This window comes from Vitis vinifera, chromosome 5 (genome assembly GCF_030704535.1).
Source record: "Vitis vinifera cultivar Pinot Noir 40024 chromosome 5, ASM3070453v1".
NCBI lineage: Eukaryota > Viridiplantae > Streptophyta > Magnoliopsida > Vitales > Vitaceae > Vitis > Vitis vinifera.
The window spans coordinates 9,649,196-9,721,284 of NC_081809.1; the positions used below are offsets into that span (position 1 = coordinate 9,649,196).

At 34.0% G+C, this 72,089-nt stretch overlaps 3 protein-coding genes and 1 pseudogene across 4 annotated transcripts; 2 read left to right on the plus strand and 2 right to left on the minus strand.

Annotated features, from left to right (window-relative positions):
- Positions 1-5,632: 5,632 nt before the first annotated feature.
- LOC100256286 (auxin-responsive protein IAA13) lies at positions 5,633-8,553 on the plus strand. Its single transcript, XM_002285447.5, has 5 exons — positions 5,633-6,294; positions 6,949-7,271; positions 7,398-7,521; positions 7,957-8,018; positions 8,119-8,553. Exons 1-5 carry the CDS (start codon positions 5,888-5,890, stop codon positions 8,166-8,168), a joined length of 966 nt encoding a protein of 321 aa, XP_002285483.2. The 5' UTR covers positions 5,633-5,887; the 3' UTR covers positions 8,169-8,553.
- Positions 8,554-13,469: 4,916 nt separating this feature from the next.
- LOC100251128 (3-isopropylmalate dehydratase large subunit, chloroplastic) lies at positions 13,470-22,237 on the minus strand. Of its 2 annotated transcripts, none has more exons than XM_010651862.3 (15): positions 22,041-22,237; positions 21,808-21,940; positions 21,484-21,654; positions 20,480-20,632; positions 20,295-20,363; positions 20,081-20,197; positions 18,095-18,169; positions 17,832-17,909; positions 17,610-17,705; positions 17,435-17,484; positions 16,646-16,700; positions 16,364-16,495; positions 15,896-15,943; positions 15,623-15,781; positions 13,470-13,899 (listed from the first exon to the last, which is right to left on the minus strand). In XM_010651862.3, the coding sequence occupies exons 2-15, from the start codon at positions 21,934-21,936 to the stop codon at positions 13,759-13,761; spliced, it is 1,473 nt and encodes a 490-aa protein (XP_010650164.1). In that variant the 5' UTR covers positions 21,937-21,940; positions 22,041-22,237; the 3' UTR covers positions 13,470-13,758. The 2 variants fall into 2 exon arrangements, with proteins under 2 accessions (XP_010650164.1, XP_002285491.1); XM_002285455.5 differs by having other exon boundaries at positions 21,803-21,940.
- Positions 22,238-37,350: 15,113 nt separating this feature from the next.
- On the plus strand, positions 37,351-39,230 carry LOC109122596 (uncharacterized mitochondrial protein AtMg00810-like). Its single transcript, XM_019219858.1, has 2 exons — positions 37,351-37,916; positions 39,137-39,230. Exons 1-2 carry the CDS (start codon positions 37,351-37,353, stop codon positions 39,228-39,230), a joined length of 660 nt encoding a protein of 219 aa, XP_019075403.1.
- A 20,211-nt stretch (positions 39,231-59,441) lies between these two features.
- LOC100263078 (ras-related protein Rab11D-like) lies at positions 59,442-59,918 on the minus strand (annotated as a pseudogene).
- Positions 59,919-72,089: the final 12,171 nt, after the last annotated feature.

Below are 72,089 nucleotides of genomic sequence, written 5' to 3' on the forward strand. Positions count from 1 at the left end.
CCATTTTCATCTCATAACTTTTTCCCCTTATTACCTTGAATATTTATAGGGATATTTACAACAACTTTCCTTATTCTATAAGGAAATATAATATTACAATAATATATTAACTTAAGAAATATTCTATGCAATAATCTTTACAAAAAAGAATCTTTACTAATTAGGAATTTGGAATAATTCCCAACAATATGAAATAGTGAAAGCCATTATTGGAGAATTAAAACAACTTAAGAAGCGAGAGAGAGATAGGAAGAGGAGGAAGAAGAAGAAGTCAACGAGTAAGATAATAGAGAGGTGAGGAAAAAAAGGGTGAAAGTTTTAAACTGTGGCTATTCAGAAGGTTGTTTGACAAACCAACTTATCCTTAAGGCTAACTTAAAATATGAGGAAGTTAGAAATTTAGTTTTTGAGAAATTAAAATACGTTTAAGGATGATGTATAAGAGTTAATATAGAGAAGTTGTAAATAATAATAATAATAATAAATTATAATCTATAGAAAAAAAAAGAAAAAAAAGAAATTGAAGGTGGCCTGAAAGTCACTATAGGAAAAAAATAAGGAAGAAAATGAAGATGAAAGTAACATGAAACAATGAAAGCCATTATTGGAGAATTTGAAAAAAATAAAAAGAAAATAAAAAGAAAAGAAAGGGTCAAAACCACATAGGGAGTAGGGGTGAAAAAAAAAAGGAGACAAAGAAAAGAAGTCTACAAGTATGGTACTAGTTAGGTGAGAAAAAAAGAAAAAGAAAAAAGGGAGTTGTGTATCAAGGGTCTTCGAAAGGTCATTTGATATATCAAACATGGTCCATTTCACGTGAAAATCAAGGAGGATATTCTATTTTATAGGGGAAGATTGTTACGGAATTTGATTTCAAAGTTAATGGTTAGGTTCTTGGTTTTTGGTAGGGTGGTTTATCCTTAAATTTTTTTTTAAATATATTTTATTGTGGTGAAAAAGATTTGCTTATATGTATGATGTTTGTTGGTGATTTCGTATGAGTTTTGCTTACCTTTTATTTTCTTGATGATTCAATAAATTTTTTATTGATGTAAGTGAAATGATCATTGGATGATAATTTAATTTATGAGAATCGAAGGAAAAAAAAAATTTGTGTTGAGCTTTGAGACTATTGGAGTGTGTTAAATGTAAATGTATTCCTAAAATAATATTCATAATATGATGCTATTATATATATAATGATGATAGATTACGTAAAATGAGAGAGAAAAAAAACAGTGAAAAACAAAGACTCTAGGAGAGGCTGAATTAAGAAAAAAGTAAGATCTATAATATGAAAGACATAAAAATGTACTCTATGAAGACTTTGAATGAGAAGTATATTTGGATATGGATTCATAACCTTTAATGAAAGCTTGAGAATAATAGTGTACTATATAATTGAACGTTTCATCTGCATTTGCATTTTCTTTTAGTTACCAAAATACGTGTATATTATATATTTGAGTTAAATTAAAATATTCAAAATTAATGTTTGAATGTCTGTTTTAATGTATTTTAGCTAGCAATGAGATAGAATAAGCTATCATATCATTTTGCATATCACATCATCATGAACTAAACATGCGATATGATAGATGGTGGATTATATTTTCTCACATTTTTTTTTTAATATTGCCTACCTCTAGGATCAAATAATCTCAAGTTGAGATCAAATATAACCTTAAAGGGATTTGAAAGCAGGTAAAGTGTAAAAGTATGATTTCCTTCTTAATGGGATGGGGTGGTTGGGATAAAAATCAAACCCATCCTGAAACTAAAATATAAAGCCTCTCAATACATATCTCAATAGAGCATGGTGAGCCAGATTACTTAATAAACCTAACCCATTACCATTCTAAGGTAAGAAGGATACTTTTGTCGATAGAAGTATGTTACTCTTAAAGGGTTTGTAAGAAAATTATTTATAAAAGTCGAGGAAATGATAGGAAGATGTGAAATTATTGAGAAAGGATGAGAATGAATTATCTAACTTAATTTATTTCAAATCAATAACTATCAATTAAAGATGACACAAATATAAACATGATATCATGTTCTTATCCCAATCTAACTTATTATATTCAACTATCAATTAAACATGACAAAAATATAAACATGCATTAGTAATGTTCTTATCCTACATACTAGATACTGCCAAACACCAAAAGGAGTTTATAATTACAAAGTTGCCCTTTAAATTTGGGAATGAGTTCAAAGTTGAACTTGAAAATGTTTTACTTCTTTTACATGTTAAATATCAATATATGATATCACACAAGCTCTAAATCAATTTGTTTCTACAAAATGATTGAAATTCTAAATTAATATTAAAAATGTCCCTTGGATAAAAACAAGAACATAAATTAAAACTTACAAAATAATAGATATTAAGGGATTGTTTGTTTTTTTAAGTATGTTATTTTAAGATTTAAAATAAAAGTAAAAGAAAGAAATTATTAAGACAAAATTGTCTTAAAAAAAGTGATTAATTAAAAAACAAATAATTTAAGTTTTAAAGGAACTTGTTGCTTTAAGATTTAAATAAATAAATAAATAAAATAAACAACTTCATAGTAGACTTAAGTTAAATTAAAAATTTATTTAAATTTAAGATTAAGGAAAACTGCTGATTTTTAAAAAGGATTCTTAGCAAGCATAATAATACCAAATTTTAATTATTACATAAGATTAATTTAGTTACATTTAGGGGTTGTTTGATAAAACTTAATACTTATTACTTAATAACTTAAAGTTGACTTTAAGTTAAAATATGCTTAAGTTGTTGACTTAATATTTATTACTTAATTCTTATTTTAAGTATTAAGATTGTTTAATAAAATCAATTTAAAATTTATTTTAAATCATTAAATTGACATATTTATTTTTATAAATTATAATTAGAGTAAAGGAAGTCAAGTAACAATGAAAGTTGTTGAATAGTAAAAGAGATCATGGAGATAATTAGAATAAATAAATAAATAAATGTGAAATAAAGATGTCAACCTAACAAAATTTATTTATTTATTTATTACTTAAAGTTGTTTTTGATTTTACGTCATATCATTAAGTTTTTTTTATACTAAATATACTTAATTTATTTAATAAATTAAATTAAATTATTTAATCACTTTAAGTTATTAAATTGGTTTAATTGAATTAATAAGTAGTGTTGTTTAAAATGAAAAAAATAACATATTGTAACACTTTGGAGGAGAGCACCTTTTTATGCCCATTCTTAAAAACAAATTTATGCTTATATGCCATTTTTCATATATATATATATATTTATATTAATCATGAATTTCCCTAAGTAGGCTATTGTTTTACTCCACTCCACTAACATTCAACACGACAACGAAAAACATCAAATGGATACTTGCTTAGCATAATTCCACTAATGGACGTGGTCGCGTGGAAGGAGAGCGCGTGTGAGGGGAGCAAAACCAGCTTTCTCGTGAAGCTGCCGAGCTGTCTCGGACTAAGCCCCAATGAAGAAAGGGCCCCACAGGTCACCCGGTCAGCCGCGTACCTTGTCGTCCCACGTGTCACTTAAAGGCACGTGAGTTGGCTCCCACGTTGTCGGTTTGTCCCTTTGCTTAATTAAACCCCAAAAATTCGTATCTGCTCTAAACGCTGCGTTTCATATCCAACAACATTTGCTTAACCTATACCTTCACCTCCAAGGCACATTCACAAGCCCTAATCCAAATAGCACATCATATTCAAACAATCTTATGTTATAAAATAAGAATATTCTTTTATTTAATGTTACTTTTTATTTATTTATTTATTATTATATTTAGATTATATATTAAAAAAATATAAATATAAATATTTTAATATTTTTTTTTTATAATTCACTTTCATTCTTATTACTACTTAACATTTTTTTTCCACGTATCAAACACATTAAACTTTATTTAGTTTTTGGGAAAATTTGAAAAAAAAAAAGAGAAAAAAAAGAAAGAAAAAATGAAAAATAATTTTAAACTTAATAAATTAATTTTATATATTTTTTCAAACTCATTTTACTTATTTTTTCCACGTGAATATTAAATAATTTAAAAATATATAAAATTTTGACAAATTTTAATTATATTATATTTTATTTTAATATTTTTTTATGGTGAAATCAAATATAAGAAAATTATTTTTTTAGTAATTTTTTTACTTAGTATTTTTTGAATCAAATAAATGTGGTCAATGGTTAAAATTGATTTATTGGAGTTTGAACCGATGGGAATCGCCAAATATGCAGTTTCCTTACATTCCCAAACAATGAATGCATTGGGCAAACTATGTCCCAACAAATTGTTTAGACAAGGCCCCACTATGGAGTAGTTTGAAACCATTAGTTTATGGGTTGGTGGCCAAATAACCCTAAATAATAATGATAATAATAAAAATAACATCTGCCCCCTTTTCCTCATATATGTATTTATCTCCTTTCTCCTTTCTCCTTTTCCTTTTTAGGTAGACCCCACCGGCCACTGATAAAATGCATCTCTTTAGGTTCCAACTTTCTAAAACAAGGTTTTGTGCTGTTTGTCTTGCAAGCAGTGGACAGCCCATGGAAACAAAGAAAGGGGGAGTGCATTAAGAAATTATAGTAGAATATGCTTTTGCCCCTAAAAGTCTCATACTTTAGACTTTAACCTATGCTTTATGCTAAAGTTGAACACACCACCTAAGCTCTCTACATACTTAATCAGAGCCTTTCATATATATATTCTCTCCTCTCTTTTTTTGTTCTTTTTTTTTCCATTATATACCTTAATAGTTAATTAACTAACTAGTGTCATGTATCTAGGCTTAGGTTTAGGTTTATTCATGAGGTGTCTTTGCTCTCCTTTATAAGGGTTTGCTATGTGTATTAAGAATAAAGAAAGAAAAAGGTTAATTTAATTAATAAAGAGTCCATGTGTTATGTGACTCTCTTTTTCAAGACCAAGCATTTATATATGTATATATATTGGGTGTGTTTTGGAAGAATTATTGCAGGTTTCAAAAGACATGTACATGGGGTGAGTGTGGAGGATTGGCTTTTGTGATTGGAATAAGTAAATGAAATTTCAACAAGATATGCTTAGATTTGAGCCAACATTGAAAAGATCCTTTGCTATGATCATAAGGTGGCAATAAGTAAGAATAATTTGACCCCAAGTGTAAAGCTTAAAATCTCCAACCCTTTCCTTCCTTGGGCAATTAATTAATGTATTGTAGTTGATGAAAGCTACCACTGTGGTTCAAACGATTCATAGAAATGATGACTTTGTGTATGCTTATCATGACTTGTTTCTTTAGCTTTTCACTTTTGAAGGGGTTTTTATATTTTATTTTTTATTTTTTATTTTATAATTTTTTTATTCTTAGAGTAATATATGATTCTTAATCATGGGATTTTGCATATAATTTGATTAGCTGTAGTGTAAAATTAAACCTTATTTTAAATGTTAGATGAGAAAGAATAAATTGGAGAATATTTTAAGGATTTATATATTTTGGGTGAAGAAATAATTAGAGTAGTTGATAGATGGCAGAGGAGAAAATTAAAGCAGATTCTGAAGAGATAATGAAGCCAAAGAAATAAAGGGAGGGAGGGAGGAAGGGAGGGAGAGAGGGGAGGGGAAAAGTGGAAGGGGAATAGAGAGAGTGGTGGAGGCACTAGGGAGAGAGGCAGGAGACAGGCGGGTCCCATCATCATCACACCCTCCACCACCTTCCTCCAACCTCTATACTGTCTGCCACCCGCTTAACACCTTCCACCACCATTTTATTCATTCATTCCATTTCATCTCTCTCTCTCTCTCTCTCTCAAAAGAACACTTTGGATCTTCTTCTTTCCTCACTTAATCACATCCCTATCTCTCTTTTATTCCTTGTGATGGATAGTGGTCTGAGTTCATTAGGTGGTGGTAGTGGTGGTGGTGGTTGTGGTGGTGGTTCCTCTACTAACGAATCTGTAACTACGGTGTCAAAGGTGGAGGTGGTGGAGCAGATGTCAACCGAGGCCTCTTCTTATCCGGGGGAGGCTGAGCTGGAACTGGGTCTGGGTCTCAGCCTTGGGACTGGTGGTGGTGGTGGTGGTGGGTTGGTGAAGCCCAAGCAGCCCTCTTCTGCATGGGGTGAGTATGGCAGAATCCTGACGGCCAAGGACTTCCCTTCTGTGCTTTCCAATGCTTCTTCCACTGCTCCTCGCTTCTCTAATTCTTCCGCTGGTCCTGTTTCTGGGACTAAGAGAGCTGCCGACTCTGCTGTTTCTCAAGAGGTTGGATCTGCTACTGCTGCCAGGTTAGATTTCTCATTTCTCCCTCACGACACTCAATATTTTATCGTCCTTGCTTCTGCAAGAATTTGGAAACTTGGCTCTGAAGTGTGCTGAGGTTGTTGCATAAGAGCTTGTATTCCAAGGTTGCAAATAATAATAAATAAAAAAATCTAAACTTCAAAATTTTATCCCTCTATTATTTTCCTACCTTTTATCTGCTACCAAATGGTGACTATTTTTTCTTCTTGCCTACTTGTTTGATGATTTTCTTAAACTGTTAGTTTGGTGTTTGTATTTCCTTTCCCTGGTCTTTCTGATTCGGCCCTGTCTCTGCCTTTATTTCTTTTTTCTCTCTGTGTTAATAGGTTTTCCTGATCTTGATCAAGTGATGAAGCTGTGTTTTTATTGGTATCAGTATCTTTATTTGGCCATCCAGAGTTTTTTCTTTTTAATCTGTATAAAGAGCAAGAAAATTTTCGCTTATTACTCCATTAATTGTTAATGGGTTTTTTAAGATTTCTTTAATTTTCTGTGGGTTGTTTCGATTTTATTGGTTGTCCCAGTAATTATTGAAATGCTTTGAGAATTGAGATATGGCTTACCCTGGTCACTGTTCTTCAGTTTAACCCCTCAAACTGAGTTATTATTCACTAGTGTAATTTGTTTTGTGGGAGCAGTCAGGTTGTGGGATGGCCTCCAATCAGAGCTTATAGAATGAACAGCTTGGTTAACCAAGCAAAAGCCCTAGCTGCTGAAGATGACAAGGCTGACAGCGAGAATGATAAATTTAAGGATACTTTGAAGAAGAAACCTTACACTGGTAGCAACAAGAACAATTCTACTGTGAAAGAAAAAGGGCATCTTGGGTTTGTTAAGGTGAATATGGACGGATTGCCTATTGGGAGGAAGGTGGATTTGGATGCTCATGCCTGCTACGGGACACTGGCTCAAACATTGGAGGACATGTTCTTTAGGCACAACACAACCATGCCTCCCATTCGTAAGTTCTTCTCTCAAATTCTTTGTCTTGAAAATGTTGGAAGTGGATAGAAATACAAAGACTTCTTTGTTGATCACTTAATTTATTGGAAATGAGAAAACAATGTGAATGTTTCTTCTTGATTAGGGTCTGATGTAGAGAAGGGACAATCAACAAACCCCTCCAAGCTTTTGGATGGATCGTCTGAGTTTGTGCTCACTTATGAAGATAAGGAGGGAGACTGGATGCTTGTGGGAGATGTTCCTTGGGGGTATGCTACTACCATTACCTTGGCAGTTTATACACAACTAGTCATGAGCGGCTGCGGCCTAACAGGAAATGCCCTATGTGGTAGTTTGGCTCAGCCGCTTTGTGATGCTCTGCTTGTGGATCAACCACAATAGACATTATAAGCATGCTAGCAAGTTTATGGTTGTTTCAGTTACTAATAGAGAAAGAAGAAACTGAACCTTGGAGTATAAACCTCTACTTGCAGCTTTGATGCTTGCATATTGGTTGGTGGTCCATATGAATTGATGGTCCACTTAATTCTAAAGGACCACAGTTTAAACACCGGAAGATAAATCAACCGCCCTTCCTTTCCTCTCAAACCGAAAAAAGCTTAGAATCTCCAGTGATGTTCTTCAGTTAAATAAATAAATTCTGTGAAAGCTAACAGTATGTTTGCTCTTGTTACTGAATTCAGGATGTTCCTCAGCACTGTGAAAAGGCTTCGAATTATGAGGACCTCTGAGGCTAATGGGCTTGGTATGTGATTTTGCAATCAATTTTATGGTCTATGGTCTTGAGATTATCCATTCCATTGCTCCCTTCCACCCTCCTAATTAGTCAAATAACTGATTTGCAGCTCCAAGATTCCAAGAAAGGAGTGAGAGACAGAGAAGCAAGCCCATTTGACACATTGTTGACCAATTTATTTTAGCTCGAGTGGTGAAGAAAACCCACAGTTTGAAAAAGGAAAATGAAAGAAAAGTAGAGAAGCTGAAAAGTCACAGCATTTTGCTAAGCTTGGTCTTTTGTTTGTCTTTTTTTTCTTTTTCTTTTTTTGTTATTGTCAACCATTCTCTGGTTCCTGCTCTTTTTTTTTTCTCTTCCTTGTAGGCCAAATTCAATTTTAGTGTTCATCATCTCTTATATAGTGACATACACACCTGCATACTTGGCTGAATGCTGCTTTCTCATACTGTAAATATGGGAGTGCTTGATATCTAGGGTGCCAGATTTTGCTGCAATCGAGTGGACTCAAGTTTTTTTCTCTTGGTGATAGAAGATAAGCTTGTGTGATTGATGTTCAAATCTTTCCTTTCTGTTGGTTGAGCGTGTGTTTTCTATGTTTTATACCTTTCGTTAGAGGATTTCCGAGCTGTTCATTTGTTTTGGAGCTTTCATTATATGATCAATCCTATGTATCTTTTATGTCTCGATCAGCCCATGCAGAAAAATTCAATGCATAGTTCCTTACTAAACAACCACATTGGAACAGCCACTAACCATTATCTAATGGCAAAATCCTTCCCACTTGGGAACAGGAATGAAAATAGAATGTTTGGCATGTGGGAATATGAATGGAAATAAGAATGGGATGAAGGTGAATTAGAATAAGAACCAAGTAGAAAAAAAGAAATCAAAATTATCAAAATCATAGAAATGAAATTGATTTTTCATTCTCATTTTTTATTCCACCATTTCAACTCAAGAAATAAAGGCAACCCATTAACTGTGATCAACATTCTAATGGATGGTATGCTTCTTTAGTATAATATTTCTTAATAATATCATATTTCCTTTTGAAATGAGGCAATCGACAATATTTAGATACTAAAATACTACCATTGCACACTGGAAAAGCACTGCTGCCACCACAGCAGGTTCCTAGTGATAATTTCCCTTTTTTTTTCCCCTTCTTATCTGGTCAAGATAGTTGCCCATCACTATCAGCCAAAGAATATTGGGATGAGATTATATCAAAGCTAAACTATTTGCAGCATGCTTCTGTGTATTTGCTTTTGTGACATTTCCTTTTCTGGTTTGGTGGAACTTCTTGCAAGGAATGCCGGCCGATTACAGCTTTGGCATCGAATAATGGAAAAGAGAATTGTCTTTAGCTTTTAAGGGTCTCGCTTTAAAGTGAATTCCTTTTGATTCTTCTCATATTAGTAGTGAAAGTAGGTGATCATGCAACAGAAGTCCATCCCTTTATCTGGCTTCGTGTGTTGCAAGCAAAACTGTATGAAAACCTTAAAGCTACTCTGATTCTTGAGGTTTTGAGTTGAACTCTTATAAATGAATCTTCATCAACTACAATGGAGAGAACTTCACCTTCTGGATTGCCCAAAGATTTACACAATCTGGTTTTTAGAGTACTTTGCATAGTTTGGGTTGATGTTTGGTTTACAGTATCATAAAGTGATGTGAGCTTCCATATTTATGTCATCTTTAATAGCCATTACTATTAGTGTCATCAATGGAGAATGACTGTGAGTGAGATGGCTATACATTTTTTAGTATAAATTTGTCTGCAAGCTGCATTAAGTTTTGGAACCTCAGAAGCAATGTGATGAAGTCCAAACTGTCCCAAACCTCTAAAGAGGATGATTCAGAGATTGGAATATTGTTTTCAAATTGGATAGTTATGAATACAAGAAAAATAAACAAATTCAAAACCCAGAACCCAAAGCAGTGTAGGCTTGAACTAGTGCTGCTGAAAAAGAAAAACAGAAAAAAAAAGGAATAGGCTAGTTGGTGGAGAGATTATGCAATCATACTGATTCTGAATGTGGGGATTATAGCCAATTGATTACTTTTGGTGGTGACCCATCTGCATAATGACCTCCTTTTAATTGATGAGAGACAACTGTATGGTACTATGGATGAAGAGAAGTTGCTGAGAAGGAGATTCATGGCAAGGTATGCTCCACTTTGTTTCTGCTGTTGTGAACATTGTTCTCAAAGTTTAAACCTTTCCCTTGTTGCAAAGGAAAGCAAAAGATGACCATAAGGACTTTCACTTTAAAGTGGCTTCTTTTCCTTTGTATGCCTTTCCCTTTTCTCTCCTCTCATTTTAGCCATGAAAGTGAAGTGTGTTGAGTCTGTTGACCCACCACCCCAAACTTCATTTTTTTCATTAAAAAGATTTTGCCTTAAACTCTTGTTATCAACACTAATAATTGCACGGGAATAGAAAGAGCTGGAAAGCTCAAATGGTCTTAACTGTTAATCTCATTTTCATTGCTTCCACTCAGATCATATCAGAACCAACGCCTTGAATGTGGGGATTGAGGGAAGAAAAAGAGGAAAGTCACATTATGTCCACTATAGATTGATTAGACATTATGAATTGAGTAAAAAGTGTCTTGGATCATTACTCTCTAGGCGTTGTGCCATTGTGCCATTCCTTTGGTACGGTCTAAATTGGAGCAGCAGCAGAGATGAATGATGCGAAGTGCCCCAGTTGTGGGCCTATTCTAGACCAAGAAAATGCTGCCGAGATCAAATGTTTCAGATGTTAGGGGCCATGGGAGTAATCTCTTTGTTTAGTTCGCCATTGTTTCTGTGATTTTGTGCACAATTATTTTGCTGGTTGGTAAGCAGACTTCGTTCCCCATCACACAGTGTGACACAGCTATACTAAAATGATTAACAATGCAGTCTTCCTTTTTCTCTTGTTTGGTTCATTCTTATATTGTTCCCAATCCCAAATAAAAGGGTAGGTGAAATCGAGGTACTTAGGCATACATGGCTCGATAAGATATGAAATAATAAATAAGATATTATATTTAATCTCATGTTTGGTTGAGAATGAGTTAGAATATAATATACTATCTCTTATTATATCTCATATTTAATAAAAAAATATAATAGGATAAGTGATTCAATAACTTATCATAACTCTTTTTCATATCCATTAATATGATATATAATAATCCTAAATGGAGATATATGACATTCACATTGAATGTATCATATTATATATACAATGCTTTTGCATTTTTAATAATATAATGTACTATTTTTTATTTGTAAATTGTAACTTCTTATTTTTAGCTAAAGCCATAATTTTCAAATAATAATATTGGTATGATAAAAGTTTTATCAAACATAAAAAGACTTTTTATAAAGTCAAAATAAAGCTTCTATAAGAAGTAATACTTTTAAAATTTTAATTTTCAGTTCTTTGAATAAAATTACTCAAATAGGTGTAAAGCCTAGATACACCCTAACCATGAGTCCCTGTCGTATTTTCCATTCTTCTTCATATCTCTATCTACTTTGTATAGTCTTTACAATATTCTTTATACAAAAAGGATTTATATTAATTAGGAATTTGAAACACTTTCCAATAATTTTCACTTTGGATCAAATTCCGTCAAGTCAATCTTCCATCTCTCCATAATACACTTCTAACTAAAATTCCTTTTATGATCATCATCATATGTGCTCTATTCTCTTTATAACAATATCTACTTTGGATCAAATTCCGTCAAGTCAATCTTCCATCTCTTCATAATACACTTTTAACTAAAATTCATTTTATCATCATCTTGTGTGCTTTATTATTTTTAAAACAATTTCCACTTTGGATCAAATTCCGTAAGTCAATCTTCCATCTCTTCATAATACACTTTTAACTAAAATTCATTTTATCATCATACTTTGGATCAAATTCCGTCAAGTCAATCTTCCATCTCTTCATAATACACTTTTAACTAAAATTCATTTTATCATCATCTTGTGTGCTCTATTCTCTTTATAACAATATCTACTTTGGATCAAATTCCGTCAAGTCAATCTTCCATCTCTTCATAATACACTTTTAACTAAAATTCATTTTATCATCATCTTGTGTGCTCTATTATTTTTACAACAATCTCTACTTTGAATCAAATTCCGTCAAGTCAATCTTCCATCTCTTCATAATACAATTTTAACTAAAATTCATTTTATCATCATCTTGTGTGCTCTATTATTTTTGCAACAATCTCCACTTTGGATCAAATTCCGTAAGTCAATCTTCCATCTCTTCATAATACACTGTTAACTAAAATTCATTTTATCATCATCTTGTGTGCTCTATTATTTTTAAAATAATCTCCACTTTGGATCAAATTCCGTAAGTCAATTTTCCATCTCTTCATAATACACTTTTAACTAAAATTCATTTTATCATCATCTTGTGTGCTCTATTATTTTTACAACAATCTCCACTTTGGATCAAATTCCGTCAAGTCAATATTCTATATTTCCATGATACACTTTCAACTAAAATTCATTTTATCATCATCTTGTGTGCTCTATTCTATTTACCTCTTTTGAATCTTCAACTTGTGCCCTATTACTAGTATGTTGTGTATGTAATAACTTTCATTCTAGTTTGTTGTGCCACAGGAAGCTTTGATATTGGTTTGTTATGTCAATGAAAGTTTTAATGCAAACAAAATTAGTTCAAGAACATAAAGATAAAATAATTCACACAAAGGTATATGAAGTTTTAACGTGATTCAGTCAACCATGCCTACATACATAGATGAAAAAAATTTATTTCATTATACAATTTAGAATATTATAGACGGCATAATTAGATATAATTATTGAGTTCTCTAAACATCTCTTATTTTCTTACTCCTTATATTTACATGCTATATTACAAGCCCCTCGTTCAATTGAGTGTCTTGACACTTTCCAATACCTTCTACAAACTAAATCCAATAGAATCTCGATAAATTAATAACCTTAATTAAATAATATTTTTTTTTACGATTAGAAACCAATATGCTAAACTAATAATTCGATAAATATATAAAATAATTTAGAAAATTTGTATAGCTTCATGCATTACCCACTTACTACATAACTTAATAATTTTTTAATATACAACATAAATTGATAATTTTTTAATATGCAACTAAATCCATAAGATCTATCTCATGTGTCCAAAGTTGTGATTAAATCTATATGATCAATTTGTTTGGTTAAATGTTCATAAAATAGAATAATATATTGAACAATGTAATGTAGAGTTTAGAAAAATAAAACACTTCCTTGAAAAAAAATATGTAGACTCATAAAAAGATATTAGATATAATATTTTCTTTTTTAAAATAAGAAATACTTTAATAAATTAATAATTTATTAATTTATCAATTGATTAATATCCACTTAATAAATTTTCCACAAGGACAATGCTATTAATATATAGTATGAGGATAGCAGAACATATCCTATTGAAAATGATACTTAGGGTATCCAATTCTACATTATCCAGTCAACCATACATGGTATCTCAGCGGGAATACCAAGCATGAGTCATAAGAGTGAAAGTCCACCTCATAATTCTAACCAAAAACCATCTCTTTAGAGCTAGCAGGGACTTGAAATCAAGTTGAAAGGAATTTCAGTACACGAAGCCATGAGAATGGCAACATGCAAAAATATAAATCAATCCACATGAGAGTTGTGGAATGGCGGTTTAAGACTCCTAGAATCAGGTTCAAATTAAGAACTCTCTTGGATCAGTGACATAACCCCTCAAAGCAGATGCTGCTGCTGTGTAAGGAGAAGCTAGATATATCTGGCTTTCTTTGTGCCCCATTCGCCCAGGGAAGTTCCTATTTGTTGTAGACACACATACCTGCAATAATCAACACCTCAGAAATATTACAATCTGGAAATTACTGAAATCAGTAATCCAACATGATCCTTTGATACGAGAGCCATTGGATGGCTATTTTTAGAAAAATGGGGTTTGGTTAGAAATTGATTGAGTGGATTAAACGGTACATCTTGATAGAAAAGTTTTCTGTTCTTTTAAATGGAACTCCATGTTTTATTCAAAGCTTCAGAGGATCGAGGCAAGGAATTCTCCCTCCCCATATCTTTTTGTTTTGGTGATGGAGGCACAAACAATTATTTGTTGGAGACAGCCAGATGGGGGTGGGGGTTATTTCATATCAGGTTTTAGGGTAAGGGGTAGGGGAGGTGAAACCGTGGAGGTGTCCTGTTGTTTGCCAATGACCACATTAGTCTTTTGCAAGGCCACTCAAAGACAGGTGGTCCAATTAAGCCGGTTGTTTATGTGGCTTGAAGCCATTTCAAGGCTAAAAAATAATCTGGAGAAAAGTTAATTAACCCCAATAGGGAGGGTGGCTAATGTTAAGGGTTTGGCTCTTGGTTGGGATGTAAGGTAAGAAAGATTCTAACTGCTTACCATTAAGGGCTCCATTCAAAGTAGAATCAGGTTGGGACAATGTGGAGGAGAGATTTTGTAGAAGACTTTTGTTGTAAAAAATGCAATATATTTCGAAAGGAAGGAGACTGACCCTAATTCAAAATGCTTTGTCTAGTTTGCTCATATATTTTATGCTCCTGTTTAGCATTCCTAGAAAAGTTAAGATTGCGGATTAAGAAAATTTAGAGACATCCTTTGAGGAGGAGGAGCTTTAGGAAAAAATATTCATTTGGTAAAATGGTCTATTGTTTGTAGGGAGAAAAGTAAGAGGGGCCTAAGAATAAGGAATCTTTCTTCTCTTAATAAGGGCTCGGCTAAGTTAATGGAGTTGGAGATGTGACTCAGAGGGTGAGGCTTTTTGGAAAAAGGTCTCAAGGTAAGTATAGGGGGGAGGAGGAGGGGAGTTGGTGTTCTTATAAAGTAAGGGAAGGATACAGGATTAGGGTTTGGAAAACCTATAGTAAGGGTTGGGATCTGGTTGTCTTGTCATTAGAGTATCCTTTGAGATGGGAGATAGGAAGAGGATGGGGATTTGGAAAGATAAGTGACTTGGGGATGAACCCTTAGCCATGACTTTCCCTTCTGTCTATGCCTCAGCTGTGTTAAAAGAGGCTTAGGTAGAAGATGTTTGAGACCATATGGGTGAGGGGGGATATTGGAATCCTTGTTGGCAGTGATTAGAACTGCCAAATAAATATTATTTTCTGCAAAATAGAGCTTGCTAAAATGATAACTTGTCTCGATCATTTTTGCAATTTTAATATTGCAACATGTGATCACATGTAAAGAAGAAACATGGGGCCTATTAAAAACAACTAAGGTGGTTTGTCAACTTAATTCACTGAGAGATAATAAAAAGGCCACTTTCACCACTACAAAGCATGTTAGATTTGTTCTTTGTCATCAATAATGTAACTAGTATTGGTCAGCAAGCAAAACAGCAATCAGGAAGTGTCAACCATTAGGACCCAAGTGGTCTAATCTATTTTATAACAATATGACCTTTTCATTTTAAGATCATTTCCATAAGTTAGGGGTTTCATCTGAGGAATAAAAGCAGAAGTATAGGTGGAATAGTTGATGAAATGCTTTTTAAAGTTGTACCAAGAGGAAAACAATATCTTGCCTGAGGTTCATTCATGCGTGCATATGTGTCTCTAGGACCACCCATACAAGCACCACAGGTAGGACTTGCAGGTGTATCACAACCAGCTTCCTCAAATATCTGAGAGCAAGTCTTGCCACCACATCCTGGTACCGGGAGACTATATACGTCCATCCAAACCTGATAATTTTATCATATCAATTACTATATTGCGTAGGATTAAACTCTTTCCTATGACAAATCCCTATTTGGAATCTTCCATACAAATCCATCAAGCAAAAATACAGTACAAACCTTTTGGGTTGCAGGGACAAGAAATGTGGGAACTTTGACCTTCTTTCCCTGTGAACGGTGCGATTAAATTTTTAAGCTCAAAAAAAGAAAAAAAAAAAAAACAAAAGAAAAGAATGCACATGCTAACATATATTCATGGCACTTAAGTTCCATGCTTAACTTAATAAAAAATCAAAGAAAAATTTCCCATAACCAATTTTCATCCAGAAAGTACTCCACACTGCAAAGTATAACAAAATCAAAGCACAGGGGATCACACCCATGAGAACTGATGACTTTCCACCATAAGGTGGTTTATAAAAACAAAAGAAAAACTATTCTAAGGAAGATGGTTAAAATAATAATCGTGTAAAATGCAATTATGTAAGATGTGAAATTAGATATACCACAACAAGAAACAATGAATGCAAATTAAGAACGAAGTAACAAGTTGTCCTCGAAGAAGCTAAGTAAGCTAGAAAAACTTACTGAAGCATGAAAAACTTTGGCTGCAGCTAGAAAATCCTCAGTTTTTCCACCAGTACAAGATCCAATATACACCCTGTCAATTTTCACGTCTTTGCATTCTCTTGCCAAAGCACATTTATCAGGTGAATGAGGCTGCAGAAACATATGGCAGATATTATTCAATATAAAGTGTGAATTTGCCACTTATCAACACTTGAAATGGATTTTAAAATGAAATACCTATTTGGTCTACAGTTTAAAAACTTAAGATGATTTCACTTAAGGCTATATAAAATCACTCACCTTTGCCACCAGAGGTTCCAGTTTTGAGATATCAAATCTGTACTCAGAAAGAAATCTAAAAGCAAGCAAAAGAAACCATCAGAACAAAAGAAATATGAAGGAGAAAATAACAGAGGATGAACATAAAAATAGAATTTCTTAACAAGAGTACAATTTTATACACTACTCTAGATTAAAAAGACCACTCACCTAAATTCATGCATTTTACAACTGCTACAAGTTTCTAAATGAGAAAGCTTTAACTCTGTAACTATACAACTCTGCTAAAGATGACTTACAATTACAAATTATCAGGTTTCAATCATTTGTTAGCCCAAAGAACGCAACTTAAAATTAATCTTAAACATCACTATCCAGGTACTAAGCTTATTTTTGACAAATAGACTATGGGTATGTTTCAAACAAAGATGTTTAATGAATTTGGAAAAAAAAAAAAAAGGCTATGAAAAACGTTAAATTCACCCGCAAATGAGCATATTTTTAAAAAAGATGAAGCTTAAGGTGTGAGAGAGAAACATGTTCAACAAGTATTATAAAAAAGAAATCGTTGCATTATGTTTCCTACAACATTCTAAAATGAGTTCATTTTTAATCATTTAAAATTTTCACAAGAAGACTATTTCTAGAAAATGTTTTACTATCATATTTGTTATGACTCCATTTCAAATAGCCAAAAGTGATGGAAACAACTCCAACTAATTGAATTCCGCATATTGTTCATATATGCCATTTGAAACATAGTTACTTTCTCCTGAACTCTTAACTTTTCTTTTGTCAACCTTTAATTACCTTGCTTGCTCATCACTATAAACTGGTTCATATGGCAAACTTGTCTTATCCTGTGCAAAGAAACAATGACTTAGCCAGAAGAAAGAGTTGCACAATAAGCATAAAGAGAAAAAAAATCACCCTTTTGGCAATAGCAAGCATGAGAGAGAGAGAGAGATGAATGATTTCTTCTAACCTCAAGGTACTTATGTGTAGTACTATCAGCAGGGACAACACCATTCTTTCCCCCAGCTTCAATAACCATGTTGCATAATGTCATTCTTTCTTCCATCTTTTCAGTTTAGAACAATGAAACAATCAAAACTGTGATCCAGAACAGGCTGATTAAACAAATTCCACACAGAAATGAACAGTGATTTAGATACTTGCAGTGGAAGATCTATAAAAGTGCACCTACAGTTAAACTTTCAACAGTAGTGCCAACAAATTCCATAGATTTATATGTCGCGCCAGAAACAGATATTTCACCAATAATCTGCAAAGTGAAAGGCCATTTTGTGAAGCAAGACCATAAAAAAAGGAAGGCCATACCAATCCATTAAAACATCAGCGAAGTAAACAACCGATATGGGCTCATATTAAAAACACAACATATTCCATGGGTGGAAAGATTATGCCCTTTAAAAATGAAAGAACGCCACTAGTGCTAGTAAGACTTACTTGCAAAATCAAATCTTTTGCGAGCAAATAATTGGGCATTTCTCCATCCATTACAAATCTCAAAGTTGGAGGCACCTGCAGTTAAAGGTGTAAGGGAATTATGATTCAATGATGCAGATACGTATGGAAGGATTTAACTACCACAATTATATATATATATATAAGTCAACAGGAGGAAAACATAGTCAACTCATTCAAAATCAGCATGCAACATGGTTATATAAAACAAAAAGCACAATTCGTCAAAAATTTCAGAGTTCTCAGATATATGATACATTCACATTTACACCAATGAAAAAAAATATTATGTTCATTTTTCACAAACCAAAAAGGTATAGAGGGAAAAGAATGTCTGCAAAAACAGCCCTAGGCTATCAAACAGAAATCTAACCAAAAAAATAGAAGAAAGAAAAGATGACAATTAAGCCTGAAAATCCTAAAGTCTGAGCCATTAAAGCAGACCCCTCAAGCCCACATGAGCAAAGCCTGGAATCCAGCAGTCAACCCCCCCAACAGCATCAAACTTGCTGCAGCACAACTGGTTAGCATCAAATTTGGGAGATAGTGATGATGAAATATGGATATCTACCATTGCAACAACAGATGCTATTTCTTGTTCAAGAACAAGATCACTCCCAAACCAATGAAGGTGGACAGAAGGTGGAACCGCAAAACTCCTACATACTCTCAGCAAGAAGCAACCCAAAGCTGAAAAAATGCTGAAGCAGATGTCTGATCTTAGTGACTTGATTCCTCTATGAGCTACCGAATTGAGTTATCACTTATGCAAAAGGACAATGTGCTATTGATCTGGCTCCAGGGTCTTCTTTGCCTAATTTACCCACTTATCACACTAATCCTATTAAAAGATAACGAATTGTTGAAGAAAGGCTTTATTCAGGAGGACCTTAGTCCTTGAATAGTGCTTGCTTTATTGACTGCAAAGAAAAATAGGTCATGGAGGATGCGTATGTACAGTCATGCAACGATAACTAGAACTACCATTTTTGTAAAGATTGACCCTTCTAGTGGGTATCACAAGATTCCAATCAGACTTGAAAGTCAATGGAAGACCACTTTGAAGATGAAGGACAAACTCTGAGTGGTTAGTAATGCTTTTTGGCCTTGACAAAAGCATCAAACACTTTCATGCACACAATGAAGGTATGCCATCCTTTTATTACTGGTTTCTTATTGCATACTCTGATAACATACTTATATATAGCAAGGCCAACATCAAGAATGCTTTTCATCTACAACAAAAAATGAGGGTGCTTAGACAAGAAAAAAGCTCTAAATCAACTTAATGGGGTGCCCTTTCATGTGTCCTAGTGTTCCGTTTTTTGGCTTTGGCTTTTGGGGTTCCTTGTCATGGTGTTGAAACAGATATGGAGAAGGTCCAGGCTATATAGAATGGTTCCTCCCAAACATGTTGCAAGAAGATAGAAAATTTCATGGGATAGCTTATTCTAACAAACCTTTTTTTCATGGTTTTAGGCTTTCAGCACAATTATGGCACCTGTTGTGGTTGCAAGAAGGGTAAGCTCTCACATGGAGAAAGGCAACAATCAAGGCCTTTGAACAGATTAAAAAACAGATGATGGGAGCTCTTGTTCTTCAGCTTCCTGAAATTCTAGGTGTTTAAGTTTGTAAATTTTGATAGGCAAACAAAACAAATGTATTAAAGCACTAACTGAAAACGCACCAAAGTACACAGGTCATATACAAAGGAAGCCAGGAAAGCACAACAAAAAATAAAGAGCAACAAAAAATAACTGCCTCTTCAAGAAGATCCGAACCAGTCTATAAAATCTAACATAGGAAGCCACCCATGTTTAAGTCTGTATGTGATGCATTGTTCACCAAAGTTTGATTGTAATAAGAAAAACAAGATGTCTATCAGTTACAGGATCCACACACAAACTCAAAATTTGAGGGGGGGAAGTGATCAAAAGAGTAGGGAGATATAAAAAACAATTTGCAAACCTTCAGCAGGATCTTTCCAGTGCCTAATACGAAAGCAGCATCAGTGTTACCTATTCCAGTAGCGAACTGGCCAAATGCCCCAGCAGTACATGTGTGGGAGTCAGTACCTAAGAGGACCTGTGAGAATGTATATAGGGTTCAACAAGTGTTGTGCATATAAAGATATAAAAAGTTTAAATAGATTTTGAAAAAGGACTTGGCAAGAGAAATGTACCTCTCCAGGCCTGCAATGACCTTCTTGGGCAAGGGCAACATGGCATACACCTTTGTAATCCGGATTGGCCTGCATGCTCATACGTAAAGTTTACATTCAGTGCAATAAACAAGAATAGATGATACACCTTCAGCAATATAGTTCAGTGGTTGGAAACTAAAACATGAAAGACCAGAGAGGCATACCCTGAAATTACCAAGATCTTTTATGTCATAGAAGTACTTGATATTTTGCTCTGTGCAAAATTCCCTCAGGATATCAACATTACGATTTGCCCGTTCATCCTTTGTGAAGATGTAGTGTTCAGGTATAATAACAATCTTTTCACGGTCCCAAACCTTTAGTTTCAAAATGAGGATGGATTAATATAAATTTGCAGGCTTAAACACAGATAGTCATGCAAAGTACATTGATTGTAGAACTATGCAAAGATTTAAAATTGAAATGGAGCAATGAAACACTGTAGCCTAAAAATTAGTAGAATATGCATAAACATAGCAGCATGTGTTTGCAGCCTTAGCATTAAAGTAGAAAATCAGATAGTCCAGCATGTTTTATCATATGAGATGGCAATATTTAGATGAGCCTATCCTTTCTCACTAACAGCCATGATTGCATAGTTTAAAAAATGCGCCTACGCTCAAGGCACAATCACTTCTTAGTTGTAGCACCTTGCTTGCACTTTGTCAACTTTACTTTTTCTTTCTAAACACTTTAGTTCTTCAAATTTCTAATTGTATATTGACATTTATATAATTTCATCACTTTTTTATTAAATGTTTCTTTTAAATGTTTGGAATCTTAATTTTTTTATTGATTGAATTATATTTTGAATAATATTTTATAAAATTGATATGCATCCTAGGTTGCATTTCACTTCACTTAGGCATGTCCCTTATGTTGCACCTTGAGCCTAAGCTATATAGGAGATTTTTCACACTTTAGGTCCGCCTTGCGCTTTTAAAACTATGCGTGATCATGACTTTATTTCTATATCTTTTTGTTGATCACAAGATATTCATTACAACCTAGATCATCCAATGCTTTGTACAAGAGAAAGGACAGATGTAATATTTTATTGGGCCTAAAAAACGCTAAGCAACTAAATGATGCCTCAACAAAATTAGAATCTTCCTATTTGGATGACAAGTAAGAATCAACAACTCATTGCATGTTAACACATATATACCTTTGCATTCTCACCAAACTCTTTCTTGAAGATTCCAAAAGAACCTGGGCCACAGACATCATGGGTCATCAAGAGATCAACATTTACCCATACATTCTCACCTGGGCTCAGCTGGGGTTTTTCAGAAGCCCTGGCCAAGATCTTCTCGGTCATGGTCATTGCAGTCTTTACCTGAAAACAATCCAAAATCCCACTAATATAAACCATCAAATACTAATACCCACCACAGAAAAGAACAATCGAATGCAAATTATAAATATATAATGAAGAAGAAGCAGAAATGAAGAAAGAAAGAAAGAAAGAAAGAAAGAAACCGAACTGAACCAGAGGTGGAAGGAGAACGTGGCGATTGTTGGGGTGCCATGACTGAAACAATTTTCCGGGAATTTCTTTTATTGGTTTTCTGAATGGAAAATGATGATGCCGATGATGAAAATGCAGAGAGATCCACATCTTTCTGAGGAAAAAATAAAAAATAAAAAACAACGTGGGTCAGTGAGATTTTAGCAAGAAAATTTGGGAAAGAGAAGAAACTTAGGAGGTCATTAACCATTAACCTTGATGAAAGCAGGAGAGTTGGAGGCAATAGCAGAGGAAGCCATGAAAGAGAAGGAACCCTGCTCCTAATTCCGGCAACGTCTGGGGTTTGGAACTGGGTCTTTCGCAGCCCCTGGGAAAGCTGGAACTAGAGGAGTGTTTGATTCGGACTCTGAAGTTGCGGCGGCTACGTCTCTCACAAGAGACAAGACAAAAGCCAATTGACAATAGATTATAGCGGTAGTGGGCCAAGTTTACTAAGGCAAGATATTTGGTGCGTTTGCCGCGTGCAATAAAGATGGGTGACAACGGTATGAGGCCTGTTAAGACCTTTTTCACAACTTATTTGCCTTTTTTTCCTTTTTTTTAAAAAATAAATTTCTAACTTAAAATACGCTTTTAAACAAATTATAGATTTTCAAGAATTTATTTTAAAATTAAATTATTTTTAAAAATAAATTTAATTATTATATTAGAATACTTTAAGTAATAATTGAAATTTTAAAGAATACTTTGTAGAATAATATTAATACTTTTATAAAAAAAAAATTAAGATACTTTTTTATATATATATATTTGAATTTCTAAATAAAAAATTTATTTCTTAAAACAATTGAAAATATTTTAAGAATTACCATCCAAAATTATTTTTGAAAATATCACCAATAATACCCAAAATTTTTATTTTTATAATAATCAATATCCTATTTTAAATAAAGGCAATTAAAAGGAGCAAAATGAATATTAATTCACAAAAATGACCCTATTCATTAGAAAAACTAATACTTCTTTCCCTTTCTTTACCAACTCCCCATCTTTTGCTACTTCCCCTTCTTTCTCAATCGAATCTCACAACCCCACTCTCATTTGGCCAAAATTTAGGGTCTCATCATCCACCCCCTTCCAACTTAAGCACACCTTAACCCAACACATCAAGACTCAGCCCTACCCATGAATCATATGCACACCTTGCTTTGCATACGCACAACCTCATTGTCCTATGCACACTGGTTAACACTAAGAAATAAGGTTTTTTCATGCTTAAAATAAGGATTTTATAAACTTTTAAGTGTTAATCAATATTTTTTAACTCAAATATGCTAAGCTTGCATTTCAGAACTAATGATTTTATCTAGTTAAGAATGCAACAAAAAGAAGATAAAAACACAATTTCAGCAAGTCTCAAGGCAATATAAGAAACTGAGGTTGATTGAAGTAAGTTGGAGAAGTAAAGGAAGACATGAAGTGGAGATTGGATAAGAAAAAGATGAAGGAAGTTGTTGCCAGTTTTGGAATTCCATTTCGATAAAATTGTGGTATAAAATCTTGAAGAATCCACCGATAGTTTTCCAAACTCAATTTGATACCAGTTTCAGAAGATGGAACCAATCAGACAACAATTTGGTTAAGGGGAGAAGGGTATAGTACAGAATTTCAACAACAGTTTAGTGCACTGAACAGTACTTTTTTGTCACTCGACACTTGATGTTGGAATGAATTAATACCAAAGAAGCCAATGTTCAATTTTTGATAACATACCATGGGGATATTCACTCTTGGCCCTTTTCTATCTGATCAATCCGATACCGTAATCCAATGTTGGTTTGCATTTGACGGTAGAGTAAAATTGGTCGTAGCTAGAAGCTATCTCTCAGAACAACCAACAATTCAATAACATAACAGCATTCAAATATCAAGGTGAAAAATCCATTTTGAGTTGATTTTTGAATCAGACTTTGCATTATATTGGATAGGAATCCCAAGTGGACTGGGACATGCTTGAGGTGGAATTCTATGGTGGAAGCCAAAGATCAAGAAATTAGAATTCAATTTCAACATCAATTCTGATAATGAAGGTGAGAACTAACACTAAACGGATAGCCTCTGGGGTTGTCATCATTTTGAATAGATAAAGCTTTGAACAAAGTGAAGGAAGGTAATCGATGTCGGTTTTGTATCAAAATAAAGGACACTAATTTTGATAGTAGTGTCATGCACAGTCCGTTTTGGTGGTAGCTTCTTGTGCTCTATCGGTTTTGAAGGCCCATTCTACCATTATTTTTTACACTGCTTGGAGGTTATCCCTGATATTGGAATAAGCGGTAATGAGTGTAATTCATGTCGTTTCAAACCAATGTCAAAGCTAATTCCAGTCGTTCAGTCTGAGTATGCTTGTCAAGGATCTTTGACCAGTTTGTAGGTTATTTTAGCAATCATTCATTTAGGGTTAGGGCTAGAAACTTACATAAATACTTATTATTTTAGATAGACATACATGTACGTACATTCATTAGTGATTTATTTTCGGCTTAATAGAGATCCACTCTGTGTTTCTTTATTTTTCTTTGTGAATCAATCATGAGTGGATAAGGTCATTTGTATCCAGAGTGCTACCCAAGGGAAGATTTCAAGAAGGAATGCATCCATGCAGGTAAAATTGTTAATTTTTATTTCTAGATTCATTTATCTGTCATTTTTAGAATAGCAAATAGACTCTCTAGAAGTCTATCAGGACATTATATCATTGATGCTTATTAATTGATTGAACGTTTACCCTATTGGTTTGATTTATTGATGATTGATTTGATCAATGATATGCAAAATCCTAGAATAAAATCTTATATGGGTATTACACTTAATAAATTGAGATATGAATGCAATGGAATGCAGTCATCCTTAGGTAAAACGGGATCTTATTCCACAAAATCTAAACTTGGGAGAACAACCTACTTTGTATAGTTTATCACCATATGGTTTGTAAAAACCAAGTCTTGGATAGAAAAGTACCTAAAGCTAAGTCAAACCAAAAAGTGGCTTGCAGGTTCCTTAAGGATTAACATTAGTTGAAACTCTAGTTTTAATTCCTTTTTGTTTCATTTTTTCATTTAGTAGTTTAGTTAGGTCATTTCATAAGTCTTACTTTAAGTTTATTTTATTTCCATGCTACTACTGATCGTGTATGCAGATTGGTTGGGAAAGAGATTTTGCTGGTGGATTACCGAGAAGACCCAATCAAGTTGCAGCCCAATCCAACACAATGAAGGAAGAAGACCAGAATCAGGAGTGTCACAATGCCTCAAATCCACCCCCATTTCAGATTCGTAGATAAGTGAGGGAGCATCCCAATTCACCAAGGGTCACTCTAACCATTCTTCTTTGTGACCCCAGCTGAACATGTCCTCATCAGACTGTAGATAGTTTAGTTGCTATCGGCGTTCAGAGGCAGAGAGTAAAAATCCATATGCACATATCAAAGATTAGGAAGAAATATGTTTCACTTTCAAAGATGCTAATGTTCTGGTGGACCTAATAAGGATGAAGTTATTTCTACTCACTCTGAAAGACAAGGGAAAGATGTGGTTGAACGTCTTAAGGCCAAGGAGAATAAGAAACCGGAATAATTTTCAAACTACTTTTTTGCACAAGTTCTTTTCAACTCATAGAACTAGCACCTGGAAGAAAAAGATATCAAACTTCATGGCTAGAGATGGAGAAAAGATTTTTGCTTGTTGGGAGAGATTCCAGGAGACCATTGGAGCTTGCCCATACCACTGGATTTGACAATTAGAATCACCCGTACATCTAATTCAACAATCAAGGCAATTTTCAATAAGGAGTCAGAATTAGTTTGGAGGCCACCAGGTGATGAAAAATGCCCAACATGGACAGCCAGGAGCATCAAGTTCTTATTAGATGTAGCTTTAGCCCTACCAGTCCAAGATCAACCATCTAGCTCACCCTCATACCTAGAGATGAATCTATTTCAAAGCTTTATTCAAAAATAGAATATGAGCAATAAAGAACAGAGAAGATCGAACGAGAAGCAAAGGAAGATTAATGCTCATACTTTCTAAGCAATTACAAACATTCAGGCCTTGCTCAACAAGTTGAACATCTAGGGTACACAAGAAAAAGGGAGATTTCCTACTCAACCTCATCAAACTCCAAGGGGGGTCTATGAAATCAATGAAGGCAAAGCTGAAAGAAATGATCACCCAGAGGTCAAAGCTGTTGTGACTCTGAGGAGTGGCAAGGTGCTAGCAGAAAGTGGAAGGAAGAGGAATATAGTCATTGAATAGAGAGAGGGGCTACTAGGAATGAAGAAGAAGATAGAAAAGGAAGGAGAGGTAGAAGCAGATAAAAGGGTTGAAGAAAAGATGATGGAAAAAAAGAAAAAGCAGATAGTAGTTGCTTATCCATCAGCTTTGAAAGAGAGAAAGAAAGTGGAGAAGTACCAAAAGGTATTTGAGCTCCTCAAGCAAGTTACGATGAATATACCTCTGATTGATATGATAAAGCAAGTGCCACTCTATGCCAAGTACTTTTAGGACTAAAGAAAGATTTTAGTGGACAAGAAAGCGTTCTTGATAGAGCTAGTGCAATTACAGAGTGTAAGACACTAGTGAAGTATAAAAATCCAAGTTGCCTGCCTGTCTCCATTGTCATTGAAGAATTCTTTATGGAGAAAGCCTTGTTGGACGCAGGAGCAAGTCTCTATCTCTTTTCGTATTCAGTATACAAGCAGTTGGACTTTGGGAGTTGAAAAGAAAAAATTAAAATCACCCTTTCATTAGCTGATCATTCATTGAGGTTTTCTCATGTTTAAAATAATGAATTTTTTTAGAGATTGTGAGTGTTAACTAGTAGCTTTTAATTTAAACATATGCTAAGCTTGTTTCAAGGCAATATGAGATACTGACGTTGATAAGCAAGATAGAGAAGCAAAGGAAGACTTGGAGTGAAGATTGGATATAATGAAGGAAAACTATTGTCAGTATTGGAATTCCATTTGCTAACCAAATTTGATGGGAGATTGCGGTATAAAGCTTGAAGAATCCACTATGGCTTTTCAAACTCAATCGATACCGTTTCCTACAGTGGGAGCCAATGCGACAACCATAAAGGAGAAGGGTAGTACGAACTCATGCATTGTCCTTTTTGGCATAGTAGCTTCACGTCCTCTCAGTTTTGAAGACCCATTTGGACACCGTTTCCAACACTACCTGGAGGTTGTCCTTGATGTCAAAATAAGTGATGCTCAGTGGAATTCATGTTTCAAATGACAAGGCTGATTCTAGTTTGTTTAATTTCAAGGACAGCTTGTTAAGGATCTTTTACCATTTTATATGTTATTTTTAAGAATATTTCATTAAGGCTGAGGGTTAGAAACTTATATGAATGCTTATGGTTTTGGATGGACACACATGTACGTACATGCATTGCTTGGTGATTCAATTTTTCAGTTCATTAAGATATACTCAGGTGGTGTTTGTTTTTTGGCTGAATAGAAAAAGCCAAAATATTTGGCTTTTTCTATTCAGCTAAAAGTAATCTGTTAATATCATTTAACATAACTAAATTGAACATATTGATAACAAATTCACTTTAGTTATGTTGGATGATGTTAACAGATTACTTTTAGCTGAATAGAAAAAGTCAAATATTTTGGCTTTTTCTATTTAGCCAAAAAACAAACACCACTTCAGTGTTTATTTTTCAGTGTGTGAATCAATTATGAGTGGCTAAGATCGTTTGTATCCAGAGAAGGAGTACTGTCAAGGGGAGATCTCGAGAAGGAATGCATCCTATGTCAATAAAAATTTTAAAAAGTCCAAAGAAGTGGAGAATTGGGAGGGTACGAAGAATGTGATGATTCCTCACATTCTTCGTACCCTTGTCTATTTTTTTAGTATTTTTGGATTTGGATTTTTCCGGAAATTATTTGACCACCTCCTAAGTGTAATAAACCTATTTAAACAATATCCAAGCCATATGAAGTCCCAAAAAATTTTAAAAAGTCCAAAGAAATGGAGAATTGGGAGGGTACGGAGAATGTGAGGATTCCTCACATTCTTTGTACTCTTGTTAATTTTTTAGTATTTTTGGATTTGAATTTTTTTAGAAATCATTTGACCACCTCCTAAGTGTAATGAACTATTTAAACAACATCCAAGCCATATGAAGTCCCAAAAAATTTTAAAAAGTCCAAAGAAGTGGAGAATTGGGAGGGTACGAAGAATGTGAGGAATTCTCACATTCTTCGTACCCTTGTCAATATTTTAATATTTTTGGATTTGGATTTTTTCGGAAATCATTTGACCACCTCCTAAGTGTAATGAAACTATTTAAAAAACATCCAAGACATATGAAGTCCCAAGAAATTTTAAAAAGTTCAAAGAAGTGGAGAATTGGGAAGGTATGAAGAATGTGAGGATTTCTCACATTCTTCGTACCCTTGTTAATTTTTTAGTATTTTTGGATTTGGATTTTTCCGAAAATCATTTGACCACCTCCTAAGTGTAATGAACCTATTTAAACAATATCCAAGCCATATGAAGAACCAAAAAATTTTAAAAAGTCCAAACAATTGGAGAATTGAATCCTTACATTCTTCGTACCCTTGTTAATTTTTTAGTATTTTTGGATTTGGATTTTTCAGGAAATTATTTCAACACCTCCTAAGTGTAATGAACCTATTTAAACAACATACAGGCCATATGAAGTCCCAAAAAATTTTAAAAAGTCCAAAGAAGTGGAGAATTAGGAGAGTACAAAGAATGTGAGGATTCCTCACATTCTTTGTACCCTCGTTAAATTTTTAGTATTTTTGGATTTGGATTTTTCTGGAAATCATTTCACCACCTCCTAAGTGTAATAAACCTATTTAAACAATATTGAAGCCATATAAAGTCCCAAAAAATTTAAAAAAAAAGAAGTGGAGAATTGGGAGGGTACGAAGAATGTGGGGAATCCTCACATTCTTCGTACCTTTGTTAATTTTTTAGTATTTTTGGATTTGGATTTTTTTGGAAATCATTTCAACACCTCGTAAGTGTAATGAACCAATTTAAACAACATCCATGCCATATTAAGTCCAAATTTTTTTAAAAAAGTTCAAAGAAGTGGAGAATTGGGAGGGTACGAAGAATGTGAGGAATCCTCACATTCTTCATACCCTTTTTAATTTTTTAGTATTTTTGGATTTGGATTTTTTCGGAAATCATTTCAATGCCTCCTAAGTGTAATGAACCTATTTAAACAACATCCAAGCCATATGAAGTCCCAAAAAATTTTGAAAAGTCCGAAGAAGTGGAGAATTGGGAGGGTATGAAGAATGTGAGGAATCCTCACATTCTTCGTACCATTGTTAATTTTTTAGTATTTTTGGATTTGGATTTTTCCGGAAATCATTTGACCACCTCCTAAGTGTAATGAACCTATTTAAACAACATACAAGCCATATGAAGTCTCAAATTTTTTTAAAAAGTTCAAAGAAGTGGAGAATTTGGAGGGTACGAAGAATGTGACGATTCCTCACATTCTTCGTACCCTTGTTAATTTGTTAGTATTTTTGGATTTGAATTTTTTCGTAAATCATTTGAACACCTCCTACATGTAATGAACCTATTTAAACCATATCCAATTCATATGAAGTCCCAAAAAAATTTAAAAAGTTCGAAGAAGTGGAGAATTGGGAGGGTATGAAGAATGTGAGGATTTCTCACATTCTTCGTACTCTTGTCTAATTTTGTAGTATTTTTGGATTTGGATATTTCTGGAAATCATTTTAACACCTCGTAAGTGTAATGAACCTATTTAAGCAATATCCAAGTCAAATGAAGTTCCAAATTTTTTTAAAAAGTTTAAAGAAGTGGAGAATTGGGAAGATACGAAGAATGTGAGGATTCGTCACATTCTTCGTACCCTTGTTAATTTTTTAGTATTTTTGGATTTGGATTTTTCTGGAAATAATTTCAACACCTCCTAAGTGTAATGATCTTATTTAAACAATATCCAAGCCATATCAAGTCCCAAAAAACTACTTTTTAATTAGTCGAGAACAATCTAGGCATGGATCCAACATTTTACCACCTTACCTCATTAACTATTAAGCGGTTGACCGGAAAAATGCTTCCAGTTTGCCCATATTCTCAATCGGTAGGCATTGCCATTTATGATGCTAAAGCACCAAAATGGGCAGTGTCTACTGGTTGCAAAAAAATCTTCAACGTCTTCATATGGTGGTCGACCGATACACGAATATCCTTTACATATCATTTATGTTTTTGGTCTGGTGATTCATACACTCAAATGGTATTACCCAAGTATGACTAGATTGCCCAATTAATGGTAGGGATCGAAACCGCGAGTTTTGTATATAAGAGGGAAAAAAATAAAAAAAAAACCTTTTTCTTACCACCAATGCTTTGGCTTTTCATATGTCGTAACATAACCTTATTCATCATTCATGAGATGATATCACCCCACCTCATAATGTATAAAACACTATTATGTTGACCCATGCACATTATTTAGCATAGCGGAGATAGGGCGATGGGAAAAAATAATGACACATAAGGGTGAGAATGAGACCAAAGATTGAGGAGGTTTTTCCAACTTCATAAGGCAATATATTTTATCATTAGAAATAAAAAATGAAAAAAAAAAAAGAAAGCACCATTCAAATATATTAGTGTGACTAGGGACATGTATGATGAAGCAATGATTGGTTTGAAAAGAGGTGGACGGGGCACATCAATTTCCAGTTGTGAGTTGCTTAATAAGGAATTCCCATTAAGCCTTCACCTTTCTTCTTAAAGTTATGGACAAAATTACTAGAGATGTTCAATAAGTATGACTATTGTAGTTCATCAAAGTAGAGGAAGGATTGTCTCAAGTTAAATGTTGCAAATTAAATCACACTGAGGGACTAGAGCTTGACTCCTAAGTATTCTGATAACTTTTTGAAAAAGTACAACTTCTTCTTTGTATGAAATTGACACATTTGCATTCATTCAGATTTGATCTCATAGAATCTGTAGTAAATTGATAAAATGAAATCAACTTACAAACCTAAATGTGGAGATCCCATGCATAGACTTCAAATCATAAACGATGGCCTACCTTAATACTCTAACAAAAGAGTTAAACCTCAACTCAAACAACGATGTCAAAATAAGGATTGCCCAATCGAATAACAAACATTTTAAATTATAAGATTCATATCATTTACCCCATAAAATTTTTATTCCCTATGCATATATTACTTGATAAAATTCACCACCAGGTCAGTCTAGTGCCATTGCATTCACCATCATCTTTGAATTTTTTCCATAGGATTATCCCTACCTTGTGTACTACTGTTTTTAACTTCCATGTTTGGAAGACAGAAATTCAACCTTAAGGCCTTCAATCCAACTTTATTATCTATGCACCTACTCATAATAGATATAACTTCTAGAACCCACATAAAATTTGGTTTATATGGATGTTTGATTAGCACAATGATGCCTCTTCAAAGCAAGAGCAATTATGATCATGCTCCTTTTATTCTGTAGTGTTCTTCTTCAATCCAATCATATCAAATTAAAAAATTTATGTTTTGTTTGAATGGTTATTGGTATGCTTTAAGGACCCCCTGATGGCTTGCTGTGGACATAGAGGTCCACCATTGAACTATGACAGTCGGGTCCCCTGTGGGAAGACAAAAATTATGAATGGGACTGAAATCACAGGCAAAGGGTGCAGTGATAGTACTAAGTATGTGAACTGGAATGGAATTCATTACTCAGAGGTTGCAAACCAGTATGTCTCATCACAAATACTCACTGTGAAATATTCTGATCCCTCATTCTCAGACAAGATGTCTTTCCTTCTTCCCCTCAAGTTCTAAATGTGCAATACCCTTATTCCTATTGTTTCATTCCAAATTTGACAAGCAGTGCTCAGTTTCAATGAAAGCTACAAATGCTTATATAGCACTTAGTTCTTTATACATTGCCTAACAACTTCCTTGGGGCTTTTACTACTTAATGTGTAATGATTCTCTGCTATTACTTGAGGCAGTGTGCTCTTATTACTGTTTCAAAAGTGGAAATGGGGTTTGGATAATGTCATTTGGTGCATGACTTAGGGAAAAGGTTTCTGATACTATATATATAATGGGTAATTTGACCCAAACAAATCCCATTACATATGGTATAACTCTCAAAGGACAACTTGCTATCCACACTTCTTCTTTCCTTAGTTTAGCCCACACTTCTTTCCTTATTTTAGCCCACAATTGTTTCCTTATTTCTCCATTTATTATTCTGTACAGTTAGCATATATTATTTGACAGATTATAGTTTACATGTATAGGGCTAGAATCATGCGGGAATTTATTTGCTTTTATTTGCTTTCCATGTATAGCATTCTTGTAAAGTCTATATATAATATACAAAACTCAAGGCCAAGGCATTCGACCATTCATATAATATGTGTCAAAAGGGATTTGTTTGCTATGATCCTACATTACATCGTACACGTATTTCTAGGAATGTTATTTTCTTTGAAAATCAACATTTCTTTCTTGTATCCTCTTCTACTGTGGACCTCTCCTCCTTTGAGCAGCAGTTCTCAAATCTTCATCCACTCAGTTCTCGCTTTCAACCAGGTATTGTGTATACGAGATGCTCTCGCCCATAGTCTCTTTCGGTGGCTCACCCGATATCTGATCCTACCACGCTCTAGATTCAGTCAGTTGCAGTACCTCTAGCACCTTCAGTACGTCGTTCTTCTCGAGTGTCTGTACCTCCGAATAGGTATGGATTTCCCTCTTCCAGTTCTGGCAATTCTATTTCAGCCCTTACTGTTGCATTGTCCAATTTTGATATTCCCACATGCTACTCACATGCTGCCAAGCATGATTGTTGGCGACAAGTTATGCAGGAAGAAATTTCCGCTCTAGAGGCCAATCACACTTGGGACATTGAGCCCTGTCCTCCCACTATTGTTCCTCTGGGTTGCAAATGGGTTTACTAAGTCAAGGTCCGATCTGATGGAAGTTTGGATCGTTACAAAGCTTGGCTTGTTGCACTTGGGAATAATCAGGAATATGGTGTCAATTATGAAGAGACCTTTGCTCCTGTGGCTAAAATGACTACTGTTCGTACGATTCTAGCTCTTGCTGCTGTGGACCCGCATTTTTCACGTGCGCCCCCACTCGATCGGCGAGACTCGCTTTTTTATTATTTTGTGAAAAATTGATTTTTTGAAAAAAAGTTGGAGTCGCCACTTATTTTATTTTTATTTTTGAAGGGAAAATAAAACAAGAAATAAAACCCTAAAAAAATGACTCCATAATTTTTGGAAAAGCGTGTCTTTGAAAACCCAAGTCTTGGTCCGGGGATCAGGTTACTTATTGGGAAGGTACCTCTAGGAGGTAGCACCCCTCTAAGCCCTAAAGAGGTCTCTACTAATTAAGTTAAGGGGAATATGGCAATTAATCGGTTAATTATGGATACCTAAGTAGGCTAGGTGATTTCAAAAGATTTGCATGCTAAACAAGATCAAATTGCCATAAAAGAAAGGTTAGGATGCGTACCCGGACCGCTTCTCAAGCGCTATCATAAAACATCAGAGTTAGTATAGAAGTATAACACACAACATGTATTTAATCATAGTGAATCAAACATACATCTAAACACCTAAGGATTATCAAACATATGCATACTTCATAGTGACACGATTATTTACAAAATTTAGAAAGTAGGCGATAGGGGGGGCGTACCTGGATAGCATAAATAACTTACAATGCGCTCCCATAAGACATGAGGGATTAGATAATAATAAAATAAAGAAACCCTAGCATGCTTGTTATCTAATTAGCATAACAAAAATTATCAAAGTATATGAAAACATTAATTATCACACACATCTTATATACAATTCCTAAAAAAGATAGACATAATTTCAACAAGTGACAAAAATGGCAACAAAAATAATTTTTGAAAAGATTTTCTTATGTAGGGGTTTCACCAATTCCCCAATTGATATACACGAATTTAGCCCAGAATCATCCCATTATTTGGGACCACAAGCTTTGATTCGTGTTTTTGTTCAAAACCAAACCTTTTGTTAGAAACCGAGAAAGATGCAAACCGAACAAGATATGGTTGCATATTATTTTTAAATAATAAAAAAAAAAAAGAGATTTTGATCCTGAGGACTCTAAATGAGTTTTTGAAATAGATTTTTAAAATGATTTTTTTGAGAAAAGTATTTTATTTTAAAATAAAAGGAATTAATTTGGAAAAAATAAAATATAAGAAATAAAATACCCAACAAAACAAAAATGAAACCTCAAAGTAAAATTTTTTTAGTAATTAACAAAAATGATAATGGTGATGGTAGAGGCCAATCTTCATGATTTTCCAATGGCCTTTGAACAAAAAGGAAACTATCAAAGCAATAAATTATTAATATTTAGATCAAATAAGCTAATGAAATATCCATCAAGAATTAGCAACAAGGATTCAAGAAGCGCATAAATTGAGAATAACAATCCATAATTAACATAAGATTAACTAAACACATAAATGCCTCTAGACTAAAAAAATAAATTAAATCAAGATTAAACTTTATCTAACGGGATTAATTAAACTAATGTATTCAAATCACAAACACATACAAGTGAAGAACAAATTAAAACTAAATTAAATTGTAATTAAAAACATGAACTTTATTTAATAAGATTAATTAAACTACTAAATTACAATTACCAACACATCCAAATTAAAAATAAATAAAAGCTAAACTAAATCGGAATTTCAAATATGAACTTTATCTAACAAGATTATTTAAACTAATGAATTAAAATCACAAATATACTTAAACTAAAAGATAGGTTAAAACTGAACTAATTTAGAATTAAAAAAAATATAAACTTTATCTAACATGATTATTTAAACTAATAAATTAAAATCACATACATATTTAAACTAACAAATAAATTAAAAATAAACTATTTTGGGATTAAAAACATGAACTTTATCTAACATAATTATTTAAACTTAAGAATTAAGATCAACTAATGCATTTAAACTAAAAACGAATTGAAATCAAACTAATTGAGATTAAAAACACAAACTTTATTTAACGTGATTATTTAAAGTAAAGAATTAAAATCAACAAAATACATTTAAACTAAAAACAAATTAAAATCAAATTAATTGGGATTAAAAATACAAAATTTATTCGATATGATTATTTAAACTTAAGAATTAAGATCTACAAAATGTATTGAAACTAAAAACGAATTGAAATCAAACTAATTGAGATTAAAAACACAAACTTTATTTAACGTGATTATTAAAAGTCAAGAATTAAGATCAACAAAATATATTTAAACTAAAAAAACGAATTGAAATCAAATTAATTGGGATTAAAAATACAAGCTTTATTTAACGTGATTATTTAAAACAAAGAATTAAGATCAACTAATGCATTTAAATTAAAAATGAATTGAAATCAAACTAATTGGGATTAAAAATACAAACTTTATTCAATACAATTATTTAAACTTAAGAATTAAAATCAACGAAATACATTTAAACTAAAAAACAAGTTAAAATCAAACTAATTGGGATTAAAAATACAAACTTTATTCGATATGATTATTTAAACTTAAGAATTAAGATCAATAAAATGTATTTAAACTAAAAACGAATTGGAATCAAACTAATTGAGATTAAAAACATAAACTTTATTTAACGTGATTATTTAAAGTCAAGAATTAAGATCAACAAAATACATTTAAACTAAAAAACGAATTGAAATCAAATTAATTGGGATTAAAAATACAAACTTTATTCGATATGATTATTTAAACTAAAGAATTAAGATCAACAAAATACATTTAAACTAAAAAACGAATTGAAATCAAACTAATTGGGATTAAAAATACAAACTTTATTCAATATGATTATTTAAACTTAAGAATTAAGATCAATAAAATGTATTTAAACTAAAAACGAATTGGAATCAAACTAATTGAGATTAAAAACATAAACTTTATTTAACGTGATTATTTAAAGTCAAGAATTAAGATCAACAAAATACATTTAAACTAAAAAACGAATTGAAATCAAATTAATTGGGATTAAAAATACAAACTTTATTTAACGTGATTATTTAAAACAAAGAATTAAGATCAACTAATGCATTTAAATTAAAAAGGAATTGAAATCAAACTAATTGGGATTAAAAATACAAACTTTATTCAATATGATTATTTAAACTTAAGAATTAAAATCATTAACAAACTTAAACTAAAAGATAGATTAGAATTAAACTAATTGGGGATTTAAAAAGAAAATAATATAAACTTTAACACAAAGAATTAATCAAAAACTAAAATTTCCAAAAAAAAAATAAAAATCTAGGCTAAATAAAAGTACTATATTGAAAACTAACCTTTGAAGTGAAAGAGAAAATCCTCTCTTGATGATCAAATGACAGCCCGATCTCCGTTCGAAGTCCCTTGCTTTTTTCCAAAATTCCGTGTGCTCTGCCCCCAAGAAAAATCTTCCTATTCTTTTCCTTTTCTCACCTATATAGATCACCCCTCAAGACCTAAATTTGTTTCCAAAAAGGAAAATTCTCCTCCTTCCTTTCTTCTTCTCTTCTTTTTTTAAAAATCCTCCAATCAAAAGCAATCTTCCCAATTTCAACTTCCCCTCCAAAACCTTCCAAGGAGAGTCCCGTCTTCCTTAAACTCCAATGGTAAGTTTCCTTGCAAAAACATGAAATTTTTGAAGTTAAATAATTGCATGAATAGATAAATAAGTAAATAAATTAAAAAATGGTAAAAATAATAAATAAATAAATAAGTTAAGGAAAATAATATAAAGAGGAAGATAACCAATAAAAAGTGAATGATAATCATAAAATTAAAATTAAAAACAAAATAAATAAATAAATAAATAAAATAAAATAAAATAAAATAAAAGTCTTCGTAGGCCTAGTGTGCCTAAACGGGCCTAAGGTGAGACTAAGTGGGCCTAGGGTAGTGCCTAATGGGCCAAGTGTATCTAAAAGCTATCCTAAAAAAACAAGAAAAGCCTAAGTCTAAGTTAGGGCTGCCAAGGGTCACAATAAGGGATCAAATAATCCCTCAACCAAAATCTCCGAGGTGACTCAGAAAAAGGTAAGTGGTATGAGTAGCCATGGGCCACCAAGGAACTATTGTGGAGCATTGAAAACGAATTTTAAAGACATGTGCTAAAGGGACAAAATTGAGGGTCTACAGCTGCTTCCAGTGATTGGCCACTACATCAGATGGATGTAAAAAATGCTTTTCTTCATGGGGATCTTAAAGAGTGTATTTATATGAAGCCATCCCCGAGATTGTTTCCCTCTCCGACTTCACATGTGTGTAAGCTTCGTCACTCTCTTTATGGTCTCAAACAGGCTCCGAGGGCCTGGTTTGATAAATTCCGCACCACTTTATTACAATTTTCATTCAAGCAGAGCAAGTATGACACTTCCTTGTTTCTTCGAAAATCGGACATGGGTATTGTTGTTCTTTTGGTTTATGTTGATGATATTGTGATCACTGGTTCCGATTCTGCTTTACTTGGTCAGCTCAAAACTCATCTCTCCGAGTCCTTTCATATGAAAGATCTTGGGTCTCTCACATATTTTCTTGGTCTTGAGGTGCATCATAGTCCCTCTAGTATTTCCCTCAATCAACATAAGTATGCAAGTGACTTGGTGGCTACAGCTGGTCTACAAGGGGCTACTTCTGTTGATACTCCCATGGAATTAAATGTCAAGCTTTGTAAAGAGGAAGGCGACTTACTTGCTGATCCCAGTTTATACAGGAAGTTGGTGGGTAGTCTTGTTTATCTCACCATTACTAGACCGAACATTTCTTTTGCTGTACAGCAAGTCAGCCAGTTCCTTCAGACTCCTCGTCATCTTCATTTGGCTGCTGTCCGTAGGATCATACGCTATGTTCAAGGCACTTCTACTCGTGGCTTGTTCTTCCCTGCAGGCAATTCTACTCACCTTGCTGCTTATAGTGATGCTGATTGGGCTGGTTGTGCGGATACCCGTCGTTCCATCACTGGTTGGTGTGTATTCTTAGGTGATGCATTGATATCTTGGAAAAGTAAGAAGCAAGACAGAGTCTCTAAGTCATCTACGGAATCTGAGTACCGGGCGATGTCTCTTGCTTGTTCTGAAATCATTTGGCTTCGAGGTTTGCTTGCGGAGTTAGATTTTTCTGAGACCGATCCTACACCTCTACATGCCGATAATAAAAGTGCTATTCAGATCACGGCCAATCCTGTCTATCATGAGCGCACAAAGCATATTGAAGTGGACTGTCACTCTATCCGTGAAGCCTTTGAAGCTCGTGTTATCACTCTTCCACATATTTCCACTAACTTACAAGTTGTTGATATCTTCACCAAGGCTCTCCCTCGTCATCGACATTGCTTGCTAAGTAGCAAATTGATGCTTGTTGATTAACCTGCATCAATTTGAGGGGGGCTATCAAAGGACAACTTGCTGTCCACACTTCTTCTTTCCTTATTTTAGCCCACACTTCTTTCCTTATTTTAGCCCACAATTGTTTCCTTATTTCTCCATTTATTATTCTGTATAGTTAACATATATTATTTGACAGATTATAGTTTACATGTATAGGGCTAGAATCATGCGAGAATTTATTTGCTTTTATTTGCTTTCCATGTATAGCATTCTTGTAAAGTCTATATATAATATACAAAACTCAAGGCTAAGGCATTCGGCCATTCATACAATATTTTGACAATAACAGTTGATCCCCGTTTGATCTAGAAGAGAAAAACATCAACCAAATGAATAAATATATTTTTCACCCTAACAGGGAGCATAACCTTAGTAAAAGTTTTGGAAATTACCTACAAATGTCATCACAGTTTTCATATCTCAAAAGCCCCAACTATTATATGCAGACCAAAAATTACAAAAAATTTCTTACCTATAACTTTTAACCCCATTCACTTGCTCTTGAAAATGATATCCTATATGCCAAAACTCTACAATAAACTATGAACAAAAGCATAAACCAAACCAATGTTCTCATTGTTTGTATATGATTCACTTGCAGATTGGGTATCAGACAACTTCATCTGTTCAAATCATGAAAAGGGTGTTGTAGAATGAGTTCAAATTACAGGATACTAAAATGGTATAGATACACAAAAAAATAGCATATCCAATGCAATGGGCCTTCCATTTCTATATCCATATTTGGATTTAGTTGGTATGCCAAATTTCTGAGAATGATGTAATTTTGATGCTACAGGGTTCACTATACTGCATGGTGCATCTTCGGTCATCCCATTTTCATTTCGAGTTTAGGTGGCTCAGTTTCTGCTATTCGCAAAACGGGTTCTTGAATTACTAGCTCAAGGTATGGACTCCAACCATGTAAAAGTTTTAAGCTACAGTTGCATGATCATTCATAGAATTCCTTTCAACTTGCCTAAGGAGAACATGATACAGTTTTCAACAAGAATTTCATAGATACCATGTTGTGGCTTCACTTTGTTGCAGACAAAGAGTATGAGAAGTGTGTGCCCCTACAAGATTATTTTTAGAAGACACTTTACATGTTTGATATAGGCCAGAATGATCTCGCATTTGCCTTCTAGTCTAGGCATCTTTAATTTGGAAATCTCAACGAGTACCTGAAATCAAGGGTTTTGCCTGGTTCAACTGCTGTTAGGAGGCTATTTTTTGCCCTTTCCCTGAAGCATGGTGTTGTGATCTAACAATAGTGAGAAAGTGAATCACCCATTTCTTCAGAACCTGTTTCTTTGGGATTATGGCATAGATTAATTCAATTGATTGGTATTCCTAGGGTTCCTCCAAGAGTACTAATGATTTGATCACCATTGGTTATAATGGTCTAGATAAGAATTCTGGAGGTAGAGTACCACAACTGAGGGAGATGTTTGCTATCCTCTAAATGATTTGGCTGGGGAGAAAGGTGATTTCTACGATAGACAAAGATCCCCTTGGCAGGTGCAGTACCTTATCGGTGACAAAGAATTCTCAGGACTTTCAGGGCATTCCCTTTAATTTTACCATGCAGAACCCTGAAAGGACATGCCATTGGAACCCCCTTCATCTAGCTGTTTTAAGCTTAATTTTGATGAGTTTTGTTGAGCAATCTTGGGAATATGGAATCAAGAGCATTGTGAAGGATCTTTGTAGCAATGTGTTGAGAGATTTTCCCAAACTAATTGGTTCTGGTTTAGCCAAAATGGCAGAAACCTCAGCCTCACTAGAAAGTCTAATGGATGACAGAACTTTGTGCTCTTCAACAAATTTACTGTGTAAAGAGACACAACCACTGTTTTAGTCGGGGGTCTCAAAAGGTAAGAGAGATACTTGAAGTCCACAAAGTTACTGATTTTTGAAGAAGCTCAGATGGTTGTTTCAAATAGATTCCTAGATAGACCATTCATGAAACTAACAGGTTCATAAAGATTTAACCGTTTTTGTGCAAGATGTTTTACCTTCCAAGCTGGTTGACCAATCATTTCACCCTTACTTTACTTCCACTTGAAAGATATCATATCATTATTGTACCTTTATTTAACAAAATGTTGTTTCTGTAACTAAATTATATATAACAAAATTTGAGTTGGGGGTTAAATTAATGCAATTTGGGATCAGTTTATTGATACTTTATAGATGTGGTAGCTATGTTTTTACTTCTCTCTTTCCTCTTCTTCTCCTTAATCTTCAATTCTTGGCAATGTTAGAATCAGTCTCAGGCCCTAACCAGTCACTTTTTCTTTATTTTTGCTAGTCTAAAACCCTAACTCCCTAAACCATAAACCTCATTTCACCTTAAAGTCTTCACATGAAAACCCTAAAGCTTAATTTGTTTGTCCAAATATTTAGCAATCTGTCTTACAGAATTCCAGTAATTTACTTTTGTTAGATCGTTTACTTCCCTTTCACTATATGTTCTGTCATCCTCTTTACTTCTTATGATCCCAAACCAAGTAAGTTAGAAGTTTTCTCTTCAAGCCATCACACATCACATAATTCTACATAAACAAAAATGAAAGCCTAAATCAAGTGACTGCGTTCATCAATACTGACAAGATCGATAACCCAGTTCAAATAAATTTTTCACCCCACTCTTCATACAAAGGGGTTGAGGTTCTCATCAAAGGCATGCAAATTTAAAACCTCTAATCAAACAACAATGTCAAAATATGTTATGACGGATTGAATAACAAACATTTTCAATTATAAAATTCATATCACTTACCCCAAAATTTTTTTATTCCCTATGCATATATTACCTGATAAAGTTCACCACCATGTCAGTCTAGTGTCATTGCATTCACCATCATCTTTGACATTTTTTCCATAGCATTATCCCTACCTTGTGTACTACTGTTTTTGAACTTCCATGTTTGAAGGACAGAAATTCAACCTTAAGGCCTTCAATTCCAGCTTTATTATCTATGCACCTTCTCATAATAGATATAATTTCTACCACGCAACTAAATGTTGGTTTATATGGATGTTCGATTAGCACAATGATGTTCCTTTAAAGCAAGAGCAATTAGATGTAGCAAAAGACCAAATTGCCTATCAATAGAACAATCTATGGAGTAAACCAATCAGATTACAACTTATAAAATGAAATCTTATCCGGGAGACTGGTTATATTCAGTCGGTTGACTACTTATCTCAATCGATAGACACTGCTAATGTGTTTATGCAGCACCCAAATGGGGAGTGGCTACTGGTAGCAAAATAAATGGAACCGGTTATTTTGATGGTCGACCGGAATTGGAATTTCCTTTTGTTTTCATTTAGGTATGTGATATGGCGATGATGCATTTATGCATAAATATTAAATACTAAAAAGCAAGAACTTGATCAACTACGCTGCATGCCAGACCATTTATGTTTATGGGATATATTTGAAAATAATAGAAATCCATCTATCAATATTGTGAAACCAAGTTTGGTTAATCTTGATTTTGATGATAACAAAACAAGGTTTAGAACTAATGATCATATTTCAAGTGTGATTAGGCAAGACGATTTCCAAAGTGGCAATCACAAAGACAAATCAAGCCAAGGAGAAATCATGAAGAAGAAGACCACCTCAAAGAGAAGAGTTTTTCAAGACCCAAGCTTCATAAGATCTCTTTGTAAGGTTGTTGGTGCACTAGGACTTTCATGCATTTCATTCCTTATTTATGCACCAAAATCATCCAAGAGTAATATTGTTTTAAATATCTTTAAAATTGGATGATTTCATGTTTTCAACTAAAACCTTGTGTTAAATAATTTTAAAACTTGTGTTAAAAGGTTTTAAGTTGAAAAAGGTTGGGTGTTGAGCCAAAAAATGGCTCAACCGGTTCAACCGGTCGAGGAACCGGTCGACCGGTTGTGCTCGTTCGGTCGAGTATCGGTCGAGGGAGGCCAAAAAGTTTATCTCTCTCCCAATGACCTTCTCTTCCCGGTCGAGGACCGGCTGAGGCCCAATGGTCATCTACCAAGCATTTAATGCTAACGGCTAGTCAACTGGTCGACCCCTAGCTCGATCGGTAGGACCCCCAAACGGCTAGTTTGACTTTTCTCTTCTATAAAAAGACTCTAATCTTCATTGTTTAATAGCTTAACCTTTCCAAATCCTTCTTGATTATATTTGAGCCTTGGAAGAGTATTTTTGAGTGCACCATTATTTCAAAACTTGCATATCTTTAATGCACCATTCAATCCTAGTTTTTCTTGTATCATTTGAGCTCAAAGTTCTTGTGCTAGGATTTTTGTGAGTTCTTTTATTTGTAAATCCTTGAGAGGAAGTTGTTCAAGAGTGGGATATCTCTTGAGAAGTGTAAAGGGTGCTTGGAGCCAAAAGTCCAAGAGGGTGGATTGGAACCATAATCCAATTGTATTGCTTGAAGGCTTGGTTTGGAAGTCTTGGATTAGTGGAACCTCAAGCTTGGGATTGAAGCTAAAGGAGAGTGGATGTAGGCCGGGCTGCACCTAACCAATATAAACTCTTGTGTTTGCATTCTCTCTTCCCTACTCTTTAATTTATATGCAATTGTCTATATATTACTTATTATATACTTACATATAATTGTCTCTTACATTCACTTGTTTAAATTTGCGAAAAGAGACCATGACCTTTTTTACCCCCCATTCTAGGGTGATTATCATAGGTTGGATTAGCCCTAATTTCCTAACAAATATCATTAAGTAAATATATACTTCCATTAAAATCTTCACTGAAGGAAGTTTGAAGCTCACAAACAATAATTAAGTTATACCTCTTCCATGATCAACAATGGTATGCCTGCCATGGCCATTGAATAAATTGCTGAATAAGTATGATTGCATAATTATGCACTCAACATAGAACCCAATTTTATCGAATGGAACACCTCCTAAGGGTTAAGTTTTTTTGGTTACAAAGGCCCCTCGCCAAGGGGGAAGTGCTTAAACTTTGTGGATATTATGGACCATGAAAAGCCTTACACAAATACCTTCAAAACTGTATAAGAATTAGTTTGGTAATGCATTTCTGAAGTGTTATAATATTTGTAACAATTTAGTTTTTTTATCAAATTATTTGCTTTCAAGCATAACAAACAACATAATCTTTGTATCTAATCCTTAATGAACACAGAATAAGATTTCCAAGTAGCTCTGATGTCCCTCTCATGCATACTATTAAACATTTTCCATGCTTCAAATATAGTATTTTGACCAACAGGATTGGAGCTTGGATTGCATTGAGTAGATACCCAGGATTGAACAACTATTAGGCATTTGTCCACATGCTTACATCAAGCATAAAATTGATGCACACAAGTGTCAATGTGTGCTCGAAGATCATCTACAAGGGTATCCACATGAACCTTTAGTTGGTCGATCAAGGCCACAAACCTTTCCAATGCCTGAATTGAGCATCCTCTAATAACCTTGGCAAATGCAGTAGTAGTTGATTGGGAATTGCCAACTTGTCCATGGCTACTGTGAGCTCTGGATTGTGGACTTCAATGTTGTCTCCTTCCCTAGTCCATCCTCAACATGTAGACCTCCTCATTAGCAACATCGTGAGTAGGTAGTCGTAAGTGTGGCTCATATGTTAAGACCAAGAGTTGTCATCAATGGGAGTTGTATGAGAAAACACGGTTATGTCAAGTTGGAGAACAGAATGGATAAGGTTACACTCCCTTGGCCAGAAGAGTCTCCTAAGGACCTCATGATGTCTATAGTTCAGGTAGTCTTTATGAACATTTGACCTTCAACGCTTCCTTGTTATAAGCATGCATTGTTTGGTGTTTCTTCACCTTCTCATTTTTGGCTGATGTGGCAACTTGTATTGTTTTTGTAAGTATCGTTATCAAATACAATGTCATTGACCAATATATTTTTAAGTATGCTTCCCTATATCGAGCAATTCACGACCACTAGGAATTTAGTGAACTTCATCCACAATGATCAAGAGTAGATTATAAGGAAATATTGATGACACTTTTTGAGTGATTGGTGTTTAGTGTCTGGCTACATTATTTTTCCTCCCTTTAATGTACGAGAGCTTTTTAAAATTTGTACCTGCTCAGCTTTCATTCTTCCTTTCTATTCGTATTGACATCATTTATGAGATGTGTTATTTTTCCACATATATTTTTCTTAACCAAAAAGGCATTAGTCTAACAATATTACATTATTACTTGGAATTCAAAAACAGAGCAAGCTGCTATAAGTACAACCAAGCTAATCATGATATACACACAGCGTGAAAAAAGAAATCATCTTTCGTAGTCCTTGAATAACAATCAAAGCAAAACAACGTACAAAATTAATGCATTGAAAATGGATTGGTAAGAAAATGAAAATGACTTAAGTTTACTTATGGCCTACTTGGCACAGGTTTAATTTGTAGTGAATAGCTTTGCTAAAAAGATGTGTAAAGAAGAGGTTTTATTTAACCTCAAGAAATTTGAAAATTTAAAATTTCTTCCTATATAAGCTCTTTTATAAAAGCATATCCCCGATAACTTTTGAAAAGAGGTTTTTGACCTCAATATTCTTTAACTGAATGTGCTTCATTGCATAATCACAAATCCTGTAAAGCTCTTTAGCAGTTATGAAGACCTTTTAGGGACTTAAATAAATTAGTATTAAATGGGGGCTTAATATTGGTCTTCAACCAGTATGTCATTGCAATTGTCTTTATTATTGAAATTACTCAATGTTCCAGTGTTCTCATTTGGAAAGAAGAAGAAGGCCTTAATATTAAAACCGATATTAATCCTTTTCCTCTTTCCAGATGAGAACGGTGGAATTGCAGGACCAAATTACTCTAATTCAAGGAACTCTACAAGCATTCCCATATTTTATTAATTACAGAACCGAAATGGAACCAATGGCATATCAAAAACACCACACATGCCCCCTAACCTTTCAATTAATCATTCAACACTTGAGTATATAGTTGTTAGGTTGAGTAGCTGTGGTTTCTGATCTACAACAGTTTAAGTATTTAAACATTTTAATCTCACATGAAGATCTTTTCATATTCCATCCTTAATTATCTAGAACGAATAGATTTAGGAATTAAACTATACAAGCAAAATTTTATTGCTTTAATGGATTAAACATTTCCACAATGTTGTAATGATTAAAAAAAAGGCCTTTAAGAAAAGTGCCTGGAACTCAAGTTTTCCCACCAATACCAGAAGGCCATTTTTCTCAAGAGACTCATTATCCCTTAAAGACCTAAATTAGAAAAATTCAAACGAAAACCTGATCAAGATAACACTGTCATACAAGGCAACAAATTTTTAGTTAGCAGTGAATATGAATTGGAGTAAAAAAAATTACTAGATGTATTCATGCCATCAAATATGGGCATGTTGCCATCTTTAACATCTACTTGCAGTTGTCATAAAACAAAACAAATGAGACATGAATAAGGGGAAATGAAGTCCAAACAGGAAAATATGTACTGCCCCAAGTAATGCAAAAAAGAAGTAATATTCTCACGAAACTTAAGTGTATGGAAAGTATGAGAGATTGTAGAAAATAATATGCAACGGTTGGTTCCCTGAGAACCCATGAAAGCAAAAGTTAACAAATAGGAAAGCAAGTATGTGAGTGTGTGTGTCTATATATACATATGTCCACAAACGAAGTAACGAGAATAATGGAATAGATCTTACTCTAATGGTAAGGATGGCAAATGGGCTGTCTAATCAGTTAATCTTCAACAGGTCACCTTATTGGTACACGTTGGCCTATATAGAAGCTTCCCTTAAAATTAACAAGAATCAAAACAGGGTACATGCATCAAACTAGGACAACATTTGACCACCTCCTGATTAGGAATGAAGGCTTTAATGAAACGAACGACGAAAACATACAATTAACTCTATCCATGTTCCATATAGTTGGCTCTCACTCTATACTATGCAGAAAGCCACTCATTTAGCAACTTATAACAGTGAACATTAAGTGGTCGACTGGTTAAATGCTACCGGTTGATACATTTTCTCAACCAATAGACACTGCCACTTTTTTGAGGCAACACAAAAATGTCCAATGGCTACTAGTAGCAAAAAAGTGCTTCCGGTTCATTTGCAGGTCGACCACATTCTTCCACATTATATTAGCTTAGACCAAGGCAAGAGAATACATACCTTTTAGGCATTCGTCCATGTGCTTACATCAATCATAAAACTCATTCACACAAGTGTCAATGTGTGCTTGAAGATCATCTACAAGGGTATCCACATGAACTTGTAGTTGGTCGATCAAAGTGACAAACCTCTCCATTGGCTGAATTAAGCATCCTCCAATAGCCTTGGCAAATGCAGTTGCAACCTAGTCCATCCTCAACATGTAGACCTCCTCATCAGCAACATCATGAGTAGCTAGTCGTAAGTGTGGCTCATATGCTAAGAGCTAGAAATAATTTAGAACTTCACATTTTCTTAGTAAAAACCTTAGAATAATAACCTTTACACTCCCACTGATGGAATGTTCAGGTACACAAACTAAATGTGCATCTAATATTCCATTAGATTAATCTTAGTCACTGACCGTAATAGCACCCAAAGCACCCTGTGAATACAATGACTTTAAAGTGTATGTTAAGCTTTTTAAATAACTTTTTGCACCCAACAATTGAAGCTACTTCACATGTAGATATCCAATAACCTATAACTAAATAATTGGTGAAAGATATTAGGTAAAACAAAAAAATCATCTTATTCAAAACTATTTCATTATAGCAGTAGAATATTGGAGACATAATTTCGTGATTGGCGGAATGGTAGACCCCCTTAGAATTGTAGGAGCCTACATAGGCCACGATGACATAAAATCATTTGGAAAAGAGAGCACCCACTATGATGGAGGTGTTTGTTAGGGACTCCATCATCGTTTGATTATAGCCCAAGAGGACATGGAAGTGGTGTGTTTACTTATCACAAATGACAGTCCTGCAATGAAGGGATGTGGCCAAAGTTGATGAGGTACACCATACATTGCACTTTGCCATTGACAAAATTTTGCCTATTTGATGGCACCTGCAAAACCAAAACAAGAAGAGAACAAAATGGTGCTTCCTACTTAGGTGGAAGTTGGCCAATCAAGAATGGGAAAACATATTTTCCTCAAATTTTGATTAGAGGCACACTGAATATGAAAATAATGGAAATGAAAAAACAACTTTGTAATAACAATATAACAATCAATGCAACAAGCGAACCAGGTGACCCATGTATAACAATGGTGCTTATTACTACTCAAAAAGTGCTCTTTTATAACTTGTTATAAACTCTTTTAAACATCGTTGAGTAGTATTTATTACCTTTTAACTCAATTGGCACATTAAAGACCTTTGCAAATGTTTTTGGCAAGTTTTGGTGTTTTTGATAGCTTTTTGATCATTAAAATGAGCCAAGAATGAGGGAGAATTTTGTATAGTCCATGGCAAAGCAAGTTGAAGCTCAAACACATGAAGAATCCAAGTTTTGGAGAGCTTCATAGCCTTTGCCAAATCAATCAAGTATGCAAGGAAGAGAATCAGAGAAGAAATATAACATCTAGCAATTTTGCATGGCTATGCGAAATGCCAAATTAAAATGAGTACAAGCTGCAGGACAGAGAGCAAGACTATGAAAAATGAATTTTGCACTCTGTGAGAAATTTCGCAAGCCTTGCGAAAATCCTCCTGTGTAATTTTCAGATATTTTTGCACTAACTCCATTAGATTTTTATCTCGAGATATTTTGTGTAATTACCTATTTTCTCCTTGTAATCAACTAAAGATATTTTTAGATATTTAAGATATCTAAATGAGGGGTTAAAAATATCTCTCTATATATGTCTTAAAATATCTCTTTTGTAATATCTCAGAAGAAATTCCAAAGAACACTTGTAAATTCTTTTAGTAACAAATACACAGAGCTTTGCTCTGTCTTACCTACTCATTTTGTTTTTATTTTCTTTCTAGCCAAACAACCTCTGAGGATGTTTTCTTAGAGGATGAGTGACTAGGTTTTTCGTTTCTTGGACTGAAGGAAGCTAGGTAAGGGATCCAGATACAAATATGGGAGTTTTCTTTGCTTTAAATGAGGAGAGTTGTTACCCGTTAATGTTTTTTATTTTAAGGTTTAACTTAAAATCCCTTAAAATCACCTGGGCCAATACTTGGTAAGCTTTTCGGACTCCCTAGAGATCCATTAGTTATCTTTTACGAGCCTCTGGTAGGTGGTTTAAAGGTAGGATTACCTAGAATGGCCAATGCTTGGTAAGCTTTTCGGACTCCCTGGAGATCCATTAGTTATCTCTTACGAGCCTTTAAGGGTAATCCAAGGTTAGGATCACCTTGAATGGCTAATACTTGGTAAGCTTTTCGGGCTCTATGGAATCCATGGATGTCTATTAGTTATCATGTACGAGCCATTAAAAGATGATTCACAATGAGAGGTCTTTAGTGTTTGAAACCATTATTGGGAAGCAACTGCAGTTTTTCATGGACCAGTGGGATCAAATATTGGTTGCTAAATACACACCGGTTCAGGAGATAACCATTCTTTATGTTATTATCCCCAATGCGCAGAAAAGATCCGGAATCTCCCCATTTTGTCTAAGGAACCTGAACCTAGTGACCTAAAACTCCAAGAAACCTTTTCTTTGTAATTAATCTCAGTTACTATTTTTGGCTAACTTAAAACCAACCCTTTTCAACCAAAATTATGTTTTCTTTTAAAGCTAACTCATAAAAGAAAGAACACCATTTCAGTACTTTAACTAATATCACTTGTAATATGAAAACCCATCCCTGTGGACGATCCTAGAACCACTATACTATGCTAGCTATGCTATCCTAGTGTATGGTGAATTAGGTTTATAAATTTTGTTGATAACTCCCGTTTGAGGACTGAATCAAATAGTACACCAATTAGGGATGAATCAGGTGCTTAACCGGTTGACCAGTTATTTGCTATCGGTAGACCATATTGTCAACCGGTAGCCAATGCCTATTTTTTTCCATAAAGCACATAAATTGGCAGTAGATACCAGTAGTATTAAAAATGCACCCGGTTCCATTGGTGGTCGACGAGAATAGGAATTTCAACTCTATTGAAGCGTTCGAACAGGTTGGCCTTTTAATGCATCTCATCAACACCCTTAACCTGGGTTTTTAAGGCAAACAAGGATTTATAAGTCCAATCAGAATATAAAACTGAGTCCCTCATGGAACAGATGCCACAAGGTGGATAATGCATAAGGATTGGGACCAACAAAAGTTAAGATAAGTATAAATACAACTCTTTTCGTAGGGTTGCACTACAAGATAAATTGATGCGTCTAAATAGATGTTGCACATAAATATAGGGATGCATAATATAATCCATAAATCTAAACGTAAGTACATTATCCATATACCATCACCAACATAGAGGGAAAACATTTATGCCATTTATGTGAATGGCCTATCAGTAACAAAACAAGTCTTAAGAGGAAGTCATAAATAGAAAATGTCAATTACATAACCCAAATGTTCAAAAAATTTCCCAAACGTTACTTAATATATTTCTATGGAAAATGTAGAAGGGGTTAGATATGGTCTTGACCATGAAGCGGGAAGTGGCCTCGCAAGAATGCCATCATCTCATCATGCTGCCCTCGTATAACCTGCATACCCGCTTTGAATTCCTCTTGGAAACCATCAATGCAAGTCTCCAAAGATGTCAAATGTCGATCATTGGCTAATGCAATCTCCTCTAAGTGAGTACCAAGTGAGCTAATTTGGGTAGTGAGGTTGTCCGATGCCTCAGCCTCGTTCCGACCTATTTGTGAAGGATGATATGCATCCGCCGTAGCTCCTACACCCTCTTTTGATGGTATTGGTGTCACATTTGCATTTTCAGAAGTTCTTGCCTCTATAGCCTGATTTTCATTTTCGTCATTTTCGGAGGACCCGTTATCCAAAGACACATCCACCTTTGAAAGGGGAATAGATGACTTCCTTGCCCATGAACCATATTTTTTTCTAAAAAAATGCATGTGCCGAAGTGAAGCTACATTATATGTATCAAATGATTTGAGTTTCTTCCCATCTGTCTCATTCCGCAAATTGACATTGAAGTATTTGACAATCTTTGTGATAAACATGCCATATGGGAGCACTGAATCTTCGCTTAATGAACAAGCTTTCATATGCCAGAAAAATATGTAACCGATATTAACCTTTCTTTCTGTGAGAATGCTGTCAACCAAAAACGCCTCCAAGAAAGATACATCATCTCGATGGCCTCCTTTAGGAATGAAAATGTATGATATCATGTGGTGTAGGATGTGACTCAACACGGTCAATGAATGAGAAGTTGGTCTACCAGATTTCGGATAACCACATAGCCTCTGTATAGCTTCTGCAGCTTTGAAACCTTCCACCCTTGGCCACTTCTTTGCTTCATATAAACAAACCCCTTCATTTGGAATGTCTAAAATTTTACAAAGTTCAGCGACATCAAAATTGATCTGTACACCATTAATGGTTGTAGTAATTGGTCCTTGATATTCAAATTTCATATTATAGTAGAAACATTTGACAACCCTAGGATAAACAAACTCTTTCATGGAGATAATAGGAAGCCAACCCATTCTCGTGAAAAACACATCAAAATGGAAATAATTGAGCTTTACAAAATCAATGTTCCTACTCGGGATTACAGTCTGATTGGAAAAATGAATATGAAATCTTTGTGCTAGCTCAGGGGTTGTGAACGTAGATCGATCAAAGGTGGCCTTCTTACGAACCTTAGTATTTGCTTCGATGATCGGTCATTTTCCTTTGTTGCCGGTGCGTAGTGCTCCCTTTGAGGTCTTCTGTTTGCTGTCGCTGGGTCGTTGTGGGTCGGAGCTCTTTCCTTTGGTCCCACGCATCTTTGCTACCTCCGTTCTCTTCCATTTGTTGCCGGTGGAGGATGGTTCGACCGATGCTTGTTTTAGAGCCATGAATATTTGGATTGGACTTCAGGTATTGTGTGAGGATGAAGAAGAAGGAAGTAGAAGACAGACGAGTTCAGGGTTAGAAGTTGGGTTTGAACATCGGTCGACCTTCCTATTGTATGGAAAAACATCTAGTTTATCAACTCATAAAATATAATTTAATTAATGTCTTACATAGATGAAACATTATATTTGCTACAATATTAATTTAATGTTTTCCATATGAACTCATTTAACTTATAATGGATTATATGAATAAATCTTTTGATCTACCTTAATTAAATTAATTGAGGTTATTTTTACAAAATTTATATTAAGGACAATAAAATATGATAAATTAATTTCATTAAATCAGATTAATTAACTAACCTTTCTGATTTGTAGGATATAGTATGATGATTTTAATAATATATAGTCAACTTAATAGATTAAAATTTAAATTAACTAACATATACTACGATAGGGGCATTAAAATTAATTATGGTTGTATGACAAACAGTTTGAATAAGTAGGATATAGCATGATGAGTGAAATAAATTAATGAAACTGAATTTATTTAAAATTGCCATAAGTAGGATATCGTAACATAGCTCATTTAAGTAATTAAGTTTAATTAACTAACCTTTCTCATATCTAGGATATATTATGAAGCCTTAATTACAAATAAAGCACGTTAATTGATGAAAATCTATGCTAAGTAGGAAATGGTATGAAAACATAATTACAATAAATACGGTAAACAACATTAAGAAATGTCAATATTATCAATTAAGTTCATATCTTCACTTTATATTTTGTAAAGTTATACATATATCCATTTCAAATGGGTGTAAAAAATATCCACATTAGGATGACTTTCCCTCCTACTTATAAATGTTATATTTAATGGCACCTAAAAAACTGATGCAAAAAAGGTAACTTTCAACCACCAAGTGTACCATTGTGGCGGTTGGTTTTCTACATGTGGCAACCTATTAAAATATGTAATAACTCCATGAACCAACCACATAGATATGTTAGTATATATTTGGAAGGGAACATATTCTAAGGAGGCTAGAGAGTGAACGAGGTCTGCTATGGAGCATAGGTTACAAAAAACATCTAGAAGACAAATCTTTAGGTTAAGCTGCATCACACTTGCACTTTCCATTTTCACGGTATGATCCTTAACTTAATATAGATTTGCTAAACAAATCCATAATACATTTTTTAAGCTGAATGCCCTCAAATTTCAAATGGATGGGGAAAATATTCCCAAAACCTAATGCTGATTTTTAAATGGTATTTAATGATGTTAAAAAGTTTGGATTTTGATTGTCTATAGCACATTGTTAGTAATATGCATCAGTTAACTATTTAATCAGTGTCTAGTGGTTGAATAATTTCTCTACCAATTGATTTTTTTCTCAACTGGTCTAACTGTTTCTTCAGCTGGTAGACACTGCAAAGTGGTAGCATGTTGAAAATAAAGACCAATAGGTCGACCATATTGAAAATGGTCGAATTGCCAATGGCAACCTGTACTAACAAATTCGAGAATGGATATCATTAAGCCTAGAGATAACCTTCGACAAAGTGTTTTCATCAATTGGGTTTAGTAGACATAATTTCACAATTAGGATTCTGATCAACTAAGAAAAGGTACAACTATATATTTGACAATATTGAGCTCCCATAGAGCTAAACAAGGTAAGAGAAACAAGCTGAAAATCTACAAGGAGGTGCAAGTTTAATTTCAAAGGATTGGATGGATTTTAATGAGATTGGATTTAGGAAATGCATATGGTTGACTTTAGATGTATAGAAAGTTAATGTAGAGGCTCTTCAGATGAAGGCAAGACTAACAAAAGGGAGCTCTCAATAATTTTCCTATGGGCTTTCCCCCAATTAGACATGATTCCAGCATAATGGCATTATTATCTCATATTGAAGAAAAGTTGACATTAATTTTTTTTAATATAAATGATTGATCTTGTCTTTAAAAATCACACTATCATCAAAATTAGAAAGTAATACCTATTCAACTAACTTAAAAGGAGAGAATCTACCTTAAGAAATGTGTGTGATTGACTCCCAAAATGGGGTAATTTTTGAATAATTTTAGAGGTGTACCTAAAATCCTCCATATATAAAGATGATTTTTCAGGTTTTTAAAGAATGTGCATGAGTGCTATTAATTATTGTGCCTGCCAAACTCCTTGAATATGGCAACTAAGCTTAATGATGAAAAACTTTTTAACATAGTATGGCTAAGGTTACAGATTTACTTGATGGTTCCCAAGCAGAAAAGGGTAGAGCTCACATGTTGGCTAAACTAGGAAACATAAGTGTACCTTCATCTTCAGACTTGCAACATTCCCAAATTGCTTAATATGAAAAATTAACAGACTATATAAAAATATAACAAATGTCTTTATAGAAACTCCACACGGCACCTCCACTATAAATTTTGAATGATCACTTATCAGGCTTCCCTAAAAATATTCAACAGTGACAACAATCACTATTAAGCTTCCCTAAAAATTAACAAGAATCAAAATAGTGTACAAGCATTAAAAGTAGGACAACATTCTAACGTCCTGATAAGGATGAAGGCCTTAATGAAACGAACAAGGAAAACATACAATTAGCTTTATCCATGTTCCATATAGTTGGCTCTCACTCTGAACTATGCAGGAAGCCAGTTAGTTAACAAATTATAACAGTGAACATGTAGAGGTCGACCGGTTAAATGGGACCGGTTGATACATTTTCTCAACCGGTAGACATTGCCAATTTTTTTATGCAGCACCAAAATGGCTAGTGTCTACCAGTAGGAAAAAAAAGTGCATCCAGTTAATTTGCAGGTCGACCACTTTCTTCCACATTATACTAGCTTAGAGCAAGACAAGAGAATAGATTCCTTTTACGAGGAACCATACAATTGAACCTCTTTTCTTTTTAGCTACTCAAGAGCAACAACACAGTCCCCTTCCACCAAAAAGTTGGACAATCCCAATTCTTGCTCTTGCACAAGGACCTCCAAAAACACTACAACCTTAGCCTCAATAGCAGAACCATCACTTGCAAGTTTAAAATATGTTGCAATATGTTATCATTACTAAATCTTGATGATCTTGAGTCACTCCATCAATCCTAAGTTACCATAAGAATATCCATCAAAGTTCAATTTAACTATTTCTTCACTTGGTTATCAAAGTTCAATTTAAATTATGCTGCGTTTGTCTAGAGATGTCAAATGTCGATCATTGGCTAACGCCATCTTTTGACGGTATTGGTGTCACATTTGCATTTTCATAAGTTCTTCCCTCTACATAATGATTTTTAATTGATATATAATGATTTTAAAAAGTTTCACATTGTTTCTATTTTACATCAGATGACTTTTAAAATTTGAAATCATAGGGAAATTAACACTTGTGCAGTGTACACCGGTTGAATAATTTCTTAACTAGTTGAATTTTTTCCAAAATTGAGAATGGATGACGTAGCTGAATTCGGTTTATCTTCAAGTATGCAATCAATTGATACGAAAGTGATAGGATAATTTGTTAAGGTATTATTGGGGTAATTTTTTTACGTTATCTAGGAAATGTAGTTGATGCAATCGGTGAAGGAGAAAACAATCAAGTGAGAGTTTGAAGTGAAAGAGGAGGACGTCGTCAATGACGATGCATATATTGGTGGCACTTACCAGCTTGGTGGAAACGGTTTGAAAGAGAAGGCGTTGAAGGGTATTTCAGTTGAAAAAGTATACAAATTGCAATTCGATTGCATAGATGAGGCTGAAATATTTTACAACATGTTAGCAAAAGTAACCGGATTTAGTATTTGAAAAAATGATTTGAAGCGAGATAAGAATGGAGATATAATATCTCGAAAGTGGGTGTGTTCCAGAGAAGGACATCGAGTGACAAAGTTTATTGAAAATGACAAGTGACAGCGTGAGCCACAATCGTTGACTAGAGTTGGATGTGAAACTGCATTTCGTATAGACTTGAATAGAAAAAATGGAAAGTGGATTGTAAAGGAATTTATAAGAGAACATAATCATAATTTGGTTGATGCTATAAGCACACAATTCCTTCGGTCTCATCGAACAGTAAGTAATCCAGATAAGGCACAAGTTGATGTTTTGTGTAAAGTAGGTGTTAAAACCACACAAATTATGGACTATATGGTCAAACAATCATGGGGACATCAACACTTTGGTTTCACACAAAAAGATATGTACAATCACGTTGATGCAATGCGTAAAATTGAAATTAAAGACGGTGATGCGGAAGCCGTGTTGGCTTACTTGTGTGGAAAGACATAAATGGATTCTTCATTTTTTTATAAATTTAACGTTGATGAAGAAAGTCGACTAGCAAACTTGTTTTGGGCTGATTCAACTGTTCGAATGGATTATGCGTGTTTTGGAGATGTCCTATCATTTGATACAATGCATAGGACAAATGCCTATAAAAAGCCTCTAGTAGTGTTGGGTGGTGTTAATCATCACCACCAAACTGTGGTATTTGGTAGTGCGTTATTGATAGATGAAAGTGTTGGTACATATGAATGGGTGTTGGAGACATTTCTTATTGCAATGATGAATAAGAAACCCATATCCGTAGTAACTGATGGAGATAAAGCTATGCGTAAGGGAATTGAAAAAGTACTACCTGATGCATGTCATCGCCTGTGTTCATGGCATTTGCAATGAAATGCATTCATGAATGTGCATATTAAGGAATTCACAAGAATCTTTGCAAGGTGCATGTTCATGTGTGGGAATACGGAAGAATTTGAAAAGGCTTGGCATGAAATGGTTGAAAATTTGGGTTTTAATGAGAATCGTTGGGTCACCGAGATTTATGGGAAACGTAAAAGATGAGTTGAGGCATATTTACGTGGAAATTTCTTTGCAGGGATGAGAAGCACACAAATGTGTGAGAGTATGAATGCATATCTAAATAGATTCTTAAAAATTCGTTTGCGACTGTATGAGTGTGGACCCGTATTTTTCACGTGCGCCCTCACTCGATTGGCGAGACTCGCTTTTTATTTGTGAAAAAATTAATTTTGGAAAAAATCGGAGTCGCCACTTATTTTAAAGGGAAAATAAAACAAGAAAGAAAAACCCTAAAATGTGACTCCATAATTTTTGGAAAAAGCATGTCTTTGAAAAACCCGAGTCTAGGTCCGGGGATCAGGTTACCTATTGGGAAGGTACCTCTAGGAGGTAGTACCCCTCTAAGCCCTATAAAGGTCTCTACTGACTAAGTTGAGGGAAATGTGGAAATTAAATGGTTGATCATGGATACCTAAGTAAGCTAAAGGTTTTCAAATAATAGTATGTCAAGTAAGAAAGTCTAATCATAGGAGAGAGTCAAAGTGCGTACCTGAACGGCTTCTCAAGCGCTATCATGAAACATGAAAGTTAGTATAGAGATATATCACACAACATGTGTCTTTGTCAAAGATAATCAAACAAGCATCAAATATATATCAAGGCAATCAGATAGGATAACAAGCATGGGCATAGTATGCAATGACAATCATGTTCACGGGGTTTAGAAAGTGGGTATTAGGGAACATACTTGGATAGCATATATAACTCATAGCGTGCTTCCGTAGGACAGGGAGAGGTTAGATAATAAATAATATAGAACAAAAATCCTAACATGCACATCTAATTAATATAACAAAAAAAATGATCGAAGTACACTAAATTACCGATCATCACACATGTCTTGTATAGAATTCTTAAAAAAAGAAGATAAACACGATTTCAATAAGTAGCAAAGGTGGTAGTGAAAAAAAGAATTTTTTAAAAAAGATTTTTTAATTATTATTATTATTATTATTATTATTTTTTATGTAGGGGTTTCACCAATTCCCTAATTGATATACACAAATCTAACCTGGAATTATCCCATTTATGTGGGACCACAAGCTTGGATTCACGTTTGATTTAAAACCAAAACTTTCATTAAAAAATCGAGAAAGACGCAAACCGATCAAAAAAATGGTTGCATATTATTTTAAGAAAATGAGATTTTTGATTCTAAGGACTTTAAATGAATTTTTAAAATAGATTTTTATAAGGAACATTTTGAGAAAAGTAATTTATTTTAAAGGGAAAGACATTATTCACAAACAAACAATTCACAAAGATCAAATATAGGCAACCCAAAATAAAACAAAATCACAAAGTAAAATTTTTCTCAGTAATCAACAAAACTAATAAAGGTGAGGGTAGAGGCCAATCTTCATGATTTTTTGATGGCCTCCATGAATTAAATATAAACGAACAAATGTCAAAGAAAATAACTAAACGACCTTAGATCAAATAAAGTCAACCAAATATCAATCAAGAACTAACAAAGATTAGTCAAGCGCATAAATTGAGGATATAATCAATAATTAAATTAGATTAGTCGAACACACAAACCTATGATTAAGGTAATGTTAAATATAGTATCATAAGAACTTACAATTCTAAAACACCCGAACTGAGTAAGGATCAATCAAGAACTAGAGCTTAACACATTTAAAAGATGGATATAATGATAAGGGGTCAGATAAATTAAATAATTAAAATTCTAAAGACCCATAAACCTAATATGATCAATCAAAAAAAAAAAAAAAGACTGAAATTAATAAACATAGTGATAATGATATAGAACCAAATGAATTAATCACCTAAAAACCTAAAGCATCACATGAATCAACTAAGATGAAAATAAAAAAAGAATAAAATAACATGATGATAATGACATAGAATCAAATAAATTAATCGATTAAAATTTTAAAGCATCACACGAATTAATTAGGACGAACCCATGAACTAAAATTAAATAAAAACAAGATGATGATGACATAAAACCAAATAAATTAATCGACTAAAACTTGAGAGACTCGAAAACTTAATAGAGTAAAAAATTAGCAAACAAAGATTTAATTTTCAATCTAAAAAAAACTAATAAACTAATGGATAAAAAAAGAAATAAAAAACACAAGAACAAGGAAACTCACTTACCTTTGGAAGATGCAACCTACTCGCTTTGGAGATCAGTGGCGTTCATGGTTCTCTTAAAGATACCATGAAGATCTTTATGGAAATTGAGGCATGGACCCCTTAAAATGCAACCTGCTGCCACTTTTCCTTCAAAAAATCTCACCATCTAAAAGTGCAACTTGCTGCCATTTTTCTTTCAAAAAAATCTCACCCCCTCAAAATGCAACCTGCTGCCACTTTTTTTTTAAAAACAAATCTCACCCTAAAGTGGCAATCTGCTGCCACTTTTCTTTAAAAAAAATCTCACCCTAAAGTAGAAGCCTGCTGCCACTTTCCTTTCAAAAAAAATTCACCCTAAAGTGGCAGCCTGCTGCCACTTTCCTTAAAAAAAAAACTCACCCTAAAGTAGCAGCCTGCTGCCACTTTTCTTTCAAAAAAATTTTCACCCTAAAGTGGCAGCCTTGGAGAATTCCTACTGTACGGTTGTGTTCCAAAAAAATTGAATGCTGTCACTTTTCTTTTCATCAAACTCATAGTGCGCCCCATGGAGATTAATAAAAATCTTTTTTCCTCATTTTGGATGGTCACACCCTCTCTCCTATAATGCATGTGCAGATCCAAGGATGCAGCCCGTGAAGTGATGTAACAATTCCTATTGAGTCTGTTAATGTTGCCAAACCAGAAAGTACCCAATTATGAATGTCCAGAAGATGCTGAGGACATGCATGTCTTCCGACAATGATGTCAATTCAGGACAGCGATAAATTTGAAGACGTTAGTAAAGGGAGGCTGTCCATTGAGTGTGATAATGTCATCAAATTTAGGGCAACAATTTGAATCCCTGAATAGAGATAGCTTCCAAGGCTTCAAGTGGTGTGAGATGTTGAATCACTTGTGATAGAGACATTAAGCTACTAACACATCACTGAATTTTCAATGACTTGAGAGAAATGAGGTGTGGCAGCCACTGAGAGAATATTAATCTATGACAATTCCCACTTTCGAGTTGCTTTAGAGAAGTAAGGCGTCACAACTACATTACCATCTGGTATTTTGCTTTGACTTGGCAACACTTACATCTTTTTCAATAATGCATGGGGCTGTTTTGAAGTCCAAAAGTGCAAGTCGTTTTTGGATGGCGGCTGGTTCTTGTTTGCTGTTCATTGAGATCAGTTTTATTGCCAATCAGAATGATGAGAATGTTCTTATCAGTGTGACCACGTGACTCTTCCGGCCATCGGGGTATGTGGTCAAAACTTTGGCATTTAGTTATGTCGTAAACCAGCATTGCGCCAACAACACCCCTGTAATACGCACTTGTAACGGCTCTGTGTCGTTCTTGGTCAGCAGTGTCCCAGATCTGAGCCATGACACTCTTGCGTTGGATGACGAGGGTTCGAGTCTGGAACTCAACCCCGGTTGTAGCCTTGGAATCCAAACTGAACTTGTTCCTAGCGAACCGAGTTTACGACTTGCCCACTTCGGTGTCTCCGATCATAACCACTTTGAAAACGTAGTTGATCTTTTGGCTCGAATTGCCATAGCTTCCACCACTCGCCATCACCGTACCACTCTGTTCTCTCTCTCTCGAACACTCTCTGTCTGGATTCAAGATCAGTCACAGCCTTTCTTTTCCCATCCTCAATTCTGTCCACTGGGAAACCGAATTGCCGCCATCAAACAGTTGGTTTCTTGCAACCGTTGAAGCTTGTCAGCATCACCAAGAGACCAACCAATTGGTTTGTAGGAGAAATCAATCTGTTTCTATGTAATCTGATCCCAAACTCCAATTCCATACACGTGGCTTCAATCTTTACCGCTAGCAATAATCCTATAATCTGAATTAAAACCCAGAGCTCTGACAATTTCCTTTCTTTATGGCAGCCAGATTTGGATCAGATCTCGACTCTCCTTCGAGATTAAGCAATTTATCAATGTATCTTCAGGCCGCTGTGGACAAATCCATGCTTGGTGGTCATGCTTATTGATGATAGTCTAGAGATGTGGAAATCAAACAATTCTGATGAACCCTCCCCCATGCGTGATGAGGCCGATTATGTGTTATTCCAGATTCATCTCCGGAGATCCCTCTAATTAGAACGCTCAGAATCTCTCCAGAAACGAGAGCTCTCCTTGCGGTCTTTCTTTCCAGCAGCGTTCATCCCCCTTCTTTAGAAAAAATCAAAATATTCTTTTCCCATCCTTCCTTCAGCCGTGATCTGCTTTCCTTTCTTTAACACTTTCAATCTCTTCTCCATTCGGCCGTGATCTGCTTTCCTTTCTTTAAGGATATAAATCTCCTTTCCATGTTGCATAGAATATCCCCACATATATCCAGCCGTGTACATCAAGGATCTTCTCCAATGTGTGCATTCAAATCTCATGCCAAAATAAAATAAGAATTAAAATTAGTAAAGGTCATGAAATTGAAAATTAAAACTAATTTAAAATTATGCAATTAAAAACATTATGTCTATCATAGGTACACAAAATAATTAAGACATCAGTTTACACAATTAATCATCAATCTCATGCAATATTCTATAAAATAAATAAATAAAAACAAATAGCTAACCAAATAATACTAAATAAATAAATAAATAAATAAATAAAATAAATAGATAAATAAATAAATAAGAAATCGAGTACATGCAAGCATTAAAAGTGCAAATCATGCAAATTATGTTAGTCATGTAGGAATTACTGAAAAGGTCACATAGGTGGGCTAGGATGCCTAAGTGGACCTAAAGTGAGTGTGTGTAGGCTAGAAGGTGCTTAGGTGCGTCTAAACGGGTCAAGGTGAATCTAAGTGGGCTTTGGGTGGTGCTTAATGGGCCAAGTGTATCTAAAAACTATCCTAAAAATGAATGAAAAGCCTAAGTCTAAATTAGGGCTACCAAGGATCACAATAAGGGGTCAGATAATCCCTCAACCAAAGTCTCCGAGGTGGCTCAAAAAAAGGTAAGTAGTATGAGTAGCTATGGGCCACCAAGGAACTACTGTGAAGCACTGGAAGTGAACTTAAAGACATGTGCTAAAGGGACAAAATTGAGGGTCTACAATGAGTTTGTACAACAATTTGATAGGGCGATATTGAGAATACGTCAAAACAAGGCAAAGACAGAGTTCAAGTCGAACAATTCTTCACCCGTGATTTCAACCAAGCTATTCATACTTGAAAATCATGTTGCAACGGTATACACAAAAGAATCTTTCCTTAAATTTCGAGAGGAGATGAAAAATGCAGAGTTATTCTTTATGGTAGGCCTTGTAAGTGATGTTTCAATGCGGGCATACACATTATCTAAGTTTAGACACCTGAACTTAAAATGGGAAGTCCAATTTTTTCCGAATATTGTAACATTAAAATGCTCATGCATGATGCTTGAGTCAATTGGCATCCCTTGTTGCCACATGGTTGTTGTTATGAAGGTGGAGCATTTGGAAGAGATTCCTCATTCATGTATTTTGAAGAGGTGGACAAAGTTAGCAAAGATGCATACAAGATCAGCACCGGCAAATGAGACGGATAACGACATGGATTGGTTTGTACGATATGGTTCATTGAGTTCGATGTGCAACAAGCTATCCTACTATGCATCCGATACGTCATCTTCATTTCTAGAAATGAAAAATGAAATAGAAAATTTGACAGTGAGAATGGAGGAACTTTATAACAATAATTTGAAAGGGAAGAAAGTAGCGGCAGATGGAGCCACAAGTCCTAACCAAGTTCGTGATCCAAATATTGTGAAGACTAAAGGAAATCTAGGCAAAGTTGCAACAAATTTTCAAAAGGGAAGACGATGTAGTCGTTGTAAAAGAGTGGGTCACACAATTCGAACGTGTGCAAAAGCTAGAATCCCTTAAACTGGTCATCAGCGTGATATGGTATGTCAAATTGAATAAGGAATTGCCGCAAAGATGAACTTGTTTAGTACAAATGGAAATGATGCCTTCAACAAATTCATCAGTTGACATGTTTGCAACCTTACCTGTATGTACAATTGCCTTGATATATAAGAACACAAACATTGATAACATCTAATTCAACAATAATTGACAACACTTACTAATTGAAAAATGCAGGGAATGCGAGGAGAGCATTTGTTGAATGACCGATCTGACATATATATAGATTATGGTGAATTTGGCAATGTAAGCTTGGGAGTAAAAAAATACTTTTGACATGAATTTGAACTATGCATTATTTAATGATTTGGTTGAAATAATTGGAATGGAATTGGACAGTTGAATTTTAACAGTGGAATGTGCATGTGCAGATAGCAGGATTTCAACAATATGAACAAACTATGACAACACCATGTGAAGGTGGGGATCCAAACAAATATCCAAATGAAAAGGATATGCAGTCTTTTTTTTATTCGTTAACGGAGTAAGGGATGGCAAGTATTAAATCAGTATCTATATTAGTTTACGTTATCACTTTGGTTAATATGTACTTTTAACTTAAGTATGTGATGGAAAGTCTGAATTCTGATGCGGATGGAATGTTATGGATCCTACATATAATCTTTACTTGGGGAATTTTATGTTTCTCGTAGTGTATAATTAGATTTTCATAATACGGTAGCTACGAAAAAATTTAAAGAAAAATAAAACAATTAAAATCATTATAAATAATTTAGGCACATTGATTTGAAAGGTGAGTTACGAAAAGCTTGACATGAATGTTTAATATCTTGTACATAATATCCATTGGACAAATTTGCAAAGAAGCTCCAACCACTTGGCCATATAGTCGTCTTCATCATCTGGGGCATCACCAACATTATCATCAATATTATTTGTTATTGTACTAATGGGAGAATCCTGGGAACCTATAGATAATGTGTTGTCACAACTTCTCTATGCATTAACATTAGCATCTTCAAGTACTAATTTGTTGTCACAGCTTCTATGCACATCAAGTTACTGTGTCATTGCTGCATAATTGTGCTTGACACCTGCTATATTTGTATATTGTGAGATGGTTCTGTTGACAATCTTGGCCATATATAAAAGATGGAACCCACACCTAAATACTTTCATTGGTTTACCACCAAAGAAACATTTAAATGCTTCCATTCATTTGACCAGTACTCATTCTTAATAGCAACCTTTGGATAATATGCCACCTACACTCTATTTGATTCACCCTCATTATGTGGGAACAAATAACTGCGTTCAAATAAAAATTAATCCATAAGCCATCAATCAGATGATATACCAGGCAAAGACCACAAGTGAGATGGGAGATCATACATAAATTCTAATTGCTGAGCATGGAAATTCAATTGACATTGTAAACTACAAGGATCTTCCCCTGATTCAATATGAAATGGAACATAAACCTAGCATAAGGTAACTCCCAATAAGTCATTATTCAAGTACAAATTCATATGAACCTCTATTGTTATTTGAGATCCTTTGTTCAGGAATTCCATTATTTCATGGAACAACACTTTGGAATTCCTTCATCCATTACTCGCATTCAAACTCCTACAACAAAGATTATTGTAGATCTTGTGTTTTCATTACAAAAAATGGGGTTAAATGTCTTCAAAATCATACCTCAATTGCTGACATGAAACATACAAACAAAGCAAATTGAGATCTTCTTCCGAAATCTGAAATCATCCTAAATAATAGTAGTAATAATAAAAACAATAGACAAAATATGTTGTTTGGTTGCTTAAAAAAACAAAAAAGTTCTAGGTAATGGATCCAACTAGTGGATTCATGAAATAATAATGACAAGATAGATAACCCAGTTGAAATAAATTTGTTGTGCCACTCTTCATACACAGGGCTTGAGGTTCTCATCAAAGACATGTAATTTTCAATGAAATATATTTGTTTTCATATTCCAAGTGAACAGTATGGTTATGCAAGTTAAAATAAGTTGGCATAAACAACTACTTTGAGCATCTCAATCACAAGTTTCGCCATCTATAAAAAAATTTAACTATTCGATCAAAATGCCAAGGTCCATTTCGATGTAGAAGACAAATTCCCCCCTATACAAATGGGGTTCAATACATCATGGCTATAATTGCTACCACCCAACTAAATGTTGGTTTATATGGATATTTGATTAGCACAATGATGTCCCTTGAAAGCAAGAGCCATTAAATGTTGCAAAAGACCAAATTGCCAATCAATACAACAATCTATAGAGGAAACCTACGAGATTGCAACATATGTAATGAAAGTTGAACCGGTCGACCGGTTGTAGTCTACCGGTTGACTTCTTATTTGAATCGGTAGACACTGCTAATGTGTTGATGCAACACCCAAATGGGCAGTGGCTACCGGTTGCAAAAATAATGGAACCGGTTAATTTGATGGTCGACCAAAATGGTACTTTCCTTTTGTTTTCATTTAGGTATGTCATATAGCGATGATGCATTTACGCATAAATATTTAATACTAAAAAACAAGATTGAGTCATACTCATAATTTAGTCTTGTTTACTATGAATTTCCAATTAGTATTTGGTTTCTATTTCATTTAAATTTCCAAGACTCTAAAAGTGCCTATAGATATATAGTTTATAATTTGACTTCAATTGGAAGTACTCTCTAGCCTTGCAAATCAGCTGGTTACAAGATTGAGAAACTTTTCATTTTAGAGAAATTTATAGATGGAGTTTGCAAGTCTCCATATTTACTTGCAAATTTTATTTGTTTCTGCTTTTCTGTTGGTAATAATTTCAAAATCAGTTATGGGAGGATTAAGGGGATTAACCTTTTGCTTGAAATATCCTAGATCATAGCTTTTTCAGGAGTTAGGACAAATTGAACATACCAAGAAAATTTTTCATCTCTTCTCTCATGTATTGTTTGATCCATTGCCATGCATTTCCTTTATTTACTAATGCAAGGGTTTGGATCTGGCTCCATGAAGCTTGCTCTCAAAGTCTTTTTTCCATGCCTTTGTAAGGACTTTTTCAAGTTATTCCCTTCAATCTTCCTTAATGTGGAAATATCAAAGAGTACCTGAAATCAAGGGTTTTGCCTGGTTCAACTACGGTTAGGAGGCCATTTATTGCCCTTTGCCTGAAATAGGGCGTTGTGCTCTAACAATGGTGAGAAAGTGAATCACCCATTTCTTCAAAACCTATTTCTTTGGGATTATGGCATAGATTAATTCAATTGATAGGTATTCCTAGGGTTCCTCTAATAGTAGTAATGATTTGATCACCATTGGTTATAATGGTCTACACAAGAATTCAGGAAGAAGAGTAGCACAGTCGGGAGGGAAGTTTGCTATCCTCTAAATGATTTGGCTAGGGAGAAAGAGGATTTCTAGGATAGACAAAGATCCCCTTGGCAGGTGCAGTACGTTATTGGTGACAAAGGATTCTCTAGACTTGAAGGGCATTTCCTTGAACTAAACCATGCGGAACCCTAAAAGGGCATGCCATTGGAATCCCCTTCATCTAGCTGTTGTAAGCCTAATTTTGATGAGTTTTGCTGATCTATCTTGGGAATAGGGAATCTAGAGCATTTTGAAGGATCTTTGTAGCAAGGTGTTGAGAGGTTTTCCCAAAGTAATTGGTTATGGTTTAGCCAAAATGGCAGAAACCTCATCCTCAGTAGAAAGTGTAATGGATGACAGAACTTTGAGCTCTTCAACAAATTTGTTGTGTGAAAAGACACAACCATTATTTAAGGTGGCGGTCTGAAAAGGTAAGAGAGAGACTTGAAGTCCACAAAGTTATTGATCTTTCAAGAAGCTCAGATGGTTGTTTAAATCAGATTCATAGGAAGACTGTTCATGAAACTAATAGGTTGACAAAGAATTATCTGTTTTATGCAAGATGTTTTACCTTCCAAGCAGGTGGACCTATCATTTCAGCCTAACTTTTGTTTCACTTGAAAGACAACATATCATTATTGTACCTTTATGTAACAAAATGTTGTTTCCCGTAAATAAATAATATATACCAAAATTTGAGGTGGGGGTTAAATTGTTGGAGTTTGGGATCAGTTTATTGATACTTTATAGATGTGGTTGCTATGTTTATTCTTCTTCCTGTCCTCTTCTTGTCCTTAATCTCTAATTCTTGGCAATCTTAAAATCAGTCTCAGGGCCTAACCAGTCACTTTTTCTTTATTTTTGCTAATCTCAAACCCTAACTCCTCAAACCCTAAACCTCCTTTCACCTTAAAGTCTTCAAATGAAAACCCTAGAGCTTAATTTGGTTGTCCAAATATTTTGCAATCTGTCTTACAGAATTCCAGTAATTTAGTTTTGTTATTTTTGACCATCCCCAAAGGTACTAATTTTAGACATGGTTTGAGCTTATTGATATAATAATTAGAAACACTTTTTAAATAACAAAAACACCATATTATATCAATAAATTCCTAGTAATAGTTGCTAAAGTAAAAATTCAGTTATATCAAACTGAAGTGAACTGCAAAACACTAATAGTTCATGCAGTAATCTTGATTCAGTATAAAGCCATACAGAAACATACAAGTCCTTGGAAGAGATACCATAAAGGCATACCTCCCAATAAACCACAACTCCTCACATTGATAACATCTAATTCAACAATAATTGACAACACTTAATCATTGAAAAATGTAGGGAATGCGAGGGAACATTTGTCGAATGACTGATCTGACATGTATATAGATTATGGTGAACTTGGCAATGTAAACTCGAGATTAAAAAACACTTTTGACATGAATTTGAACTATGCATTATTTAATGATTTGGTTGAAGGAATTGGAATGGAATTGGACAGTTGAATTTTAACAGTAGAATGTGCATGTGTAGATAGCAGGATTTCAGCAATCTGAACAAACTATGATAACACCATGTCAAGGTGGGGATCCAAACAAATATCCAAATGAAAAGGATATGCAACCATTTTTTTTTATTCCTTAACGGAGTAAGGGATGACATATTAAATCAGTATTTATATTAGTTTACGTTATCAATTTGGCTAATATGTACTTTTAACTTAAGTATTTAATGAAAAGTTCAAATTCCGATCCACAGTCAATTTGATTGATATAATGCAATATCCTCTACATTTATAATTTAATTAATAACAAGTGATAAAATGATTGGTAAAGCGGGAAACCGATTCATTTATATCATGTAAAAAAAAAAGTTGCGCATGCAAATTTAATTAAATTCAACTGTGGTTAAAGTTTGACAATTAGGTGGTTATGAGTTAACTATAGGAAAGTAATCAATATGATGTAATTCATATGAAATTGGTAAATGTTGTGATATAACTCAAAATGGGTAAATCGTAGTTCGGTAATTTGGAATGGCAGTTTCCACAACTTTCAAACCTTTTAATTGAACTTAATGGTACCTTGTCCAATGTTAATGGAGTGAAAAGTTTTTGGTACCACTTATAGGCATTTATCAGACAATAGTTGTACTAAGAAATTGCACGATAGCATTCAACAAGGCAACTGCTTGTTTTTCCTCTTTGCTTTTCTCCTTTACTTGGCTTGTCTTAATGATCCAAAAAGCTGTCAAAACACTAAAACTAGCCACAAATATGATTAGAAGTCATTGCTAGGTCCTTAACATGCCAATTAGAATAAAGATGGAGAACTACTACACAAAAGTGCTTAAAACATAATGAATTAAAGGTGTAAAATAGCACTTTTTGGGTAGTAATCAGCAACCGATTGAGATTTGGCCTTAACCGATTGAGAAAATTCCTCTACCTGTTGCCTTCATTCCTCAACCGATTGAGAAACTTCCTCTACAGATAGCCTTCATTCCTCAACCGGTTGACACTGGTTAAAAAATTCCTCGATCGGTTGCTAAAATTCCTCAGCCGGTAAGGACAAATCCTCAACCAGTTGACATTACATCAAAAGGGTCATTATCTGGTTGAGGATTGTTCTCAACCGGTTGCCATAATTCCATTGCCGGTAGACACTGGACTAAGCTGAATCGGTTGACCGGATCTTACCGGCTTAACGTCATTCCTTAACCGGTCTCCATTGCCTTCACAAGTCGTACCTATAATTCACACCGATTAAAAATATTAGTCGCCTAACCTATACTCCTATAGGTACTAAGTATATAATTTTGAGCATAGATAAATGAATATATATATATATTTGAAAAGCAACCCAAACTATATAGGGACAAAAAAAAATCTAATTACCTAAAAGATCGTAGAAAATCAAACATGTCAAACATAAATGATGCCTATATATTACAATTTCAATTTGCCTACCATATTGAAAGAAGAGTATAGCATATTAAAATAAAACGGACTTAATCATGAACAATGTATGGTCATCCAAGGTCACAACTTCCCAATAAACATGATGATATGTGGAGATGGAAATGATAAATTTTAGAAAACAACAAATATCATAATAATAATTTTTTCATTGCTCGTGTCGATGTCTTTGTACAAACAATAGCCACGATGGTTTGTTTTTCTCTATTTCCCTTGTGTAAAACTAAATCACTTGCTATTTCTCGACGTAGTTTAACAGAATTACATAAGTTGAAGACCGTCATCGAATCACCATTTTTGAATGTCTGCATATGTTTAATGACATGCACTCCACAGTCCCACCTAAGAAAAATAAAAGAAAAGAAAAACAACTTATTGAATGGTTGTATAATTATAGCTCAAATAAACAATATTAATGTGATTTATGTATTCATACTAACCCATTATCTTGGGTTGGAATCGAAGGAGCCCAATCAATGGAGAATTGGAAGACATCTTTCGCTATGTCATACAGTTTGAAGAACGTTTGACAAAATTCAACCTAATTTATTATGAAAGTGTTAATAAATATGGAAGAGAAAAAAAACAAAATAAAAGGAAAACAAAAAGATGAAAGCATACCATATTTTGACACTCTTAAATCGGAACTCGTCTCGACTCTTTGATCACAATGAATCCAAAATTTGGATATGAGAGTTTTTGAAGTCAATGACGCACATATACCAATGATCGGGGCAATTGTAACGCATTGGAATAAATAGCCGTAAAGTTAGAAAAACAATATATATGAGTTGGGGCACAAAATATTTACTATATTATAGGTGAAAACAATATCTACTCTAAATTTCATATATGCAATTAAACATTACAAATAATTACTAACCTTCTCGCAATCATCCAATTCGCTAATGTACTTACTCACGATGGATGTTTTTCTATCAAAAAAAGGATGATGACTCCCACACAAAATCATTTGCTAATAATAAAACATAATACAAACATTAGTATATTGTACTTAATACGTAAATAAACAACAAGAGAAATATGAGCTTACTGAAAATGTCGTGGGAAGATAGCATCTTATACTTGTAATGCCTATAAATTGCCTCTGAAAATAATTTAGATTTGAGGCTTCTAGATTTATTACCTGTTGTTAAATAATAACTTCAATAAATTAATTTAATTAATTTAGCACGCATTTGATATAAATGAAGTAGGTACTTACAACATCCATCAAATTTTATCTAGGACGTAAGCACTCAAAATCTCCATGAACTCCATGTTCATGATCAAAGTCAATAAGAAGCTCACTAAAATAATAACATGTTAAAACATTCTTGACTAAATTGGAAGCATATGAAGGCTAAAATTGTAACAACACATCTATGAATGTTCTAGACACTACAAACCTTTTTTACAATGCTTTATTGAAAACATAATCAACAACAAGAGATTGAAGTACATTGAATGATTGAGCATCCACCACGTCTTCACGAATGGACATGGGGATTGACTAAATCGAAAACAGGACATAATTATTAGCTATATATGTTGAGTATAAAAAATAAGAACATGATACTACTACTTGCACCATCACCCAAATCAATTAGATGTGTCTTTAATTGTTGAAAGGTTTTATCCATCTCCATTAACCTCCCACCGTGTTCCTAGTGATATATAGGAACTTCATTAATAACATCATAATACAAGGGTTCACTACTAATATTGATACTCACGATGAATATTGTAAAACTTGTTTAATAACATCTTTTTTTGGATTGATTTCAAATTTCTCATCCTCCTCATTCTCTCTCTCCATTGTCATCGCATTTCTATCAACGCAATCTCTTATCTCATTTTGTATCACCCATATTTTGACCTACAATATATTCATCAAAATATAACACATATCAGATTAAAAATCACTAAAAACTTAAACCAATATTAAAAGACTTTTGAAACTATAACTTACATTGTCATTTGCCTATCCATCGAGTTTTTTCAATCTTCATTTCATGTCCAGTACTTCATCATCTCCCCAAGCAGTAATCTGAGAACAAGGTCGAGTATATAATGGTAGAAATTTCTCTTTGAACGATATATGCTCGTGGTAGAATAACTGCAATTATATTTGACATAGATATATAGTTAGTTAACAAATTTTATTATAACAAATTCGAAATTTACTATGATGTAGATTAATTACAAGGACATTACCATTAAAAACAATAAGCAACCGCAAACCCCATTTTGTTGTTTCATCTTAAACTCTTCAATCCCGTGCACAAGATAAGACAACAAAAATTCAGCCCAATTCATCTTCTTTATTAAATCGATGTCTTCCACAAGATATAAGAAAGAATGTTTCACAAAAAGATTCATTGTTGGGCACAATAATGCACCCAACACAAATAATACAAAACAAACTTTGAAACCGTTTCCACCTTATTTATCCTCCCTATTTTGATTTTCTAACATCACTAATGGCAATCGCCCCTTTTTATCACAATATTTTTTACATAAATTATTCTTATGGCTAACATCTTTGTTCATGCCAATCTTCAACCCTCTTGCCCTCAATACCATAATAAATTCAACATCAATGGAGGATAATTTGATACAAGTGTTATACAACTCTAACATATAAGTGTTCGAGTTGAAACTATTTATCAACCAAAGACATAACCCATGATCAATTTTCCTACATCGAAGTTGCAAGAGGCTACCAAATCCTATTTCTTCTATGACTGCTCTTTGCTTTGGTTCTAATTCTTCAATAACTCTAATCACTCGCTCGGGTGAGCATCGAGTCTGAAGATATAACTGAAAAGATACACAAACATCAAACATGTTTACATTAATATAATTTCCAACAAATACATAAGTAATGAAAATAAATATTCATTACAAAAAAATTACCTTTGGAACCACACCATTTTGAAGTGAATATTGTTTTGAACTTTCTTTGGACTTTTCCATGAAATCTTATTTTTCTACTTTTGAAAGTTCATTCCACTTCTTGCCCAATTTTTTCTTCAACTACATTAATTGGTCACATACTTTAAATTCTAATTTTAAAATGTAATTATATTAGACACAACAATATTACTCCTTACATAATCATTTATCTTAACTCCTTTATCCTTCTCTTTGATCATGGCCAATTGATCGTTACTATAAAACAATTTCAAACAAATTTAACTATAACAACCACAAAAAAAAATACATTAAAAAACATGTTCTTTTACATATTTCTATTTTTCCTTACTAGTAATGTATCCAAGCTCCGATAGGCCTCTTTGGATTTCTAACAACTTCAACAACATTGCGTTCGCTCCTATAAATTAAATCAAATTATTTAAGTCAATTTTTATAATATGATTTCAAATATAATAAATCAAACATACTTTCACCACCACTACAAAATCCTTCCTAAATCTCTGTACAATTTAAATGGTCACAAAATTAGCATATCAATTATTTTCAGTCTCTAAT

Coding starts and splice junctions, on each gene's coding strand:
- LOC100251128 (XM_002285455.5), bottom strand. CDS start 22,085: ATGGCTTCCTCTGCTATTGCCTCCAACTCTCCTGCTTTCATCAAG. Junction 20,198..20,294: donor GTCATTGCAGGCCTGGAGAG/GTACATTTCTCT, acceptor ACATTCTCACAG/GTCCTCTTAGGTACTGACTC. Junction 15,782..15,895: donor TTGTCCCTGCAACCCAAAAG/GTTTGTACTGTA, acceptor TAAAATTATCAG/GTTTGGATGGACGTATATAG.
- LOC109122596 (XM_019219858.1), top strand. CDS start 37,351: ATGGGTATTGTTGTTCTTTTGGTTTATGTTGATGATATTGTGATCACT. Junction 37,917..39,136: donor CGTCGTTCCATCACTGGTTG/GTGTGTATTCTT, acceptor TTGATGCTACAG/GGTTCACTATACTGCATGGT.
- LOC100256286 (XM_002285447.5), top strand. CDS start 5,888: ATGGATAGTGGTCTGAGTTCATTAGGTGGTGGTAGTGGTGGTGGTGGT. Junction 7,522..7,956: donor GTGGGAGATGTTCCTTGGGG/GTATGCTACTAC, acceptor TACTGAATTCAG/GATGTTCCTCAGCACTGTGA. Junction 8,019..8,118: donor CTCTGAGGCTAATGGGCTTG/GTATGTGATTTT, acceptor ACTGATTTGCAG/CTCCAAGATTCCAAGAAAGG.